Here is a 72,089-nt window from a genome sequence, read left to right as displayed (position 1 = left end):
TCCACACAGTACAGTATATCAATGTTGTAGGCTATGATATCCTTTAACGATGACATTAGTTATTACTACCTAAATGAATGTTACTAGACTGAATTAAGATTCTGCATTTTCCTACCTGCCACATTACTTATTTCTGAAGACATTCAGTTAACAAAGGCTTAAACTGTGCTAGCATGGATCTTGCGTTACACTGGTTTGAACACAAAGTATGTCATGATGGTTTGTATTCAATTTAATTATTGTCATGACAGTTGTAATAACATTCATTATCATGACAGTCTTTAACATTGGCTGATTTCTGATAATCACTTTCTAGTTAGCACTCCCTTCATGTATTGTAACTTACTGTTCTGCGTTGTCTTCTATGCATTTTACCGTGATTTCCCGACTACCGCGGTTTATACATCGATTTTGTAAAAAGTCTGCAGCCCTGCAGTTGATACTCATACTCTTAACAGGATCTCGCTCAGGTACGCAAGGGTCTTACCTCTTCTGCGGAGACATTACAAACTCTCCCCTCTCATATGCAGCAGCTCCTGTCCCCTCCAGTGTCTCCCAGCCCTCCGGTCGATCCGCTGCCTCCACCTCTTCCACGAGAACCTCATGCTGGAGAACCAGGTAGCCTACTTGTCGTTTCTTCTGTCACAATATATTTTTCATGGAGCTTCAAGAATCCCCACATTTTTGCTATGGATATACAGTGGCGTAACGTAGTAATGACGGGCCCAGGTGCAAGATATTATGACGGGCCCCCCTAATAAACCCTACATTTTTTTTTTAAAGATATTTGTTATCGATATAAATAGTGTTTAATTAATCAACCTTACATATTTCAGAAGCGATGGTTGTGTACACAATGAACTGAGTCTTGTTTGACTCTCAGCGGGAACATTTCCTACCGTAAAAATTGTTAGAAAGTAATAATAATACCGACCACTATTTACCCAACTTGTAGCATAGTAATCCTGCCCTACCATAATGTATGTAGGCTATAACTTGTCTTGAAATGTACATCTTTCACAATAGCCGTAGGTTACCTGTTGCATGGTTGCTGACACACCACTGAGGGCAGCGATGCTGATCCCAGCTGAACTGCTGCACTGCTGCTAGCAGCGGGGTTGTCCGTGGCGGACTCCGTGGGGTGGCGACTAGTTGACCAGTGGTGGAGGAAGTACTGAAGTTTAGTACTTAAGTAAAAGTACAAGTACCCAGGAAGATAAAAGTAAAAGTAAAAGTAAAAGTAAAAGTACTACATCAACAATCCTATATAAGTAAAAGTAAAAAGTATTTACTTTTAAATTTACTTTAAGTATTAAAAGTAAAAGTACTCACGCAATGGGTTGTCTCTCAATGTCTAGGCTGTGCCATTTTGATAAAGAAATAGCTACTGGTAATAAATGCCTCTACAGATGTCACTACTAGTAATAATTATAAGCAACAACATTTGTTAATTGGAAAGGTTGGTGTACTTATTGTGCCTACTGTGATATCTTGGTGGGTTTATATAAAGCACTCAGATGATGGTTTATATAACTGAACAGGTTTACTAAGACAGATAGAAATCACTAGCATACACACAAGTCTCCCGCTCCAGAACTAACTTATTAGCTTACTCGTTACACTAAGTCATGTGACTTCGAGAAACCAATCACATTACTGATAACTCTTAACCTGAGAAACCCAGTCTATTACATTCCTCCCCTTTACATTTAAGAACCGTCTAAACTAACAATCATTTACTTAAACTACTAGGTCTTCTTGACACCGTAACAGTCACCTTAACATTATTATTATTATTATTTTTAAACACCACTCATTTTAACTCATTACAAATCCAGCCTTTTTGGAGCACTTCTGAGTCTTCTGTGGGGCACCCCGGACGGTGCAGCAGGTGGGCTGACACTGCTGGGCGAAGGAGGAATAGCATTTCCTGGCACTGCAGGGCTCAGACGAATAGCCTTCTCTGAGGTGTCGGCATCAGGTGGTTTTTCTCCACTGGTTGAGGTGGAGTCAAGTGCTGGTGAAACAACTGGTGTTAAGTCCTGGTCCTCATGTGTGTACGGCTCGAGGTTCTTGAGTTCTCCTCTTCTCCCTAGCATGTGATCAACATGGACGGAACGTTGCCTGTGTCCTTCCCAGACCAGGTATGTCACAGGACCCAAGCGCTTTATGACAGTAGCGGCAGACCATTTCTCATCTCCTCCCCTGAAATTTTTAACTCGGACTTGGTCATTCTCCTGAAATTCTCTCAATTTCAGTCTCTCTTTATCATGATACAGTTTCTGTTTTGCCTGCTTGTGCTCTACAGTGTGGGACAGGTCTGGTCTCAACAGACTGAAGCGCGTGCGTATCTCTCTCTTTAAGAACAGCTCAGCTGGAGAGCGACCTGTGACTGTGTGAGGCGTAACCCTATACATGAGCAGAAAGTTTGACAGCCTGTGTTGCAGTGTGATGCTGGGCTGTCCACTTGCTTCTAGGACCTGCTTCACCAGAGCACGCTTCAGTATTTGGACAGACCTCTCTGCAGCTCCGTTCGAGGCTGGATGATACGGTGGGACCAGCGTTTGTTTTATTCCATTTTTGGCTAGAAACTGCTTGAACTCTGAGGAGGCGAACTGGGGTCCATTGTCCGACACAACCTCTTCCGGAAGACCATGTGCAGCAAAGAGGTTGCGCAACACCTCTATGGTTCGGCTTGATGTGGTGGAGGTCATGTGAAAAACCTCCAGCCATTTGGAATGACTATCCACTACCACTAAGAAGGATTGTCTGTCTTTCTCCGCAAAGTCTAGATGAATCCTCTGCCAGACTCTGACAGGCCACCGCCAGGGATGGAGCGGTGCCACAGCAGGTACCTTCTGCACAGCTTGACACACCGCACAGTTCTGAACCATGTTCTCAATCTCACCGTCCAAACCTGGCCACCATAAATAGCTGCAGGCTAAGGCCTTCATTTTCAGATGCCTGGGTGTTCATGGTGCAGGTCTTTAAGAATCTGCTGTCGGTGCATTTGAGGAACAATGACTCTGAGACCCCACAAAACACACCCCTGGTCTGCTGACAGCTCATGTCTCCTGACAAAGTATGGTTTCAGGCTTTCATCGTTCATGTAATTAGGCCATCCATTCATTGTATTGCTCCAAACTTTACTCAGCAATGGATCTCTGCTTGTGCCTACTTTGATGTCATGAGCTGATATTGGCAGATCTTCCACATGTGAAAAGTAGAAAATGTTGGATTCCTGTGCTGTCTTGTCGGACTCAGTCACAGGAAGTCTGGACATGGCATCAGCATTAAAGTGGTCTGCCGACTTCTTGTATTCTAGCTCATAACTGTAAGCCATCAGGATCAACGCCCAGCGCTGCATACGCAAGGCTGCCAATGTAGGCACAGCTGACTTTGGTCCCAGTATAGCCAGTAAGGGCTTGTGATCAGTGAAGAGAGTAAACTTGCGTCCATATAGATACTTGTGAAATTTTCTCACTCCATAGATGATTGCTAGTGCCTCTTTCTCTATTTGAGCATAATTCTTTTCTGCATCAGTCAGAGTGCGCGAGGCGAACGCAATTGGTCTCTCTTCACCATTCTCCATCACATGCGAAATGACTGCACCCACCCCATAGGGGGATGCGTCACATGCTAATCTCAACGGCTTCTCTGTGTCATAATGAACCAGGACCGTGCTGCTCAGTAACATCTCTTTTCCTTTCTTGAAAGCTTCCTCACATGCAGGTGTCCAGCTCCACTTTTCCTCCCTTTTCAGCAGAGCATGCAATGGCTGTAACACACTGGACAAGCTTTTCAGAAACCGGCCATAATAGTTCAACAGTCCCAAATACGACCGCAACTCAGAGACATTTGTGGGATTTGGGGCATTCACAATTGCCTCCACTTTTTGCTGCGTGGGGTGCAGGCTTTCATGGTCTATCTGATGCCCCAAGTACTCTACACTTGTCTGCAAAAATCTGCATTTGGCCAACTTTGCTCTCAAGCCATAACGCGCCAGGCAGCCTAACACTGCTTCCAGTCTTTTCAAGTGCAGGGCTTTTGTGTTGGCTGTGATTAGAATGTCATCCAAAAAACAAGTCACTCCTTCTTGTCCCTGTAGGATCTGATCCATTACTGATTGAAAAATTGATGGTGCGCTGGCCACCCCGTAGCTGAGGCGATGGTAGCGGTACAGTCCTCTGTGGGTATTAATGGTTAGATACTGTTCAGAGTCTTTGTCTAATCTCAATTGCTGGTAAGCATGAGAGAGATCTAACTTTGAAAACCATTTCCCCCCCGCTAGAGTCGCAAATAAATCCTCAGTGTTGGGCAGGGGGTAAGTCTCTACTTCCAGTTGGCTATTTATTGTGACCTTGTAATCCCCACAGATGCGGATGGATTTATCAGCCTTTGGTACCACCACGATCGGGGCCCCCCATTGACTTCGATCCACTTTGGAAACTATTCCCTCTTTTTCCATCCTATCCAGTTCTTTTTCCACAGCCTCTTTCAGTGAATATGGCACAGGGCGGGCTTTGCAAAAGACTGGCTGTGCCCCAGGTTGCATTCTTATGGTTGCTCTGAAATCCTCTATGGCACTGACCTCCTCAGAAAACACCTGTGAGTGGCGCTGAAGTACTGCTTGTAATTCTGGGTCGCCATGCTTGGTTTCTTTTCTTAGTGTGAAGATATTTTTCCAGTCCAGCTTCAGCTTCTCCAGCCAATTTCGGCCAAAGAGAGCAGGCCTATTGCCTTTCACTATGATGAGAGGCATCGTTGCTTTCTGGTCACCATACTGCACTGGTGCCTGAACATAGCCAAGCATGGGAATTGTTTCTCCCGAATACGCTTTTAATCTGATGTTGGACTTTTCAATGGGTAAATGTGGGAATTTCTTTTGGTGCAAAACTTCTGATGCGATGGACACTGCCGCACCTGTATCCAACTGCATGCTAATGTCCTCATCACCCACTTTCACATTAACTTTAATGCCTCCATCCCCACTGGATGCCATGTAGACTGTAAAGACCCCGAAAGGATCATCTTCACCATCTACACTCTGATCCTCAGTGTCCACATACTGGGCCCTGGCGGTCTGTCTTTTATTCCGACATACTCTGGAAATATGCCCCGTCTTGAAACACGAATGACATTTCTCATTTTTGAATCGGCACTCCTGGGGTGAGTGTCTCCCTCCCCCACAACGGTAGCATCTCTGCTCACTGTCCCGTGTCTGTTCAAATTTCTGGTTTGTACTCTCATTTCCACTTCTAAACTGCCATTTTCCTTTGCTTCCAAACTTTGATTTAGAAACTTCATTAACAGCTGCATTCTGCGATTTTGCTAAGATTTCAAGGGAATTCTTGGATGCCATTTCCATTGCCAATGCTATCTCACATGTTCGTGCAAATGTTAGCCCTTTCTCTGCTAGTAATTTTCTTTGAATTGACTCGGAGGCCAATCCACTCACAAGACGATCTCTTAAAGCTTCATCTAAGTGAGTTCCATACTCACAGTACTTCGACAATTTTCTTATTGCCACTAAGTAATCAGTCACTGATTCTCCATCCTTTTGATCACGTTTTTGAAAACGAAACCTCTCCGCAATGACCAACGGTTTTGGCTGATAATGTGATTTCAATGCGTCAGTCAACACTCTATACGTCAATCCTGAGGGCTGGTTTGGCATTACCAAGTTTTTCAGCAGTCCATAGGTTTCTGGCCCAATGCATGCTAAAAAGACACTGACCTTTTTTTCATCCTTAATTTCGTTTGCCAGAAGCCATATTTCAAATCTCTCCAGGTAGGATGCAAAGTCCTCCAGCGACTGCTTGAACTCATCCACTCGTCCGATTAGCGCCATCTCATCTGTCTTGCAGTTCGGGGAAAATCCGTGCTTTTTCTTCACAGTTTCTCGCGTCTAATCCTCTCACTGCAGACCGGTCATCCTCGTCGCCAATGTGATATCTTGGTGGGTTTATATTAAGCATTCAGACGATGGTTTATATAACTGAACAGGTTTACTAAGACAGATAGAAATCACTAGCATACACACAAGTCTCCCGCTCCAGAACTAACTTATTAGCTTACTCGTTACACTAAGTCATGTGACTTCGAGAAACCAATCACATTACTGATAACTCTTAACCTGAGAAACCCAGTCTATTACATCTACCATCTGTAATACTGTTCACACTATATCTTACAATTCTGCGGATAACAAGTTATCTACCAGGGATTATTTGCAAAGTTAATACCATTAAGCCAAACCAATAAAGACACCATGTGATATCTTTAAATCTTTTATTTAATTGTAAACGTGTAAAAAAGGGAAACATGGAACATGAAAAACAAATGTGATTGTAAAACTGGACAGAACAAGGCACGCTAGCTTGACATAGCTAACCTACCAGCTTTATCTTACCACTACGTTAAATATATAATGAAGGTCCAATCATGTTTTTTTGATGCTATTGCTGTATGTCAACATGCATTTCGCTAGATAACATTAAAATATCATGTCAGTAAACGAATGAAATACATATATCAATATTCAAAAGTCAGGGACATTAACTTTGCATAGCAATCACTCTGCTTACCTCGATATGCTACTTTAAATTTGAGGGCGAATTATTGAAGGCTAGCAACTCCTTTTTTTGAGGGAGACAGGAAACACATTGAAACCTCCAGGAGTCATTCTTGGGGCCTTTGAACTCGAACATATCTTTTAAATAGGGCCAAGGGTGGCTCATATCAGAGGGCTCAGTTCAGGCCGACTCTGGATCCATGTTGAATAGGCAGTAGTCAGGCTGAATGTTCAACTATAACAGGCAAAGCTACCGCTAGTGCTGCTGCCAAACGCGCACTCTGATATCATTGGAGTTGATAGAGCCACCTGATTGGTTTAAACCTCCAAAACAGCAACGCAATCCACAGTTTTGTGTAGGCAACATTTTGGCGAAACTATGTTCATAAAATGTAACGAGTAACAGCACATATTGTAGAAATGTAGCGGAGTAAAAGTATAGATAATAGCTAAAAAATGTAATGGAGTAAAAGTAAAAAGTATGCACTATTATTTTTACTTAAGTAAAGTACAGATACGTAAAAATTTACTTAAGTAAAGTAACGAAGTAAAAATACTTCGTTACATTCCACCACTGTAGTTGACGGGCTAGTTAAAAAGCCAAAATAATCTAATTTAGGCAGCTTTGCCACCTTCTCCTCCTGTTCTTTTTTCTCTTGCATTTTTCTACTTCCACTCTTATGCTTAAAAGGCATTGTTACGAGTAAAGGTGTGCTGTGCTCAATTAACTAGGTTGTCGTGACCTTCAAATTGGTTTAACTATAGCGTATTGTATTGTCACATGATCAAATAGAGACTTGACATTGGACAACAACATACATACTGTATTACCCAGCAATCATCATTGCTAATCACAAAAATACCAAAAGAAAATAAGAGCTTATTCATTTCATTGAATAGTTTTTTGATAGTTTCAGGTTTTCTAGTGTATGTAGGATAAGCATATGATTTTTTTATAACTTGCTACTTTTCCCCCAAAAATAATAAAAACCATGACGGAGATAAGTTTGCCTTTTCAAGTGTATATATATCATTAGACACTGCTATTAGGTTAAAAATAGCTCGTCTTTGAACACAAGCATATCTGAGAGGCGAAAATTGACGCAGTACTGGGGGGGACACCCCACGGGCCCAGGTGCACCTTTTATAGTTACGCCCCTGTATGGATAATTCTCATGTAGCTCTTGTTTTAGATCTCCATTGGCTTCGTTTACATAACCAACATGTTAACTGGGGAGATGGCACTATTCTTGCCTGGAGTTCTCGCCACCTGTTTGTCCTCAGGACCCTGTTCCAGATGAAGAGATGAATCTTTCCAATGTTCCCTCGGAGTATATGGATCTCCGCTAGGTATTTTTAATTATGTCACCGCCCCTCTCTCTGCACTCGCGTCTTCCAAGCATCCATTCCTATGGAACTGCGAGAGAGAGAGAATGCCTTTTTGGCGCTCAAGCACAGTTTCTCCACGGTTCCGGTTTTGGTTACTCCTGACTCATCAGCTCAGTTTGTGCTAGAGTTTGATGTTTCGGATACGGGGGTGAGAGCTGTCCTATCTCAGAGGTCGAGCCAGGATAACAGGATGCATCCCTGTGACCTCTCAGTGTTCATTCCCAGGTGTTGGAATGGGGACATAGTTCCGGAAGCCAGTTACTCCAAGCTTCTTGGTCCTACAAGTGGAAGACAGATCAACACCGTACTCCATTCACTGCTTATTGTCCAAGTTAGAGAGTTATGCTTTCAACAGCTAATCTTCCCCTCCAAGGGCTTTCTCGTAAGTGAGCCTTGTCTGTCTAATAAGAATTGGGGTTTTTGTCCCGTCTCTTCCTTGTACAACTTTTCTAGCCTTCCTAGGCCTTTTACCATTATCTTTGCTTAGGTCAGCCATATTGAATGGTGGCTTGCCTTTCTTGGCACGTTTTTTAGAAAAGCGGGCAGCCATTTTGTCCATTGTTGCTTTCGTTTCTTAGAATGTCCATGTTCCAGTGTCAGTAATTCAATAATACAGCGGTAATTAAAAATACAACAAGTTCAACCTGTTTATGGGTGTCTGCTTTTGGGTCTAGTCTGCACTTGTGGTCCGGATTATGACAGTTTACGTTACCACGGATGTGTGTGGGGCTGTGAGATTAGATGGTAGCCTTCTATGCAACAATGAGAAACCTGCCAAATACTACTACTGCTGTCAAAAGTTTCTGTGTGGAACAGTGCAAACTCTGCCAGGTGAAGTGTGAGCGGGTCTCTCTGCATTGAATTTTTCTAGACATTACCCTGAGGGGCTGTATGTGAGAACACAAGTGTAAGTGTCCAGAAAATATGTATACAGCAAGCTAGAGGGCGTGTTGCCTTGTTGAAACAAATGTTACATACATGCAGTCAAAGCTTTTTTTTGGCTTAAATGTACACACTCACTTAGCTACCTAGCATACATACATTGAAACAGCGTTATGTAACTAGGATACAAAAAAGGTAACTGTATTCCAGTACAGTTACAGAAAAAAAAGACATAATATTAGATACTTTTAGCTAAAATTGGTATTATTAACAGGATTACACAATAGATTTTTTTAAATAGATTTTAAAATGCAGAACATTATACCATCATCCACATGCGCACTTTACAACACGTCACGAGAAGACAACAGAGAAAACTACAAGTCCATATGATGACCTCGAGTTAAAAAAATGCATTCCCTGGTTGGAAATATCGACACTATTTTGTCCTCAAACCTGAAAGTGGGAAGAACATGGCAACAGGGCAATGCACATAATGCATCCCAGCGGTGATAGCATGTCGTTATCAAAGGACTCCTCATCAAATTCAATGAAGCATTTACAGGCAAGACCAACACTGCTAACATCTACACAGACATCCAGTTAGCTAAGGTTAAAGTTGGTTAGCTAACCTGTTAGTATTTGCCTACTAAGGTAATGAAAAGGGGGGACTGTGATAACTGGTATGATCGTGTGTGGATAAAACACAAGCCCCTGAACGAAATATGTTCGTGGCAGTTTAATTGAAGTTTCAGCGTGAAGTGTGAGTAACATCTGCTTGTTAACAAAGCAAGTTTGGCTAAATGTAAGTTAAATACGCACCGTTAGCGCGACCATCACTTAAACAACATTCAAACAACATATTTAAACTATACTACTCTGTACGTCCGCCCTATATTTTAATTTGGAACCTGTAGGACTACTTTATGTCAGTATTTACTTTAAGGTTTTCTTCTCTTTGACATGAACTGATAGTGGAGACTCTGTGTTGTAAACAAAACAAGAACATATTTTCTTTCTTGTAAAAGAAACTGATTTAATTTTGTATCAGCCTATGCTTTGTAAACTGTGGTGTTGTGCACTTTCATTGTAGGTCTATAGGCTGAATTTGCATAAAGACAAGCAGATTTTTCTTTAAAAAACAGGAGGGCAGGTTTAATTCTTAAAACTTGGTTTCCGCATTTTCTTTTCAAAGGTTACATTGTGCTGTTGACTTACAGAATAGGCTTAAAACCCTTAGAAGTCCACGCTTCCCTAACAACAACAACAACAACAACAACAAGGCTGACTGCAGTCAGTTTTTTTATTGCACGCACAACTCACAGCAACACACACGTGTTATATATGGAGGCGACCAGGACACACTACACACACACACACGCACACGCAGGCCTGAGGTCGCCGTGAATTTTTTCTCTGCCTTTAACCCGGATCCCGGATCGTCCCTCGTACTGGATCCTCCAGGAGCAGCGGGCAGCTTCTCAGCGCCCGGGGACCAAGTGAACCGTCCGTCTCGGTCAGGGACGGACAGGATTGTTCTGTTCTTTGTGGGGGATAATGTGTTTTTATGGGGAATTGCCTTTAAAACTCTGCCAGTTTTTGTTGTAGAGACATACAAATAACACCCCCAGAAACCTTGAACCCTCAGTTCGAAACTAAACTATAAATAAGCACTTTGTAAGGAGAATATAACTAACCACTTGCACAATTCAGTCTCTGACTGAGGTTTCAGCTCCTAACGACCCACTCATTAGCCAATGACAGCTATTCATATGATAAGGGCATGGTAATTCAGTGATCGCTATTGGGTCACGATGTGGCAAGAAAGGTGTGGGGTAGAGGGCCACAAAGACATTCCAGGGCCATTACGTAATGGCCATTGTCCTTGACCGAGGTGTCCCAGGTGTGTTTACACCTAACTCATCAATATGCATTTTGTAGGGACACTAGTTTTGGAGAGGGACAGGTCACTCTGAAATTATAAATATGTAGTAGTGTGACGGTCGGTGGAATGACTAGAGTGGTGGAGCAGTTGCATAATGACCATCCCTACCTCATGCCCATTCACTGCAGTGCACACCGATTGGCACCTGAGATGCATATGTGACCAATGTCAATTACATCTACACATACCACCTCAATTTCATCATCCACTCGCATGGATTATAAGAGCTGTGAAACCAAATGGATGAACAGGACCTACTAAGCTTGAAATAACCATCAACAACATGGAGTTATGACGAGGAGCAGTGAGAGACCACTGGCAAAGGGTACCAGAAACCACCAGACATATACCTTCCCTGTTTCTTGTCAATTAATGCAATAACTTTTCCAAGAGTAATGTTTTGCTGTAACGCAAAAACTGAGTAGGATTATAGAACGTGCAACATTTTACAAACAGCACCCCACATACAAAGAGTCTTTCTATTACAGCCCATGGCAGAATGTCTGTGGACATTAAGACTCTCGTGGAAATAGCACTCGTCATACCAGTGTCCATTGTGGTAGCAACACATGGATTCAGTCTGCGGGAGTAAAGTTAGGCGTAGGCCACATCACAGTTCTTACAACTATCTCTTAAACACCTTGTTTGAGATCCAATCATTCCTCCTGTTTCTCAAAAAAAAAAAAAGTCACAGTTTAGCTGACCACTATGGTGAATGGGAACAGGATTAGGCCCCTAACGGAATAGTTGACCGATTTTGTCATTTTGTTACAGGTTTTCCTGTGAAGTATAAAAGCTTGTTGGACAGCAGTCAGTGTAGCTGTTTTTCTGTGAAAATGAATGGCGCCATTTTGCTGGAGAAGTCCTTTTATGCAGCAAGCAAACATTATTTTGGGGTTTGACAGTATAATGGTTAGAAACCATGCTACTGTCATTTTTGCGCTAACTAAATACACAGCCATTATCAAAGCATGATACTGACATGATTACATACGGCAAGATCTCAGACCTTTGCTGCATAGTAGTTTGTATTCTACTGTAAGCCTAGTCTCAAGTTGTGCTGTGTTCTTTTTTATTGTTTTAATTTTTGTCCTCCTTGAGCCTAGCCACCATGTGCCTTCAGCTGAACAAACACTTTTGAATATCGGCTTAAGATTGTGACAGGTAGCCTGATGATGGCCAGTTACAAAGAAGGTTTTTAAAGAAAACCTGATTATTCAGACTGATGGCCTGTGCTCCCGTAATTCTTTGAATGGCGCTCCATTTGGTTAATGTGCCACAGGTATGTTTATCTTCTTCTGGCCTGGCCTGACACAGTGTGCCCTCTACCTGGAGGCTTTTGGAGGGGCGCCTACTCATAAATCATTATGTAGTCATCGAAAAGGAGAGTTTCTCAGCTGGTGGTTCCAACTAAACAACCAAATTCCAGGACCCCAGCTCTGTTTGGCTGGACCAGAATGGGAGCCTGCCAGCCATATTTTACGCTCTTTCTTTAAAGGTGCCTCCTGAATTGTTTCCAAGCCCCACTTTTTCTCTTTCTAATTTTCAGCGTCTGTGACGTTGATTATGTGTTTATTTTTACCCATTCCCTCACATTTTTGCCATAGCTGTGGTGTCTGAGACCCAAATCCAGGACAGTGATATTGTGAAATTCTTGTCCTCAGCTCTGTCGAGACGGTGATTCATAGCAATGTCATCATGCTGTAGCCTGAGTCTGTTATATGAGCTGTGTATTGCTGATATGATGAAACAGAGAAATTAACATTTAGCGAATAGGATTACATCATAAGGGCTTTCACAGCATAGAATTGACATATATTAGGTGTAATGCATATTTAATTTAGTCAAACTGATACTATATGCTAATTAAAAAAGCATTTATTTTAAGTTTTTGGGTTTGAGTTGGGATTGTGTTGTTTAAGCATTTGATAATAATGCATATTTTTGGATTGAGTAACATTTAATGTTCCTTGTTTTAATTTCCTGACTGTCCTTTTCCTGTTTGAGTGGTGTTTCCCCATACTGCTCAATGTTCAATGCTGTTGCTTTTTGCAGCTGTTGTTTTATTTTTGAGCTACACTGTTGCTTTTATGTTTTTGTAACTATGAGTAAACATGGCATGATATGAAGGCATACACGAGGATAAACAGGGAGGTTTGACAACTTTGTTTATTTGATTTCCTCCCTTTTCATTTCATGTCCTTCTTTTCCACTATTTGATGTTAATGAGATATTGACTATTGTTTAAAATTGGACATTCCATAGAGCCTCAGTCTAAATTCACCACACAACAATTCCATCAGACACAACAGTGGAGATTCAGTAGGCGTATTTATTGGGCTTTCTTCCTTGTTTCTTCCCATAAATAAGCTTCAGGTTCAGACACTAAATGTGTGACATGTCAGAAATCCTGATATTTGGCTTTAAAGGCAACTATAGGATAGGATGACAATTTTACCTTTTTTATTGTGATAAAATGACATCTGATTTTTTATCTTTGTTATCATCTTTTTTCATAGTCTCAGGTGGCAAAACAACAGCATAGTCCATGCCACAAAGTTTGCTAGCCACTTCTCTTGCACATATCACCTTGTTGAGGAGATGGTAAGATGTTTGGTCATTGAAATAACTGACATTGAAAAACATCACTCAGAGTAGCATTGTAAAGCATTGTAACTGCAGGTAGTTTTCATAAAAGCATCGTCACCGGGTCATGCATACATGTATCATTTCACTAAGAACTCTGACTCAACACTGCAATTGGAGTGGAGCCAGGCTTGAAAATGCTGGCACAACTTTTGTACAAAGGCAATAGAACATGTATGCTTGTCTGCAATCACAAACTAAATCATAGTATTCATGATCCATTCATTGTTGATCTATTCAACAATCCTGTACCCAGCTGTGCTTTCTTCTGCGGTTGAAAATGGCCTGTAGATCATTACATACTGGCATATGTTATAATCTTAATATAGATTATAATATTTAAGGGATATTCAAAGAGAGCTCTTTATTTTAGTAACCAGACAGAGATATACAATTTCACACTGTGCAAATTTTCTCCACTTCGCTGCAATATGTAATACATTTTGATACGCAGTGCGTCTAGAAAGAGAAGCTTAGTTTGGCATTTAAGTGCCCAACTTTACGCAGGAGTCTTCTCGAAAACTAATAATTACATGCAGAAAATCACAGACTTCGGTTTTCCAAGGAGATGTATGAGAGAAAAGAATGCAGCAGTTTAAAATAATTTCTCGTCATATTTTTCCATTACTTCGAGTACAAACGTAACCAAGAGCTCAGTGAAACTGCAGTACATGTTCCCTCTTAAGGCATGAAGAAAGGCAGAAGCTGACTTTAGATCTAAGGTTGACTATGATGTTATTGCACAAGAACCACAGTTCTCCAGTGATGTAAAGTCCGGGTCAGGCTACTGTTTATAATGTGGTATGTGAGTGTCTCAGGATGAGGAGATTCTGACTTTTTGACATACTGTTTCTATCAGAGAAGTGCAATTTCTTTGGTGCTGGTTTTATTTATGGTTATGTCTTTTCAGTGTTTGGTGTGGTAGCTTTTGTCATCATTTGTTCAGATCTCCGTTGGGTGTCAGGAGTGTTGTGCAGTTGTGTGTCTGCGTGTTCGTGTGTTTGTGGAGTTAACTGCAGCATTAACTGTGTGCCATACTCACCCTGTGGTGTGTGGTTTCATTTTCCACATTATTCTATCTCACTGTGTTGCTACTGGCTCTTCGAGGCTGCACGGTTGCCTGCCAGATATCTGGAAAAGTAAGAATGACTCACTCCGCAGACTAGACCATTTCTTGCTTTTTATATATTTATACTCCTCAACCATTTTTCACATTATAATGAGGTTTTGACTGATAGCAGCCCTCAAACAATTTAGTTGTTCACTAAGCGGAGAGTGACCACATTAAATGTGCACATGAACTAACTAGAGAGGCTAGTTAAATGCCCAGGCAAACAATCTGAGTCAATCAAAATTGTTAATGACCTCTTCCTTGCTTGGGGTTTATGGCTCCTCTGACATTTCAGCACATGGCCAAATCCAATGTGTGGGCCTCCACATCGGAGCCAGTCACTGTGGATGTAACTGCTGTATTACACTTGGTACAGTGTGTTCAGTATGTTCAATTAAAGTTTAGGGGCCAGTGAATAAATTGCATGGTTTCAATCGAATAGGAATAAGAAATGGTAAGCAAAGCTGCAGATCTTTTTCCATGGGGGCAAATTACTTTGAGAAGGTTTATCAGTTTGTGATGGACATTTAAAACAGTTTATCTAGTGTAGGAGCAGGGTGGTGTAAGGCCATGTGTTCATGGGAGTCATGGTAGCTTGTAATGGTAATGACAAGGAAAGGATGCATCATGGTGTTCACTGTTCATTTTTTGCTTCTTGAGTAGAAAAGTGATTGTCATATTACCGTAACACAGAGAATGTAAAATTCCATGTAGAATCCACTCACCCATAAACACAGGTACTTCTCAGTGGTATTGTTTAGTTTTTAAACCTCTTTAGTATTTCTTGATTTAGTCATGTTTAGCTATGGTACAAAATACTTTGTTCATTTCTGAGGCCTAATAAACAAGAAATGTGAAAATAAACACAATCTTTACAGTGCCCTGAAGTTACTGCTAAAATATATGAAGTATATAATGAAATGCTTGTGCCTTCTTTCCACTGGAAAATGGCTGTCATCCAACTGCTTGTTTCACTCAGGAAAGAAGACCACAAAAAAGCTATGCATTCTTGATGTCATCGTTCGACAAACATCAGTTGACAGCATCCAGAACCAACCGTCAGAGATTGGTCAGGCTGGTTTGGTTTGAGTAAAGGCAAAGCTCTCATCTCCCCTCTGTGGATCTTCTGAGGTGTCCTGAGAACAACCTCAGACTCCCGGCTAGCTAGCGACTAAAGGCTACTCCGTCAGCCGTAAGAGGTAGGACGTGTGTCAACCCCATCCTGCCATAACAGCCCTGTGGATTTGCGTATAGCGTGGCTGAGTGTAAGGAAGAGTCTGTGCTGCAGAGCCCGAGTGATTGCGAAAACGTCGGCTACAACCCCAAACCACTGCATTCTTTCAACCCAGAATTTTGTCAGTCATACAGTATATTCATTTTTTCCGGCCCAGCTTTCTGCATGCAGCTTATTTATGTGATTTCACCCAAGCAAGCAGTCACTCCCCTCTAATTCCTAAAGAATGATTTAATCTTATCCAGCCGATCACATGATACATTTGTTCATGAATAACTAGAGTTTGTTCATGTATTTTTAAATGACATACCAGTATTTCCTGTGCAGAATGCCTTTCACAGGGATGTTCAATGCTTTGCTTTGAATCAGTTAAGGCGCTCTCTGGTCTGTCTGTTGGTCTTCTCATCTTCACCTTCAACAAGTTTGATGTACTGAGCCTCCTCAGGGAACCATGGGAAATCTTCTCGACCAGACCTAAGGGGTCACTGTAGTATAGAGGAGCGGATGTTTGTTTTGAATGCGAACTGCATTATTAGGAGGGGATCAAACTGTGACTGTGATTAACTTGCTTTATTGTTAGCCAGAAAATACATGTTTGATTCCAGTCCACTGTGGTGAACTAGTCTTTCTGTGTACTTAAAACATCCCAGGAGAAGAACATTCTTTTATAACATGTTGTTTCAGAATTTTTTTTAATAAAATATTCCCTTTGCATTTCTTATGGGACGTCTACCCTAATGGACTCTTTCAAAGCAGCTTCCCTTTTTGTTCACTCTTTGTCGTGAGATCGTTGTGTTCATGTTTCATTTGTGTGGGCTGAGGGTTATAGTTTTTCCATGAAGTTCACCTCTGTTGGTGGTGAGCATGAATAGAAAGGTCGCTTGATGCAAAAGCTCTATAACATAACCAACATGAACAGTAAATCTAAAAATTGCTATTTTTCGAATGGATACTTACTTGGATACTACTTTGAATCACATTTTTCAAACATCAGCAAAACTAAGATAAAATGTATTAATTCAGTAAGACCCCTGGATGACAGAATTTATATTTCACTACATAAATCTTCGGCTGTGCATTCTCCCTTGGTCTTGCTTGGCAGTTGTGCATGGAAACAACTTGGCTCTGAAATTTCTTAGTTACTGTAAAGATGTCTTTCAAGAAGGAGTTTCATATTACACTCGTGTACAGCCAACAAATACCATTTTCGGAGGGAACTTACCAATTTGAAAAAGTTGCTACCGAGAAATGTTGGCATACATGGGCCTAAATGAAGTTGGCCCTGGACGCACACTTGTCTGTGTGGTGTTTGATCAGCCCTCATTTCACTGATGGTTTCCATGGCCTCTACCACAGACAGCCTGAAGGGAAAGCTGTTGCTTACAACACTCTGCCCGTCCCTTGCCAAGAATTTGAGTTTATGATGCTCTCTAGTCGGGAAGAGGTCTGTCTGCCGCACTGGCAGGGGCCAAACATCTTGGAGGGATGGAGAGCTGGGGGAAGTGACTGTGTCATTGGGTCATCAGGCTTCCACCAAGCGTGACACCAGCTGTTTAACTAGTTTAGGTTGATTCTGACTGAACGATTACTGAACACTAACTCTCAAAGAGAGGTTCCTAGAGCAACATCTCACATGGGGATACTTGGACATACAGTCGCACAGACCTTTGAGTCCTTAAGCACGCTCAGGGTCTCTCCTTGGGAATCATTTCGCAAAATCAGAATTTTGGAAGCAAACTGTAGGGCTCTCTAAGGGACCAAAGCGATGGTGATGGAAGATAAACACATTTTCGACCTACCATGCATGCTTGGTGTGAACTCTGAATGCAGGTCATCCTCTTTGTTACTTTAGTCTACACTCTGAAGACTTGACCTGCTGGTAGCCAGCGCTTCTGTCTGTCTTGAAATAGAGCAGTGTGCGTCACACAGGAGGCCGTCCTGAGGTGACTGAGATAATTACTTGCAGTCGCTGAGTGGTGTCAGGGGCCCCTGCGGTTGTGAGGTAAGCGCTGCTTCTGTGCGGACGACAAGTATTGATTTCAGGCTACACCTCACAGTGGGTACTCTGTACCTCCACAGTCTATGGAGAGAAGGGAGTCAGATTTCCATAAAGCTAACTTCTTTCTCCTGGGAGACTCCAACCCCCCCCCCCCCCCCCCCCCGCTTTCTCCTTCCTGCAATGTTCAGTGCGTTAAATATCCGCACGGTAATTTTGGTCAGCAAGAACATCACGGAGGGGAGCAGTCTCCCAGCCTGGAAACACTGACTGAGGCAACCCAACTCCTGTGCTGCCTTGGCCCCCTGCCTTCCTTCCTCAGGAAAAAAAAAGACCCCTAATTTTAATTGTAGGTTCCTCTCAGATTTATCATTTGTCTCTCAGTGCTGCCGTCTCTCAAGCCGACAGCGGGGAGATTCTTAAGCCATGAGCTGAGACCCCACAATACTGGTAAAAGCGTTTTCATGCTCTTTTGTGACAGTTACCAAACCAAACCGCCCCCCCCCCCCCCCCCTTCCCTTCCGTTTCAAAGCAGTATCTGATCCTTTTGTTCCAACGAGCTCATGAGAGGAGACATCCTGCTTTTATTATCCCTTTCTTCAATGTAGCATAGTTTGTTTTCTATGAAGGGAAGGCACATCTTGGAAGGCACTCGTGTCTGAATAGCTGAGGTAGTTCAGTGTCATCTTGAGAGATTCATTAAGTTAGCCATACGAAGAGGCAGAATTTACTGTGAAATGACGTATTGCAATCGAGTGTTGAAAAGCTCAGGTAGGGAATTATAGTGGATCAAATAAATATAATTCACATTTTTTGCAGATCTATATATTTCCGTAAATGACTCCAAGTCTGTCTGGATCTATAAAAACAAATAGGTTTAAAGACTCCGTCTATGTTTTTACTTTCTGTTCTAATTCATTGCACAGGGTGGGAATATCCCCACAGCTACTGTATATCCTCCTTAGAGCACACTGGGGTCTGTTATATTGCTCAATTTTCTCTCTCTGTACCCATGATCGGCTGAGTCTTCACGATAGGATAGGTGTGTGTGGACTTCTCATGCTGCACTCTGAGCTGGGAATTATCCGTGCCACCCCTGTAGAGAGGACCCCTCTCAGGATGGGAAACAGAGAGAGAGAGAGAGAGAGAGAGAGAGAGGGACATGGGGAAAGCTGGCAGAGTGAAAACTGCTGGCAGCAGAAGGACCTTGATGAGAGACCCGAGAAGATTACTTTTTAAATATCAGTTCAGACCCGGAAGCAGACCATGTGGCAAGCGCTGCCAGCTTTGTTGCACAGCCTGTGTATATTTTATGTGGTTAATAGAGGAGCTAACAGACTGATCAAAGGTGGTGGTGATGATTTATCGGTGGAAGCCATCTGAAACAAAGCGAAGCTATGTAAAGTCAAGCAACACTCAGAACATGAGACCAAGAGAAACTTTTTCACTTGACGCTGATTGGTTTTGCAGACGTTTTAGAGCATACTGGTATTGACGTGTACCCATGGGTTGCTTGTGCGTCCTTCATGAAGCTCTGATGAAATGTGTTCAAGTCATTCGTTATATAGACTGCAGTATCTTATGCCGTGTCATTCATACAGATTATGGTAATGTATGACATGGTATTTGCTACCACAGAAAAGTTAAGAGAGTGTTCTAATGGTAATAACTATCTTAGTCCCATAACACCTAATTACATGACATGTAATTGTGGTCACGCTGATGGTTACTTTTGGCAGATTAAGAGAAAACATGTTATCCCTTAGATTAGAGAAGTCCTCATCATAGTATGAAGTATTTAAGAAATATTAGATTATAAACCTTAAACTTTAATCCTGCAGGCTGTGAGAGGGAGTGAGAGGACACTAGACTGCAGGCTGAGTGAGGGAGTGAGAGGACACTAGACTGCAGGCTGAGTGAGGGAGTGAGAGGAGACTAGACTGCAGGCTGAGTGAGGGAGTGAGAAGAGACTAGACTGCAGGCTGAGGGTGCACCTCCTTTTGGTTTAGCCACAGTCCCCTCCTACTTTCCCCTGATATATGTGTGTTTGGAGCGGCAGTGGAGTCAATAAGAGTGGACTCTTTAGAGCAGGCACTGCAGGGTCTCTCCTCCTCAGCCCTCACACTCACACACACTGACACATGGAGTACTACCGCACTCTGCTGCTCTGGACCTGCAGCCTGCTGCCAGGTGAGTAGGTGTGTGTGTGTGTGTGTGTGTGTTTGTGTGAGTGAGTGAGTGAGAAGGAGAGAGACAGAGAGTGGAGTGAGTGCATGTCTGTGTTTGTGTATGTGGCCAGTTCCGGTTGTGTATTTTTACTGCTCCGAGCTGCTCTTTCCGGAAGGTCACTGGAAAGACAGCTGGCATGAAACAAGAGAGAGAAAAGTCATATTTCAGGGAGGGAAATAGAAATTCAAGGAGTGTTTAGAACTCTCAAGTACAGCATTTAACAATGTTCTGACTGAGATTTTCTGCCTCAGTTTTTGCCTGAGGTAAAGGATGTTGATTTGATCTGAGGTGCTTGTTCATCCTCACCTTCTCCTCCAGTCTGGATGCTGAGCCAGATTTTGGGTGGACCTGCCTTACTCTTACACTCTGTCTTCCATCTACAGTGCATGTGTTGTAAAACCCATGATGATTATCTACTTCGTGTCAAGCACTCAGAATTTCCAGCGTCTGGAGGACTGTTGGTGTGCAGCCAGAATACTGGGTCAATTATGAGTGAAATTTCAATTGAGGGAGAACTCTGGCAGTTTCAGATTGTCCTGAGGCAAAGCAAAAGAAAAGGTTGTTTCAATTAACCTGCTATCATGTGGAGAGTATCCTGCTGTCGACGATAAAGATAAATACTGGTGATGTGAGAGCCAAGCGTAAAAGTTAACCACAGTTTAGGCGATGAGGGCAGGTGTTTTGAATGTCTTTAAAGTCACACCAGAGACACTGATTTAAATGTAACCACATGCATTTAGTGTTCTCTCATCAAGCTCCGACTCCTCCCCTTCATCACTGGAAACACATGGGCTGTTGTTAAGCAGTGTCACGCACTGTCTTTCATTGTGAGCTATCCTCACATAGCTGAGAGAAAGGACTGTGGGCTAAAGAGAGCATTTATACATTCACTTCTTACATTTGCCTCATGCTCCTGCCAGGTTGTTGTTGCGGTCTTTGACTACAGTGGCTACATTTAGAGCTTAACCCACTTTCAGTGTATGTGTTTTGACTGGGTTTTGTTAGATAGCAGATGATTTAAGTGTGGAGGTACAAATATTGGATGTCCAAATATTTGCTTTGTTCTTTTTTTCTGCTTTCTTTTTGGCCAAGTTTTTCAGGCCTCTCTCTCTCTCGATGGAGAGGGGAGACTGACCTTGTGCATATAAACCAATCCTCCAGTGAGGGAGAAGCTGGCTGACGGATAGAGAGCTGTTGTGTGGATAAAGCCTGATGTGCTGTGCAGAGGAGGATCTATAGTTCACAGGCCATGGGAGCCTGTGGTTAGCATCAATGGGTGAATTCTAGTTAGCAGCCTAGCTGTTCAAGCGCATGGGGAGCTGTCTGAACCACACTGTGTGCAAGCTTCTCATAGTGACCCAAGATGAGCGGCTCATGGTGAGCGTCACTCACTCACTTTCTTTTGCCATATTGAAACAGGATGGCTGCCAATCAGTTTTCTTTTCCCTCTGAATTAAGCTCTTTGTTGAGAGACCACATTTCAATATGATATAGTTGAGAGTTGACCCGTTCTTCCCATTTCACATTCAAGGGGAGTTGTCAGTGCTAAAGGAAGCCACACAGAGCATGCCGTACTGGAATATTATACTTATCTGAAAAGAAGTTCTGCATCACATCACAGTGTGACCTTAACTCCAAAGACCTCTGAGAGCATGTGGGAATGCATTCAGAGAACCAGACTGAACCGTCAAAACAAGCTTTCACTGACTCCTCCAGTCAGCAGTAAAAAGTAATAAATGAAGGCGTTATACAACAAACTATTCCTCTCACAAAGTATTTACACTATGTGCTCTGATCAAGAATGTGATACATGACAGACGTGTCTGATTTCTGACCCTGACTGTGCTGCAATTCTCTGTGCCTCCTCAGTGCACTGTGACTGGATGAGAACTGTCCAGATTTTCCAGACGTCTCATTCAGTCTCAGTCTCAGCTGTACCAATGGTCTTTTCTCTTCTGACGCAAGCGAAATTTCCTATGCCATCCACCCAAGATTTCCTGAAATCCTGGGTTAGCATAATTTGAAATGGCCAGTGGTTCACATCTGGCTGCAGACGCCACCATGCACCATGTGATTCACAGCTCATTTCTCATTTCGGTCACAGTCTCAGTTTCACGCCACCTCCACTATCCACTACCAAGTGTTTTTCGCTGGCGTTCTTGTGATAGCATTTCCAGACAAAGGCACTGTGGGGCACCGTATGGGGAAAACTGATGGCAATCAGTGGAAGAACACCACGTTACAGGACGCCCATGCTCCGCTTCAAGTCCAAACAGCTGTCAGCCTGCTGCTTGTACAGTAGGGTTTACATGTGAGGCAGGGCTCCAGTAGTCATTTGTGAGCAGTGACTGACAGATGCATTTCCGGCATGTGGAGTTTATTAAAACTCAATCTGCTGGCCCATAAGCCTCGCCCATGGGCATCAGCGCTGCTCATTAGCATGGGTGCCCCGCGGGCACAGAAAAGCTGGTGAGGACCGTGGTGCGCTGACGTCCACATATGCTAGGTGCCCGCCCAGTTGGACACCCCGGCATGGGCCCTGGGCACTGCCTGGCTGGGCCCATAGGTGGCTCAGAGTCAGGGATTACTGTGGTGGAGCCCCTGCAGCTTGGTGACAGGCCAAGAGTAGCGCAGGACCGGCCCGGACACCCTGCGCAGGCAACCGCTGGCTGGGCTGAGGTTTATTTATCTGGGCAGAAGAATCCGTACACAGGAAACCCGGCATGACTCAGTCCGGCTTTAGGAGCTGCTGATATTACTGGGAATATTAAATCGCTCTGCCACGTTAGGGTTTTAAATGGAAACTGGACCCATTCCATGCTTTTTTCTTTTTTTTTGTCTGCCTCGGTCTGAAATAAAGCAAATGTGTTCTGTGATGGTATCTGGAGCTGTTTGCTTTCTAAAACAAGCTCAAAGTCTTCAAAGTGCTAGTGTGTCCTTTGTGTTTATATGTCCTTAAGATGCTGAAAACACATGTGGGAAAGATTTTAGAAATCACAGGAATAAAATGAAAACTATTTACCCTACCCAATCCCCCCTAGTTCATTATCACGTCAGTTTTCACTGCTTAATTGTGGATTTCAAATGTGTGAACAATCAACTATTTTGGATATTCCGTTTATGATTCTACATAAACATCCCTGTGGTGATTATTTACAAAGAAACATCAAAGGAGCTATAGAAATGTGCACCATTCATGCCACAGGAAATGAACAAAGTGCAGAGTGTGTCAATATTTAGATGAATAGCTGCACATAGCTGCAGGCTTAAATCAATGTGGCTGGGTTAAGAATAATGAATCAAGAAAGAGTCATCGGCCATGCCAATATATCCTGCAGTCCACCATCTGAAGTTGCTAATCATAGAATCACGTGTTGTACAGTTCAGAATTATGAGGGTTATTCATAAGGAGGAGTCACTTCAATTGTTCTTTTATTGATGACAGAACATATCAACAGTACCCTGGGGCCACTGAGTAATAACACAACAGCTTGGGGCAATTAATTTACAGTTTTATTCAATCCATGACTCCAACATTAAGCATGCTTATACAAAGTTCAAACATCTATAGTTAAAACCTGAAGTCAATAGGCAAACCCTGTGTGTGTGTGTGTGTGTGTGTGTGTGTGTGTGTGTGTGTGTGTGTGTGCCTGCTGTCCACATGGCTGCTCTGTAACTAGACAATGATTAGTTTCTCCACATGGAAATCCTGTCTTGACCTTATCTGTCACACACGCTCCCCACCTCCTGTGAGCCTCCCACCTCAGTCACTTGCCAGCGCTGACATGCTCTTCATAGAAATAGTCATAGTGCATCAGGGCTAAGAAAAAGAGATCAGACCATCTTCCACGGGGGATTAACTGTTCTCTTTTCATAAGTAATGGCGCTGGAGTGCCATGGTGATATAGTATAGCCCTCCCTGAGCACACAGCAGCAATAAAATGAAGCAGACAAGAGACCTTGCTGGTCAAGCCATAGCGACTCCTATGCCGTCTTAAAACTTCATCATGGGCTTAGAGTGAAGCTTGACGCTGTGTGCATGAGGTTCTGAGAGAAATAAGCCCAGCTCTGTAGGCCTGGCGGGGGAGGGGCAATAATTAGGTGCTTGGTGAAGCCCCTCATACCAGCTCGTATGACAGCCTCTGAGGGTGATATGATGGTATCGCCTCTGGAAAATAACATTCCACCTCAGGCAAGCCAGGGAGTTCTGCATCTGATTAAGGTTGATTGCTTTTAAGCCTGTCGCTCAGCCTCTTTCATTACACAGTGTCATTACATTGCCCACGGTGTTAAACCAGGGGCTGAGGCTAATTCAGGGGGAAAAAGAAACAGTTGGTCCTCATCCATTTCTGTGGTGTGTTGTAATAGCAACCGTTTTGCTGTTTCCCAGATTAATATGTGTGTAAGCCGTAGTGTCAACCCTCGTCCCACAGTAGCTGGACATCAGTCATCTGCTAAACCTGAGCCAAAAGGCTGAGGAGCCCATCGGACATGCTGTAGACTGTGGGGAAGACGATAAAGGAGCAGAGATGGATTGAAAGAAGCCAGTAGTTTGACAGGGTTTAACTTTTCCTCCCATCTTTGCCTGCCAAAAGGAAGATGTATTTGTGCTTATCCGTCTCTTTTCTGCACACACTTTCTATGCTGGAAATAATTTTTAAATCCCACATGATGTCATCATTATTATCACCATCACCATCAATAACGAAAACACTGGTTAATGTGGTGACAAGGCATTTAAAAAAAGATTATTTTCTTCCATTGGTCTGGCCATTTGTTTTTTTTTTTTTTTTTTTTTGTATGATATGCATTTTAATCAAAACCAGAGGAAGCGGCCTTCCCCATATGTTTCTCTCTGAGGGTCCAGAAGTTAAAAGTGAGGCACTGAGAATCAAACAACTTCTGAAATCTAGCCTTTCATCAATTCCCTCTTTTAGGTCTCCACTTCCCTTCTCTTTTATTCTTCCTCTTCTTAATTTACCGAAATTTTGTTTGCCTGTGGGTGACGTGTGTCCTGCATTATGGTTAACACATGCTTTAATCAGGAGCTTACCACAGTGATTAACAACATTTTGGACCAGTTCTACCAGATATAAACAGCTGTGGCTGCGTACGGGTCATGATTATTGATGTATCTCATTTCAGCACCTGTAGTAGATTTGTACTGGAAAGCCCACTCTTGGCATATTGCTGTCATATCAAAATGATAGCCCTGTCTGTCTGAGGAGAAGTTCAAGACTGTCACGCTCCTCCCAGGCAACAGTTCAAGTCTGAGAAGAGGTAGTGTTCTTTTCTCTCAAGGACGTGGCTTGACTCATGTGCGCTGAGACCTCTGCACACTTGTATCATAAAGCGAGTTTATGTCTTCATCGGCACACGCACTCGCAGGGACATTTAAAGTCTGACATGGGCATTGCAAGCCACATGCGGCAACAAGTGAGTTGTAGTAGCGCATATAATGTGATTGTTGTTCTGACCTTCCTACTCAACTTAGCAGACAGCGTCAGTCAGGCTTCTTGACAGACATCATGTTTGGACATGGCCCTCCTGGACCTCATTCTATCATGGCCTCAGGATTAGGACCTGTTTAGAGAGTGGAGGAAGGTCAGGAAGTACCAGACGGGACCAGATAGGGGGAAATGGGGACGATAATCACTCAGGCGATTTGTCGAAAGACCTCCGTGGAAGTGTTTGTTTCTCTGCGAGAGGATCAGGGCCAGGTGGTGATTTTCTATGGTCCTGCCGTCCAGTTGTGTTCAGTGTGTGATGGGGCAGTGGTTCTGTCCTAAAATAAACACCTCCTCACGCAGATTCCTTACCATATGCTCATTTACAGCACTGTGTGAAGATGGCAACCACCCATTTAATCCCATACCAGTTTCAGTCGCTCATCAAACGGAGGTTATCCTCGTCAGTAGCGGCCATTGTTGTCTCTTACTAAACCCCCTAGCTCTGCCTTCAGACAGCCTGCGTAAAACTTTCCAGTTTAACCACCATGAAATCTTTCCACTTTGCTCCGGGTCATCAATGAAGTGCTGGTTTTTGGAGGCAGTCGTCATAGCCAGTAAATATATCTCGCTGTCCAAACATGCTGCTGACGGTCTGTGTTTGACTCTGTGTCTTATTCCAGGGCTCCTCGACTGCTTCAACATCGACACCAAGAACCACAAGATCATTAAGGGCTCCAAGCAGGCTCAGTTTGGGTACACTGTGCAGCAACATGTTGCAGGAGGACAAAAATGGTAAGCAGTTCCTCTACTTTCACTTACGCAATTGAGACTCTCAACTATCTCTCAAGTCTTTGCTAACTTATTAACAAAGTCGTTCTGTCTTGAACACGGTCATCCCATTCAGACATGACAAGGTGACAGAGACTTTTCCACAGACTCTTATTTGCGTAAGTGCGTCTTAGTGGTCTGTTGCTAATAACCAGTTTCTTGTGGTCAGTCTGTGGTTCCACAAGCCCGTTTCCTATTTACATAGACATACCAGTGTTCATGGATGACACAAACTGTGAGATGTGGTGTCCTGATATCATGTTGAGGATATCTGGGTCTCCTGTGCAGTGGGAAGCTGCTTATGATGCACTTAAATCAGTTCTGAGAGGCTGGAAAGCCCTGGACATTTGTCATCTGTCATATTACCTCATAGAGCTCCTCACTTGCTGCTGCTGGCATGGTGACGATAGGGATTTGTCGCTGGCAACTTCAATGCTTCTGCTGGCCAGGGTACTCTGGAGCTCTGCCCAACTCTAGGTCTGTTCCTGCAGCTGTGTGTGTGTGTGTGTGTGTGTGTGTGTGTGTGTGTGTGTGTGTGTGTGTGTGTGTGTGTGTGTGTGTGTGTGTGTGTGAGAGAGAGATAGAGAGAGATCAGACATCCCCCCAGACGTGTCCCCATCATACGCATGCGCACATGTACACACAGTCACCAACCATTTCATTGCATGTACAACTCAATCATTCACTCACTTCTCACTCCAAGCCATATTCTTTGATTCTTTCAATCCACTGCTGACTGAGCTGCTTACAGTAGCATCATGGTCAAGCAAAAAGAGTAACTATCTTGAAGTTATAGCAGGGCCCCAGAGAGTTGTGCAAACTTTCTTTCTAAACCAAAATTCACCCCTTACCTGGAATATATGTATGTATTTAAACATGCTGACATAAGTCCTTATAAGATCCTTAATGATTATATTGTTAGTTTTAATGATAGTGAAATGTGTATTTTAATAATGCTGTTTATTAAACATGGCTTATGTATGTATGTTGGCATAATAGATTTTAAGTTTTATTATTTTGAAAAAGGCAGTCAAAACTTTTTTGTTTAGTTTTTGTTTCAGTTTGGCTTTACCCATGTTCAGAGATATTAATAAACATTTTCTCAGCGCGATGCCTGCCAAACAGCCCCCCTCTATGTCCTTCTGTATTCCAGGAACATCTGGAAGTAATCTGTCAGCCAGAGGACATTTTTCAAGTGTGTGTGTGTGTGAGAGAGTGTGTGTTACTCTTTGCCTCAGTCCTCACCGAATATCCGATAAACATCAGCTTTATTTGTGTCTCCCTCTATGAAAACTGTCCTGGATGCTTCGCAGATTTTCACCACAGGACACACACAAAGAGTCTGTGACAGTCTGGCCAACAGAGTCCCTGTTCATCAGTCACATGTCCAACCCAGACAGAGTAACACAGGCCCAAGCTGAGTGGTCTGCAGCCATAGTCCCCTACTCCTTTCCTGCTCATTTCAATGCACTGATGTTGAGGGAGTGAAAGGGTAGATGTGTGTTGGAGGTAGTGTGTGGGAAGCTCCAGCCCCATGGTGGGAGAAGAAAATGTATTTCTGCTCATGGCAACACACTCAGCTCAGTATGTGGATAGGTGTGTGTGTGTTGCTTTTCAGTGTGTATAGCTCTGTGTGTTGTTATGTGTGTACTACTTGCCAACGTCAATATGACTACACCTCTATATCTTTCGGTGTGTGTGTGTTTGTGTTCACATATTTCATAATTGTGCCCATGAATGAACTGTATGCTGGTTTTGGTTAGACCATTATATTGCACTTGGCTGAGAATGGTGGTTCAGGGAGTCACTTTAAGTCATTTGTCTGTGTTTTCACTGTCTTTTTAATGTGGGAAGTGTCTTTGGATGACACAGAGAGAGTTCAGACTCACTCTCAGACGTGTGTCAAGTTTTGTATCCATCATAGCCAAGGTCTACAGTCTACAGGACAGTCCAGAGGACTGTGTTTTCACAATCTTTTGCCGGGTACATTTGATATATTTGTTCTGACCATTGAGGAATACCACTCTGGCCATTTAGACTGTTTTGTCTCATTTAAAAGTATTGAAAGCTCTGCCAGGGCATTGGGGTCACCAGGTTCCATAGAGAGGAAAAAAGCAGTAATGATTTCGAGACGTGCACGACGCTGCATCTGCGGTCTCCGTTTCAAACGGCGATTGCCAAATGAGGATGGAGATCGAAATGTGCAAGAGGTTTATTTGAGTTGTGGCGTAGGTAAAAGTCAATATTGACCCACTTACCCGGTGCAGCTTCACTCTTTCTGGACCCCCACAGGAGACCCTTCAGGCCTGCCTGCCGTGCGAACGGGCCGGGGCGATGAGTACATTTCAGAGGCGCTGCCTGAGAGGATTTAATGGTGGCAGAGTGAGGAAGGGTGGGGGTTGGCAACAAGAGTCATCTGTGGGTTTGTGAGGCCAAGGAGCCCCTGGACCTGAAGGGAGTTTGCCGGCGCTCTCTCTCTCTGTCTCTTTTTGTTTCTGGCTGTCGGGATGTGGAAATGCAACATGGTCTATTTCAGGTCCAGCGTGACGGGCCAGCACGATGAGCTCACTCCAGTAACATTCCAAATTTAGCCATGCTCAATGTGTTTAAACTACATCAGCAGATTTCTTGTAGCGCCTGCCTCTGTGTTAATATTCTGAAACCTTCGTGTTCAAATTATTCAATATTAATATTAAATATTATATTAAATATTAAAATAGCATACTATGATATGGCTCAGACTGTAAATGACTGAAAAAAGCTTGTAAAATTGTAGCTGTAATATCTTCCCATTAAAAATGATGCTGCCAGAATGTCCCACTTGTGCTAGTTCCCCTCATCCGCTCATGTTTTCACTTTTGCTGGCCTTGCTGTTCATCCATCTGAGCTCACTAAGGTCCCCCACATATCAGACACTGAAACCTGAACGGTGGCCTCACCCCTGTGATGTTGAAAGCAGGCCCCTGTTAACACAGCCACCATTGTGTAATAGTCTGGCTCATTTTTGGCTGTTTTTCAGAATGAGAGTTTTTTATTTTTCTTGAGTGATGAATGTGTTGGTTATCCCAGGAATCTAGTGGTCTGATGGTGGGCAACAGGGTTTGGTCTCCACTCAACCCTTTGAAGTGGGGAATTGCTCTCCTGTGGCTAGCAGTATGTCCACTGGTGCCCTGTCACCTTTGGCCTGGGAATAAAAGATGTGGTGCATCTGTTTTCAAACTCAGAAAAAAAGCTTTCTCTTTTGTGCTGCATTTCTAATGTCACACTCACATGCGATTCTTTTTGAGCTGTTTGTTTTTATGCGAGATGGGACTTTTGATCTCGCCAAGAACTACGACTTTGAGTTTGTAGGTAGGGTTAAGAACTTTAATCAGAGTGATTACTGCCACATCCCACTGGAATTTATGCCTGAGCAGTCATCTCATGGAATCTCACAAAGAGTCTGCTTTAGTGTTGCCCCAGCATGGTATTTGGATAGGAATTGGATCTTGGTTCATAGCAGCTTGAAAAAGACTCTATAAACGGGTCTTTTATGACTGCAGTTTCTATACAGGAATGGAGCCACAGCTGAGTTTGGTTAGGTCTTTCTGGAGTAACATTACAAAATGTATTTGTGATAGGATTTTTTTCTCTGTACATTGTCTCAGGCAGTATATCAACTCAGTTGATGATGCTCTTTTGACTTCAGTGGGACAATGGTGTATCGTATGTGGGCAGAGGTCAGGTCACAGACGGTATTCTTCACAGGGCTTGTGGTTAGTGCGACGCTCTAATTTAGCACTATACTGGCAGGAGAGAAAACGTTGATGTAACTATTCTGAGAATGTGTGCAATTGTGCAGAGTATTGTGCAGAACTGGCAGGGCACTCTAGCCGTCACACGTAAAAGAGACGCCAAAATATTTTTCTTGGGTGGCCACATAATACAGCACAATACACGGTGCGAGCCAAACTGAGATGGTGGTCCTTCAGGGACCCTTTGGTCCACATCTCTAACTCTAACACTACATCATGTTTGTTTTCATAAGGTGGCACTGTGCCTCTCCAACTGAGACCTGACCTCTGCTTGGTCATGAGTCCCTGAATGCCTGGAACCATAGGGTGCCTCTGAATTGCTCCATCAGGGTCCTAAAATACTGCTGTATGTCAAGTTGCAACCGGGTGTAATTAAATGTACCATTGCAATGAGAGGGTATATACACATGCAGTAAAAACAAAAGGAACGAGATTACCAGGGAATATTGAGTCGAGTAAAACAATCAAGTCAGTTTCTCTCTTTTGGTGATCATACAGTTTTTCAGGATGTTATATACCCTAAGGGCCTAACTCTTTCCAATGTGTGGTCTGGAATGTGGTCAAAGTTCTATTTGTACCTGGAATGAGATGAAATACTTCCATTAAATCCCTGCACGTTAAATGCTTAGCTGGTGCTTTGTGTAGTAGCTGAAGCCTCTTTTCATCCAAATGCGAAAAACATAAGCACATTAATGGCTACAGCTTTTGGAAGACTTTTCCTCAAACCCAGGGCTAGAATACCAAAGTGCAACGGGAGAACTGGTTAGTGCCTTGTATAAGTAAGGGTATTTAATTCAGTGCTGTCCGCAATTATTCTAATACTTGACCGTAATGAGTCTGACGTTGATTGTTTTAGCAGCTCCTCATGCAGCCGCTTTGGAATATCCTGTGGATGTCCCAGGCAAAGCAACAATAGTCCCTTTTTCTCTCAGGTAACAGTGTCCTTAGTTGAACTTCCCTTCCCAGAGTGCCAGACACCTCAATAACCGCGGTAATGATCACAATATTAATGGCAATACAAATATTGGCACTGTAAGAGCTGCAGCAAGTGAAAATGATTTCAAGAAACACTTTCAGTGTCTTGGCCTGGCAAGTGTAGGATGAACCAACGCCATCCATGTCTATACATTGGCTTCACAAGTACACTGGCAATTATATAGTGTACTAACTTGGAAATGTATGGCATGTTGCTACATTGGAGGAGTAATACGTGGTGTCCTGCATCTGAAATATAGGCTATATGGATATACATCTGACTTATATACACTTGATGCTGTTATGAACATTTCTGAGACTTGATAGAAACCCAGATTTGACTGTATTGCTGTTAGTGCATTAAAATAGACATGATTTGTGTGTCAGAACTGGGTGAAGAGATTCAGTGGTCTGTTGGTGGAAGTCTGTTTCTGCTATTAAAGGGTGTCAAGTATCACTCCTCCGTGCCTCACCATTCCCAGTGAATGAATTGTTCCTGTGTAGTCCATTAACCTCTGACATCTGGCATAGGCAGTGCGTTTACTTGTTGGCTTGTGTGAGCAGCACGCAATTGCAATTTTAGCCCTTATTTGGCTATTCTGTTTAGCTGATGCTTGGTTTAAGTGTCCCACAGCGCATGCGTAAAAGCTGAATCATCATGTTATTTGTATGCTGATTAAATGGACAGTGGTCGGCCTGATACTTTGTGGCAGTGTGTGGTCTCTACTCCAGTCATTTATACAATGTCTGTTACAGAGGCAGCATGAGGTAAAGTTTGTTATAGATTTATAAGACTATATATATTTGAAGACTGTAACCGGGAGCTGACCATACACATACTTCATATAGCCTAATACAATGCATGGACATTTGGTTATGTGAGTAGATAGACTTATTCCTAGACAAGATATTTTCTCTGTTAATTAAAATAACTAAACAATTACTACTTCAGTACTGTTGATTTATGTTTAATACCTCACAGCAGAGATAACAAAGTGATGACAAAATGGTGGTATTTGCAGTCTGCATGCATGGTATTAGGCAACCCACTAATATTTATGAGAGTATTCTGACCCGGCGTGATGACTAAACCTGATGTGAGGATTTTTTTTTTTAGCTTTCCCCAGTTGTCTTGTCATTGCGAAAGAATTCCCTGATGCCTAATGCACCACATAAGTGTCAAGAATCCTTTTTCGTTGAGCTTCTATGACTGGTGAAACTTCTCCTCTTTGGGCATTTAAATGTGTGGGTCGAATGCACCTTACTATTTGGCCCATGTGGACTGCAGCTTCAACCCTCGTGGCCTCATGTCCAATCAGGAGCCTCTGTCCCTCTCTGTTCACCACAGCTGGCCATGGGGTATTGTGTGTTTATGTGCACACCAGTCTGGGTCAATGGCGATACTAAACAGCCTCAGCCATGGCCCTGTAGGTCGCAGACATGCTCCATTAAGAACTTGCTAACTCTTCAAATGCCTACAGAGCTCCCTACTGTTACCTGCTCTGTTTCTGTGCCACTGTCTGTTGATACATCCCTCTAATAAGCATCCATCAGGGCTTGACCTTCCCTCTAATTTCTGGTTATTTCGTTGTTATGTGCATACTTCCTGTCTCGATCTGTCACTAGGTTTCTGTCTGTTTATTGAGTTCTCCAATGTTGTTTTCTTTCTAGGTTATTAGTTGGTGCTCCATTAGACCATAATGGTCCTCACCAGACAGGAGATGTTTACAAGTGTCCATTGAGCAAAAGATCCAATGGCAGCTGTACCAAGCTCAACCTAGGTATTGTATCTTATAGGCATTTCATTTCCATACCATTACTAATAAGTGAGTTTGAAACTTTAAAATGTTTATTTATAATTTAGTAAAAATAGAGGGAATAAACCAATTGTAAGATAAATTGTTTACAAAAAATTGGCAACAACACATGAGCTTCATTGCTTTTGTTATACTTGTAATCGAACATCAAAGATTCCACCTGTTCACAGTTTACAGTCCAATATCCGCACTGTGCCAGGTGTCACACGTGTAGAACATATGCACTGTATGCAGAGACAGGAATGCATTTGTTTGAGACATTAATCAAGTGCATGAAGCCTAAACAGTCTGGTTTGGCATGAAAGACCTATCCAGCCCATCTCTGTCAGAATGTGACAGGGCATGAGAGGGGGGCTGGTTTTAAGTGCTCAGAATTTTTGTTTGCTTCTCACAGTGTCTCAGCTGTGCTCGTACATTGAAGGAATGTATTGTTGTGTATTTTACTGTCCCTTGCTGTTTAAGGAAGGATATCTTTGACTAATGTGTCTGAACGGAAAGACAAGATGAGGCTGGGAATGACACTTGCTTCCAATCCTAAAGACAACAGTTTTGTGGTGAGTACAGCGTTTTCCTACATCTCTACAACCCTATCAGCTTACTGACATAGCATCATGGCATGAAACGAGTAGTACACTGGAAGGTGAAAACAAGCAGAATGAAGAAAACTACTTATGTAAATCTCAGTGTGCTGCTGTTTTGTTAACTGGGTTAATAATCTAAAACAATGTTACCATTGGAGGTTTTGGCCATGCCATCAATTTAAAAATCTTGAGTCACTGCAGCTGTTTACGACAAATTTTCTGGTCAGATTAAGATCAATTCTTCCTTGGAAGACTGTACAGTAAGTTCCTGGTAGTTAGAATGACTAACTGGGAATACAGTCAGAACATAAGAAGAAGAACGAACCAGGGGGTTGTAGCTCAAACTGGTCATTCTTGAGGCAGTGTGCTAATACTGGCTAGTGCCACTGGGGTGAACTCCAGAGTCTGTTCCGTGATCGTTCAATGCCTCCGGCATGGCCTCCGTGACCAGTCATTGCTAGAGTGCCACTAGGAGGCGCTCCAAAGTCTGGCGCTCCATTATCAGGATGCAATATTATTTTTAATAATCAAAGAAAATCGCTGCAATATTTAACTTCCACATTTCCCCCACTTTTTAACAGTGCAATGTATGTAGTATCTGTGCTTTTAAATATCTGTTGCATTGTTGTCTTTTCACAGCATTTATTATTCTCTAGAGGGGTCTTAGTCAAGGCAAAAAGACCCATGTATATCTTCATTTAAGCATTTGGGCAAGCTGACAGGCTCAACTACACTTGCCAGTAACTACAGGATAGCCAAACATGCTGCAATGGAAGCCTAAGTATATTATGTGGTATGGTAGGCTAGCTCATTTAGACTAGCCTACTACATCAAGGTAACAAATATAATAGACCTTTACCAACAATTACATTTAAAGGTTGGTTAACTTTCTGGAATGAAGTAGGGTCAATATTTTTTTCCACATTTTTTTCCTTTTTCAACATTGCAATGTAGTCTATCTATGTTATTAATTATATGTTGCATTGACATTATATTGGCTTTCTAAAGCAGGGGTTTTCAACCAGGGGTCCGGACGGCATTGCAGGGGGTCCGCGACATAAGCCTATGTTGATCAGTTCACAATTGAATTTTTTGATATTTCAACACATTTCCAGATTACTCTTGAATATCGTGAAAAATATCTAAAATAACAAAAATATGTCAATCTAAATAGTCTGAATAGCCAAGTCGCATTGCCTGAAATATATCGATTTGAACCCATATTCAGCGAAGAAATTACACTAAAAAGTGCTACAGGCGGAATATGTGTGGGGGGGAGGGGGCGTGGTGGCGGCGGTTAGTGATCTACCCTGATCATTTCACATACTTAAGTGTTATAGGCAGAATATCTGTGCATGGCGTGGCGGCGGCGGTTACAAACACGCTCGCGCAGGCACATCAGTGGGCCGCGAATTACTTTCTAGTCAGAATGGTGGTCCCTGGGACAAAACCAGTTGAAAACCCCTGTTCTACAGTATTGTCACATAATGTATTGCTCTGAACAAAACTTAGTTGTTATGTGTGCCAGGGCCCCCAGCAGTTAGTGCAAGGAGCCAGAGGCATTGATGCGTCACCGAACAGTTTCTAGAGCTCCCGTTAGTGGTACTTGCGAGTATTGGCACATGGCCTCAAGACTGTCCAGTTTGAGCTTCAACTGCTTCTGAAATATTATCAATACATCTTAGGGGGCTGTTCTGGGGACATCATAGATCTTTAAAGTTGTTGCCAATCAGACGATAACTACATTTGTAGCATGAACACAAATGAAACATTTGATAGTGACTGACCCTGTGAACTCTGCATCTGAGCCTACTGTACAATATCTAATGGCCATTACTATGAGATGACATTGTTTCATCTCCTTGTTGAGAGCTTTAGAGCACTGCATACACCTTTTCCTTGCAGAAAATATTATCCATCTGCCACCACATACTTTTTACATCATGGTCAATACGACAATTCAACATGACGTCACAACAACAAATAACTTACTTCCGGGTGGCTAACGTCGCCCCTGCCCATAGTAAACCTTAGCAAACCAACAGGATTTTCCATGTAATTTAACCAAGCTATTAACACGTTTAATCATAATTGTGAATATGATAACAACACGTTTTATGAGTATGATCTTGTGAACTGAAAAAAGAGATGTTTCCGATGTCGTTGCTGTTGATATTTGTTAGCGAGTAACGGTCATATTGTAACGGTTTATTGTATCAAACTCGTAGTGACTGAGATCGCTACAATATCCAACTTAACGATGAACAATTTTCAGGACTGTTTGTAGCTTTCCAGCTATCTGTCTGGACACAAGAATGTTTCCATACAGATATTAATAAAGTACCTATCTATCTATCTTATTGACAGTGTTGAAAACTTTGTCATTGTATTGTAGATGAGCAGTTTTGAGGGTTTGTGCTCTCTTAACAGATGTGGTTGGACTGGAGTTAGCTAACTCAGGTCCCTGGTGTTGTGATTGGGCAAAATCAGTGTGGTCAGCATCAGGGTTTGACCGACCTGCATTATAAAAAAAGATTAAGTAACCGTATCATAGCCAAGCCAGATCACGCCACTGTGTGTGGTTTGTTTATTTACAACAACGGGACTAGCATTCTCACGCTAGCAAGCTTGCACGATATGCTACCCAACGTTATGCTACCGTTATGCTACCCAACAGCAACCCAACAAAAACGTTTTATAAATGACCTGTGAGAAAATGTCTTCCGCAAATCCGGTCATGAGTGGTTGGTTGCCAGCCTGTCCACAATTTGGTACCGTTAGATGCAACGAGACCGCCCGGTAAACGTACTAAGGCTGGATCTGTGCTAGCGTTATCCACCCGTCTTAGTCTCTGTATCCAGATGTTCTGTTGGGTCGATTTAGATTTTACCGTGGGAAAACGGAAAAAGCCTAAACCTAATCCTTTACATTCCTTGGTACATCTGGTATTACTGTAAGTAGACGAAGGGTTGACTCAAAAACGATCCGCATACGGATGTAATTCTAGAATGTTGATTGGTTAAGATTAGTTACCAGGCAGGAACGGAAAACACCATTTATTTGATTGGCTAATACCAGGACCTCTACTTTTCCCTCTAAACTGCAACGTCGTTTGCCTGACATTTAATGTGGTGTCACGTTTAACGTTGCTGTTCAACATTAATAGCAACTGAATTACACGTGTGTTATCGGCAAACGTTCACGTTGTCATGTTAATCCATTAGTAAACTGAGCATATCGATTGTTAATTCATTATTTAATTCATCATTTTTATTGTTTAACTGAATGGCCGATGTTTGACACGGTCTGATAACTGACATGGCTACGCTAGCTAACTAGCTACTGTACTGTGTTTGGTTAGCTCAAGCTAGCACTCTTACAAACACACATACATACACAACCGATAGGTTTTTGTAAAAAAAATAGTTCATTGGTTAGCTTAAATGACAGTAATTTATGCAAGCTGACTAAGTTTGGAAGACTTGAAAACTTCAAGACCTGAAGACAAAAGCCTCTGTTGAAGTTACCTAAATTTCATCAGCAGATTACACATCCCCCATCCAGCTAAGGTAAGTTGATTTACTTGCATTACAAATAACCTCAGGTAATGTTACAAGTCGCCAACAGCGGGCCTTCCCTTTAGTTGTGCTATATGCTTAGTTACCATGCTATGAAATAGAGGACATTCACTTTTAATTTCGTGACATTTTTCTTACAAGTAACGTTAGCCCACAGTAGCATAGCCTGCTGTCAAACACTTCTGGTCAGTGCGCATGGATGACATTTGGCACGAATCAGTCACGTTAAATGTAGCGATCAGGGATTTAAATCTCCCGGTGCTATTGCAATAGTTTCGATGTTTTTGCTCTTTTTTCACGATGTGTTAATGACATTGTACATTGTAGCATAGCCTGCTGTGGGCAGTGGCAGTGCCTTACCTTACCTGAGGGAAAATAAAGCGCTAGGTTGCGCTGCGCGTGAAAACTTTATGGATGACATTTAGCACGTTAAATGCAGCGATCAGGGATTTAAATCTCATGTTTTTATATACATGTACATTTACAGACATATACATGAACTTTTACAGACTTTCTATGTGTTCACAAAACTAATGCTGTCATGTTCTCTCTCCCTCTTCTCGTTTGTGACAGTGTGCTACGTTGTGTTTTGTGTGTTTGTGAAGTGTAAGTGACATATTGTGTTTATATTTAGACATACTTGAGAGATGGAGAGTTTTGCACGTCTGGACGCTATATTTTATTACCTTGCAAATGGTTCCCACCAACTAGGGAGTAGTAGGATACAGATGTCTTCTGTCGGTAGAGCAGCAAAGCAGTATGTGTTAGATATGGGTAAGTTGTTAATTCAGGTAAGAGACGTCTGGTTGTACGTACCCCTGAGGAGAGGGACAGGGTACTGTATGAGTGCCATGACAGTGCAGCCACTGGAGAGCACCCTGGTGTACAGAAGACTGCACAGAAGGCAGTGCAGAATTTTTATTGGCTGACTTTGAAAAAGGATGTAGAGGATTTGGTTGGTTCCTGTGAGCCATGTCAGAGGCATGACAGAATTAAGACTGTAGCACCTACGCTACACCCTATTAAGGTCCAGGGTCCCTGGCAGGTCATGGGAGCTGATTTAATTGGGCCGCTCAAAACGACATCCAAGGGTTACACCCATATCATAAGTTTTACTGATTTGTTCTCCAAGTGGGTCATGGCTAGGCCTCTGAGAGGCAAGAACGGTCCAAGGGTAGAACTAATGGTGACACAAAGTGTTTTGGCACAGGGTGGTGTCAAAAAGATTATCACTGATATGGGAAGAGAGTTTGTTAATGACTGTAACAAAGCTCTTTTTGAAACCTTTGGGATAGAGCATGCTGTAACTTCAGCCTACCACCCGCAGAGCAATGGGCAAGATGAGCGCTCAAACCAGAACATTAAGCGCCATCTTGCAAAGTACGGTAATGAGGAGCAGAATGACTGGGACGTCTATCTGCAACACGCTGTTTATTCGATAAACACCTCGAAGCAGCGTTCCACAAAGGTGAGCCCAATGAAGAGACGCTGCAGAGGAGGGCAGACTCACTTGCCAAAGTTCATGCCAAGGTTCAGGAGAACATTGCAATTGCCCAGGGTAGACAGAAATTGCAGTTTGAAACCCAGCAGAGGCGTAATGTTAAATGCTTTGATGTCAAGGAGGGCGATGAGGTCCTCTTGGCAGAACAAGAAAGCGGTGAAGTTAGGAAATGCGATGAATGAACGTTGGGCTGGACCGTTTAAGGTGGAGTCCATGACAGCCAAAGGAGTGTCCAGATTGGAACGGATGGTGAATGTCCTTTACGGTTCCCAAGTGCGGCGTGCAATCTGTCAGCGCACACCTGGGGTTGCAGGTTGTTTTTACTGTTTTTTGTAAGGGGACAGGTAAGTTTGGTTCTCTCTCCATTTTCCACTTTAAATGTATGTTATATGTATACCATGTTCTATGTATGTCCCTGTGAAGTTTGTATGTCTGTCACATATGTCTGTTATACACATTTGTTATTTAAAAGTATCTAAGCATCCTTTTCTTTTTCATTAACCTTGTCTTGTCTTGTCCTGTCTCACTAACCCTAACCCATAACCTGTACCTCGACGTGGTGAGTGGGCTTTCAACTAAACTGATCTTGCTTTGAATGGTGTTAGTAATTATGTTTTTAAAACAAGTATATGCTTTGCAGTATATTTCCACAGGTCTACTGAATGGAACACATCAAGACTCAATTAATTTAGACTGACCACAGCATACAAGACACTGCACCTATCTCCCTGCAATCACTTGACACTGAATGTCTTGCATCAAAAAAAAAAAAACATACACTGTCATAGTTTTTTCAATGTTTGCTATTGAATTGTATTTAAATTCGTTCAGATGTTGTTTATCATGTGTGTGCATATACATCTGCACCCTAGTGTAATTACAGCACTTGGTTTGGAAAATGTATTTATTGCTAGCTCTACTGATGGCTGTAATGTGTAAGTACTCAGCTGTCAGTCAAAGTTCAGAGCAGTTATGTGTCACTGTCAAGATTATGTCACTAAATAAATAGATTGGTTTCAAAGACGTTAGAACCTAGTTTCTATCACCAAGGTTTTCTATACCTCTGTAAAACTGTTGACTGGTTGTAACTAACATTACAAACACATTGCAAGGAAGGTTGCTCTTTTCTTCGCAAACATATTTTTTGTTTGCCAATCTCGGAAACTGATTTCAATAACCTGTAGTATGCATAGGAGTTCAGGGGGCTTAGCATTTCTAGGTTGCTGCATTGATGTGCTATATTGTTTTGGATATATTTTGCATTTGCGCATAGTGTTACAGACAGTTAGTGTAGCAACTTCGTGACATGAGGAGTAGACGTTCAAGGTAAGAGACGTGTTTATTAATTAAACCCGATGCGACCAAGATACGATGTCAACAGGTTGACTACCAGGCTAAGCTAACGCATCGTTTAGCTACGTTAGCTTGCTGCTATGTATTTTCCACGGTGGAAAAGTTCGGTGAACAAGTCGGTTGTGTGTTTAGCCGTATGACTTCGTAAAAATTCGGCTAACAAAACAGTTGAGTATTAAAACGTATAACTTCACAGAATTAAAATAAACAAAATAAAACGATCGTTTAAAAGTCAGGCAAACGACGTTGCAGCTCAGCGAAAAAAATAGAGGTCCTGCTATTAGCCAGTTCCTGCCTGGTAACTAATCCTAACCAATCAACATTCTAGAATTACATCCGTATGCGGATCGTTTTTGAGTCAACCCATCGTCTACTTACAATTACAACCCCAAACACAACACGTTTTCGGGATGATGTTAATCGATTCGTAAATGAACTACTATTGTACTGTCCTCGTTGAGGTGTGATAACTTCAACTAGACAGCGAGCTAAACTCTCTTATATTCATAAAGATGAAGAATGTCTTGTATTCTTGTTTGCAGATTTATTTTTCAAATTGTGCTGAATCCACAACAATAAATTCAAGTGATCAAAGGGTGAAAGAGTAAACTAGAACACAAAAAGCTAAATGTTGCAATTAGCCAAGTCACCTAGTTCCATGAAGTAAAGAAAGCACATGTTAAGCTAACTGTTAACATTTCCTAATAGCATCCACGTTTTAACATTGCCTTTTTTAGCATTATAACTACGTTTTTAAACAATGAAATGAACTTAGTTATAACAAGATACAGCGATGCCTCTGCTGGGGAATCAACCTGTAAGAAGGAATCTCTACTGTGTAATGACTGTCAGCCTGCCGTTTCTACATTATTCTGAACAATTTTACCTGCCTACTTCCTGCACGGCTCAAAATTACAACGTCAAAATCAAAGTCTGGATGAAACTGAAATTTTTACAAATTCGACAATTCAAATTAAATGCCTGGAGGCAGAACAACTATAAACTACCATGCTATGCTACCAACTGTTGACAGGATGACAGTTAGCCACCCGGAAGTACCTTGGCAACCTTTGTTTACAAACATTCTGATTAGGTCTATAGATTAACAGCAACTCTGAACAGTGTAAATTGTCATTATTTACTTATTTTGTGTAATGTTTTTAATGGTACAGTACAGTACAGTTGCTTCCTGTTTTATCCTAAATCTCTATCAGTTTGTTGGTATATAGTATGCTATTAGTAACTGAATCTACACTGACTGATGTAGCTGGTGTACACAAAAGCGTGTCAGTGTGCAAAAGTACCATGCCATTATGCAGAGGTTTGACCTTGTTGACCTCTGTGTGTCAGGCCTGCGGTCCTCTGTGGGCCCATGAGTGCGGCAGCTCCTACTACAGCACTGGAATCTGCTCAAGAGTGAACGCCAGCTTTAAGTTCTCTCGGGCTGTTGCCCCTGCCTTCCAAAGTAAGACCAAGACAAAATTGTTCTTTGACTATGAGGATCCAAATGATGTGCTGCATTGTATTAACTGACTGTTAATTGTAGTTATGAACTACTACAATTACATACTTCATATAGCCTATATGAAGGCTATATTAATTGTAGTTTTGAACTTCTTAATGTGCGAATGGCAAGGCTATTTGACTCAAAAAGACACTTGTCTCTCAAAGGGTGTGAAACTTACATGGACATTGTGATTGTTCTGGATGGGTCCAATTCCATCTACCCGTGGTATGAGGTTCAGGATTTCCTCATAAATATTCTGCAAAAATTCTACATTGGACCAGGACAGATTCAGGTAGGCCATAGTTCATGAAACACACAGAAACCGCTGTGGAGTATAACCTCTTTCCCCAGTTCTCTAAATCATGCAGCCTTTAAAAAAATGACTTGTGACTGTTTCACTAAACTGATGGAACCCTGTCCAGGTTGGTGTGGTGCAGTATGGTGAGAAAGTTGTCCACGAGTTCAGCTTGAGTGACTTCCGCTCGGTGGAGGATGTGGTGAGGGCAGCCCGAAAGATCGAGCAGCGTGGTGGTGAGGAGACAAACACTGCCCTGGGCATCAACGAAGCACGGTACGACCAATCCTCTTCAGTCCCTTTCCAGTGCACCTGCAGCTCAGATAATGCCAGATTACAGCTCAGAGTCTCGCGTTAGAAAAACTGAGAGTGTATCTCCAAGGGAGCATATCTGCTAAATGTTTATGTTCACGTTAATTTTAGTTGATGGTTGTAGTTGTTGGATGAATGAAACTGCTCACTTAAGAGTGAGATTCATGTGGCCCTTCGGCTTTTCTGGGGCTCTCATGCATTCCACTGCATGTTTTCCACTCCCGCAGAACACAAGCATTCAAGAAGGGCGGGCGACGCGGCGCAAAGAAGGTGATGATTGTGATCACAGATGGAGAGTCTCATGACAGCCCAGACTTGAAGCAGGTTATTGAGGACAGCGAGAAGGATGGCATAACCCGCTACGCTATTGCTGTGAGTCGCTTTGCCTTTTCCCCCCCTTGTGAACGACGCTTCATGCCAGTGGTCAAATAAGGTTTGCCAAAAAAGGGAAAAAGACATTTAAAAAAAATGTGAGTTGGAAACTTAATGGACGAGTGGCACATTTTTCACGCAGCCAAAGCTCTCACTGTGCTTTCATTTCCTCCTCTATTCATGTGGTCCAAAGTGTGAATGACCTCTACGGGACCAAATCGTTTTGGAGCGCTGTTTGGCTGTACTGTGCTCCCTGAGATTAAGGTGATGAGGTGGCCCATTTGGAACTGACCATGGCTACATGGGCAGGGAGGCTTTGAGGTCACAGTGCTGCTGACTTCATTGGAAATTTCTCATAGTCATGACAAGTGCCTGATCCACGTCTAACATTTAGCCGTCCTAAAGAGTTCCAATTTAAAACTGTTGGTTAGTGTGGGCTGCAGAAGAAGGGTGCCGTACAAATGAGTCACTGTTACCAAAGGGCGCTATGCTAGCAGGGTAGCAGGCATGGGACACCAACTGATAACTAGCCGCTGTGTCTATCCAGGTCCTTGGTTACTACAATCGTCGTGGAATCAATCCCGAGGCCTTCCTAAGCGAGATTAAATACATTGCGAGTGACCCAGATGATGGGCACTTCTTCAATGTGACGGATGAAGCAGCCCTGAAGGATATTGTGGATGCCCTGGGAGACCGGATCTTCAGCTTGGAAGGTGCAGGATTGAAACTACAAAGGCCTGCTGCAGCACATGTTCTACACTGTAAAACCGCAAACTATGAACTTTTTATATTGTGCAATGCTGTAAATCTCACTGAAGCCAATCTTTTGTGCTTTCACAGTTCTTTTGAACAAGCTGATAATCCTGTGCTATAATTCACTGTTCTCCATCACTGTACTGAATTAAACTGCAGCCCTGCGAAAATGCTTTCAAGAATGCCTTTGCCCTCCACCCTATCTGCAGGAACTAGTGAGAATGGGACAACATTTGCCCTCCAGATGTCCCAGGCAGGCTTTTCGGCGCACATTGTCGAGGTGAGTGTCATTTAGCTTGACTTCTTTTGTTCTCTGTGCATTGCGAATGCTTTTCGTCTCTTCTGGCCCTCCCATGTGGCTCCAGGCATTCGGGTCATCATGGTTTAAGGCTCCATCTGCAGCGTCTCCCCCAAAACGTGAACGAGACACTCTTTACCTCCTGGGACGAATATTGTGAGGAGTCTTTTAGGAGATGTGGAAAGATGATTCCCCCCCCCCCCCCCGCCTCTCTTGGAGTTTTGTTTGCTGTGCAGTGATATCATGGGGAATGTTGGCTTTGGGTTTGACACAGCTGGATAGTCGTCCGTGGCAGTCTAGCCAAATCTCGTTTCCAACTGTACCTGTAGATCTCACAGACTGCCTCTCAGATCCAGTTGCGCTGATGTAATGCCTTTGATTTCCCTGCCCAGTTTCACTATCTAAGTACAACCTGTTCGGAATATCACATATTACGGTTTCTTCTAAAAAAAGAGGGGGAAAATTGTAGATGGTCGGGTTGATGACTGGAAATTTCATCCTGGAATACTGCATGCCTGGGATAGCACTTAATCAACAAAGCCAACCTGAGTGTTGAAAGCAGGATAACTTTTTGGAAAGTATTTGAGAGCTTTAAGGGAAAACCATCCCAGAAGCACAGATGGTTTAGCTGGAGGCAGCCTTTGCCAATTTGAAATACTGCTAGTGTCACACAAATTCAGATGTTCCAATTCCCTCAGAAGTTTTATATTTTATTTGCTGTCTTCATGCTTAGTTGGTCCCGTTCATTCACTTTAATGACAAGGGAATGTATTCTGTTCAGGATTTATGTCCATGAGGTGTTTAAGCACTGCCACATTGGTATACGTCTCTAGGTTTAGCTATATACAGTAAGTCTAACTGGTCAAAAGCAGCCGAGATCTCATTTCTAGTGACATTCATTTGAAACATTTACTGAAAAACTGTGTTTGTCCAGGCTTATGTACCAAGCCCTAGAAACAGCAACACTTCACTTAAACCCTGTATTCAGAAAGCATTATAAACACATTCATAAAGGGTTATGAAGTATTCATAATGCCTCATAATAATTGACATAAGTCTACATCACTATTTATACATAGTAATGACTGCACTCATGAAGTGTTATGATGTTATAGTATATGCCCTTACAGCTTGAAGTATCAGAATGGGTAATAAAGCTTCTTTTCCCTCTTGATAATGACACCTTTGCCTTATGTCAAATGATGTTTATTCACCAAATGTTTTTATGAAGCCCCATACATGCATTTTATGTGACCCCAAACAAGCTTTCATGATAATAGTTGTGTAGGGCTGGTACTACAGCATAATAATACTTTAATGAGCGAAGTCGCATCGATTTATAAATAGTTATATACACTTACGTCAGTCACTATGATGCATTATGAATACTTTTTAAATGTTTATGGTTTATAATTCTTTATGGATACTGGGTTGAAGTAAATTGTTACCCTAGAAACATTGCTATAGTGTTGTTCTGAAGATATCTTTTAACTGGCCATGCTCATCTGAAAGGGGAGAGTTGATATATGTGTATGACCCAGTAAAGGATAGAGTACAGGCATAATTCTGTCAGTAGACAAACTGAAGTATTTAGGTCGCTAGTACTGTGCTGCTTGAGGTCAGTTACCATAGAAACCATGCACAACCAAACAAATACACATTTCCCTTGAAGGGAAGTTCATTTTTACAGTATTTTCCTAAGCTGTAGTGGATCAGTCATTCTTGTATTGTTGTGTAGCCATTTCCAAGGGATTCAAAGGCTGTTTGGCAAATTTCTATTTGTAGCGGCCACTGGAAAATGTGCTGCTGTCTGAAGTTAACATGTTTCTGACAGACCCACTGACATTGGGTCTGCTTCATAGTACATCAGGCAGAAATATTATCCTCAGCATCTGTGTAAATTATTGGATAATCAGGTGCTAAATAAGAGTACTTTACTAAGGAAAGAGCTGTCAAGATGCTTAATAAATCTTTATGATCTTTTAGTTCTCTTTGTGAAACATATAAACCGTCAAAGCCAAATTCAATAATGCAATAAGTTATAGTTAACAGTTATAATTAAGGTATTTTGCAGACCGAAAGCTGTCCTGCTACACAGTGCACTGCACACATAGTAAATAGTCCAATTAATTAATTAACTTCATTTTGGGGCCACTTCAGTCTCACTGATTAGTGAGGAAATGAGCCCCTGCTCTGGTCTTGGTTGTAACAGGTGGTTCATGTCCAGGCCTGGGTGAGTAGTTCGAGAGAGTCCTTGAGGCAGCCCACTTCAGACAAAGCACTGGAAATTTCTCAAGTCTCATGTTTGGAAAGTTTCTCCAGATTAATTTCCGGAGAAGAAATGACAAAAGACAAATAAAGTTTCGACTTTGGATATTTGCAGTTTTTCTATCCGTTCTACATCTCACCTCATTTCGTGGCAGGATGGAATATTGGTTGGTGCGCCGGGTGCCTATGACTGGAATGGGGCAGTATTGAAGGAAACCCGCCATGGAAAAGTGATCCCCCCAAAGTCTTCATACTCCAAAGAGTTTCCAGAGGAACTGAAAAATCACGGTGCATACCTAGGTAAGAAACTGTCTGCCTGTCCTCTGCCGTGTAATATCAGGGTGTGAGCAGTGAAACCAATGGAAGGGAAGCAGAGGGTCCTGAATAGGAAGTTAGGTTCAAAGGACCGCCAGACCTCATTACCAACTGCTTATCAAGCAACACTCTATTATTCTCCTTCTCTCTGTTCTCTCCTTCTCTCTCCTTCTTTCTCCAACTGGAGGACCATGTGGCAAGCGCATTGAAGCCTTGTGGTTTAACGCCACCACTACTGCGGCCCTGTCCATAAACCGCTCTACTGGTTTTCCTCACATCCCGCTCCGGTTTTCTGGTTTTCCCATTTCCCATCAGGCCCTGATTATGGAAGCCATTCCAGACTCATTATGGAACAGGGCAAAGGCATGAATCTGGTTGTGCTCACTAAAGAGTGCAGGGACTATGCCAACCTGAGACTGACTGATTATAGCCCAGCAATCACAGATGTGCTCCAGCTTTTTTTGTCATTTAGGGCTGTGGGTGCTGAATTTTGCTACAGACAGCTACTATTTCCTCACCCTATATGAGTAACTGATTGCTTTCCTGACGTCATTTTTAACTGTGTAGACACAAATCCTTTGCATGCATCAGCCTGAAGATCTGTGCCCTCAGCAGAAAGTTTACTGGTGTTTATTGGTGTGGCAGGTGTCAGTTGTACAGTAACCAAAAATGTAATCTGCAAATCCAAATCCCTTATGAAGGATATGGTTACAAATGATATGGTCATAAAGTAATTACTATCTGCTCTTGGCAATATGAACTGTGAGTAATGCTTTTAACCATGCCGACAGGTTACACGGTGACCTCAGTGGTGTCTGCCAGAAATGGACAGCTGTATGTGGCCGGAGCTCCGCGGTTCAACCACACTGGCAAGGTCATCGTGTTCACGCTGAGAAATGACGGCAACCTCACTATCTTACACTCACTTAAGGGACAACAGGTAGAGAATGTCCTTCCCTTTCACACACACACACACACACACACACACACACACACACACACACACACACACACACACAAAAACCACAGGATTTGTTTTTACTGAATTCCCAGTTCACCTTCATCATCATAAGCATACAGGTGAAATAGAAAGTACTAATGGCAGTTAAAAGAGCTTTGAAAAGAAGTATCTTTGAGTCCCAAAAGCAGCCTGACTATGAGAAAACTGTGATGAAAGTTTGAAAATCAGTGACCTTCTTGCAGACTTTTCAGTGAGGTGCAGTGAGGTTACCTCTGGCAGATTTTTCCCCCTCTTATCCAAACAGCAAGTGGAACACCATGACAGTTTAGACAGCACACCTACAGAAAATGGCTGACATCGCCAGGACAACTCATGTGCTTGCCATCTTAGTCACTAATTCAAAACAGAGTGTTTAAATTGCCCTGTGCCCTACTCCCTCGATGAGGAGAAAAAAAGAAAAAAGAATCAAACTATTATTTCACACCACAGACAACAACAACAACAGCTGGAGGACAGACTTTGCATTCTTTAGAGGAATGATCACTGTGTTATGCTTTACAGTTGTTTAACCGAGCCAAAATGGCAGAGGAGGGGGGATATGGGAAGTGCACCTGGCCAGTGATGACAGGGAGGTTATACTGCCTCCACAACACAAATGACTGGATCTATGCTGCCTTGTCTCTTTGTGCAGGTGGGAGGATGTGATGTTTCTGCCGTTGATTTGTTTTACAGATAGGTTCCTACTACGGCAGTGAGATAGCCGCCGTGGACATTGATGGAGATGGTGTCACAGACAACCTCCTGGTGGCAGCTCCCATGTTCTTCAGCGGAGGCTGGGAGAGGGGCAAAGTGTACATCTACCGGGTGACAGAGCAGGTCAGTAGATGTAGTGTTGCGTGACCGTTGCTGTGTGGTGGAGCTCTAACACTGGGGACCACCCTCGGCTCAACACCTCATCACCAACAACTCATCTAAAACCCCATTCTGTTCCACACCCCCTCACTGTCATTATCTCTGTCAACGTTTTTATGTAGTCTCAATCCCATTTCCTGTGGTCACATTCCATCTTAATTAAACTCTATCTGTCTCTCTCTCTCTCTCTCTCTCTCTCTCTCTCTCTCTCTGTCTCTCTCTCTCTCTCTCTTTCTCTCTCTCTCTCTCTCTCTCTCTGAATGTTTGTCTACATCCATTTGTCTGTCCATTGTCTCTCCCCTTTCTGCCTCTACTTTGTCTGAGAAGGTCTCACTGTATTCATACATTATACAGGCAAATTAACCAGATGAAAAAAAGTTTGAACAATTTCCTTTACCCGTTGCTTTAAAACTGTCTGTAACTGAACTGAACACACTGATTAATCCAACCTGTTCCAAGTGTGAGACATGGGGCACCTGCCGTCACACAAATGAGAATACGGCCGGCCTTCATTAATGGCAAGTGCACGGTGAACCCAGCAGGAAAACATTTACCCCTTCAAACATAATTACCTGCTGCTTGTGGATGAAAGCTCCTAATAGGTGGAAATTGCTGGAGAGAAAATTCTAAAAAGTTCTGGTCATTAGGAGACAGTGCAGGCAGCCAGGCCTCTCTCCAGCAGGTTTTATAAAGCATTTCCCCAACAGCCTCCCAGTTAACTTCGAAGCCCCATGGAAATAGAGAGATCAATCAGGTATTCCATTTAAAGCTAAACTCAATCTCCCCTCTGCCCAGACTTTACACCTTGTGAATAAGAAGGGCTGTGTGGGACTGCCAGTTGGCTGTAATGGGTCAGTCTATGAATGGCCATCCGCAAGGCTCAGCAGTACCCCATGTGTTTTAAATAAACCTCTGAGACTGCACGGGTCCTCCCTGTGCTTGTTATCTAGTAGGCCCCAGGCTCTGCATCTGTGTGAAGTGTGGTGGAATACAATAACCCTCCCTTTCACTCATTTAGTCCTTGAGGAACGACTGAAAAAACAAGTGATCTTATTTTGTTTTGCCTGTCCACCACAGTATATGAAAAACCAAGATCAAGACTGAAATGACTGGAGATGATGTGTATGGCTAACTCAAAGTTCTTCATACTTGGCTGATGCACTGAAAGCTTGAGAAATTGCACCTTTTCCTAAAACACTCTAGGAATTGAGGTTAATTATCTTTCAAGTCACGAATGCTTTCCATCTTGCTTCACGTTATTGTTGGTTATCTGATCACACAATCTCTGAGGGGGCATTCAGAAGCCGTAACTATTTCTTTGACCATAAGTACTTGTGAGGCCTCATGTTGGCTATTTTCTTGGCAGATGTCTTCAGGGCATACGTTTGCCTTACAAAAACAATGGAATTTGAGAATGAGGTTTTGGCTGATTGAGAATTTAAGTTAATGCTGTGGGTTTTGCCTTTCATTTTGTATTTGTCCTTGTTGGTTCTGTGTTTATCTTTCTGAAAGAATTTCATGTAATTGAAACAACAAACAAAGCCACCCGAGAAAGAGCGAAATAGAGAGAGAGAGCGAGAGAGAGAGAGAGAGAGAGAGAGACGAGTTAAGTAAGCAACAATTGATGTTCCCACATGTCTAACATAAATAGAGGTCCATTCCTCACAGAGTAGGATATTGGATTTTGGAGATTTGTCATGGGTTACTCAAGAGATGTTCTCAGCAAACTCTCTGGCAATCTATGTGTTCTTGTGTACATACGTGGCATTATTGTTCATTTGGCACACTGAGATCCTGTGTATCTCCCAATCAACCCTGGGCGTATCCTCTCACCCTACCAGAACCGTTTTGTACTGGAGGGCGCTCTGGAGGTCCAGGACCAGGGACAGAATGCTCGCTTTGGTTCAGCTCTGGCCCCCGTACCAGACCTCAATGGTGACACCTACAACGATGTGGTGATTGGAGCACCACTTGAGGACAACCACCGTGGTGCCATTTACATCTTTTACAGTCAACGCAACAGGATACTTCGCAAATATAAACAGGTAAAGCCTGTTTTAGAGCTATGACCGTAGCACATACTTGTGTTTACGTATTTAGCCTTTTATCCAAAGTGACTTACAGAAACATATTTTAAAAACTTTAACAATAATAAAATGAATGCATAATATGCTCTTCTTACTTCAAAGCTTATGATACAACACTACTATTTGAATTTACTTCCAATGACTGCCTCCTGGGTTTGTTTAATTACTTACTTTTAACTTAATTCCCTTACTCTCAGAGAATTGGTGCAGCACAACTAGCTAACGGCCTTCAGTACTTTGGACTTAACATCCATGGAAAGATGGACATTAATGGAGATGGGCTTGTGGATTTATCAGTTGGCTCTCTTGGTGCAGCAGTGCTTCTGTGGTAAGAGGAGAACTGAACATTTTACCACATTTCCCGAAATATTCAGTTTCACAAAATCAGTTAGTTAGTCATTGGCAAATGAGGTAGTCAGACAGCTCTGTAATCACCCAGTAACTGACATCTAAAAAGCCTTTACCCAAGTCTCTCTCTCTCTCTGTTGTTGCATGAACTAACAATTTACATTAGAATGATACCTGCACTTGTGTTTTACCTTTCAGTGTGAAAATGACATTTGAAACAATATTATAATTCAAATCTAATTTATGAGAGAGAAATGGTCATGTTATACTACAGCGTATGAATCTTACACCTATATACATGTGGGGTGCAGGTCCCGCAGTGTGGTCCGTATCCATACTATGGTGAGATTTGAACCCAGCAAAGTAAACATCTTCAACAAGGACTGTCGAAGGGGTGGCAAGGACGTGACCTGTATGTCAGCTATCGTATGTCTAAACGTCACGGCTCGCACCTCCATACGACCAACACAGGAAGTCGGTGAGTCTTGAGTGGTTTAGCCCTGCATTACCCTACAGACCTGTTTTGGACAGTAAGGGGGCTGCTAGAGAAATGCAAGACACACAGAACTCTGGAGTGACTACAGTGTTGTTGAAAGGGTCAGTGAAGCATTCAAAGTTCTGTCTAAGTCTCAGGGGAATTTCTTTTTATAGCAATTCCTTTCTTCTGTGAAAACCATTCCAATACAAATACCTTATAACCTCCAAAGAAAATGTCTTTCATTCTAGAATTTGATACAAATAATTTCAGTTATTTGAATTAATATTATCCAGTGACATTCATAATTTTGTAGTCTGAACATGCAGCAATGGTGCTTCAAGTGTGTACTTGACCTGATGTGCTGCAACGAAAGGAACCTCTTCAAATTTTGTCAATGTAGAAGCCATTAATTCCTACCTGGACCAACAGAAGCACACTTGGAATTGCTTCATGATGCAAGTTGAATCACTTAACCAGACACTTAAAGAATATGAATAATGTTGGTCACGCAATATACTTGCTTGTATGCTAGACTACAACACCATTGCTACATCAGGGGCCTGCTGGATGTCAGCCTTTGGTAAACTATCAAAGCTAGGAGCGAGTTATCCACACCACCTCCGCCAGCCACTGGTCCCCAAGGACAGGTCTGGTTTCCAGCCTGTTGAGAGCAGCAGGGGCAGCCCACCCGCAAGCAGACGCTAGGCCTCTGATCGCACAATTTATTTTCAAAGATTGTCCTTAGGCACAGGGGGGGGGGGGGGGGGGGGGGGTTAAATCCTCATGACCTGCCAAATATTCATCTGAGTCCACATGTTTCATACATGCAGGGCAGTTGAAGAGTCACTGAGAGACATCTTGTCTTGGTTTGACAGGAGCGCCCCATGGGGAGGCTGGAGAAACTGGGGATTGAGACACTGGGCCAGCAAACAATAGAGTATTTCTGTTTGTTCACCATTTTCACCCTCAGTTGTCTACCCCTAATCCCAGTCAGATGTGCTGGGGTTGCAGTTGATACAAGCTCAGCACTTTTAAAATGGAAACTTTTTTTTCATCAAACCTACCCAGCCTTAAGATCTGTGGCACTCTTTGTAGTGTGTCGTTCGCTGGGCTAAATCATTAGGTTTTACTTGGCCTTGATGGAGAGCCTTGTCTTCTATCAGTGCCTCACGCAGTAGTCTGCTTCCTATTAAGCCAAAGCAGAGACATGTCATCACTGGCACTGCTTTGTAGCATTAGTCAGGATTGTCTTCAGTGACTGACCTTTGGAAGAGTTTTAAAGCCTTTCCTCCCCGTGAGTTGAGATAGGAGCCAAAATAACAGCTCCCTTAAAAATAAGGCTAGACCTAAAGGTGAATGAACCTTTTAAGGATCATATGTCTTCGATGTGACCCCACAGCTATGAACAAAGGTAAACGCCACTTCTCATGCACTAAATATATCAATTAGTTAAAAGAAATAAGTCAGCTTTTGTGCTGAATATTTTCTTTGTACATTATTTACCACTAGTAGTCCTCAGGGGACATGGTGAGAGGGATGCTGGGATCAGATATCCATTACACCAGGACATCCATAAATTCAAAGTCTAGGTCATCATCCTCCTATGGAAAACTAAGCGTATGTTTAACAGCTCTAAGGGCACATTTACACATTCTTCTTATTCATAAGTCACCATCCTTTTTGGACCCCTCTGCTGCATGTGTCATTACCTATAAATGATGAATGGCAAAATGTCATCCCTATTTAATTCAAACTTCCTATTTAATCATTGGTCCATCTTACCGTACTCTAGTCAAAGAAAGATTTTGTCTAGTTGTTATATACAGGAGTGTCTCCAATAGTATTCTAGTCTCATGAAGGACTGTCCCTCTCCGCTTAGCTCTGCAGTACAACGTGTCCATCGAGGAGAAGCGGTTTGCTCCCCGTGCCATGCTTGATGAGACCGACAGGCAACAGCCACGTAACATCACACTCTTGCCTGGAGAGGAGACCTGTGAGCATGTCTACTTCCACGTCATGGTGAGAGCACATCCACATGAATAATGGATGAATGGGACACAGACAGTGTGTCGCGATTATGGCAGGTGCAAAGGTTTTACAATAACATTTTATACTCATCCATAAGAGTTGCGGTATGGAGGAATGTTATTCTTAAACACAGTTGGTGGCCACTGTTTAGTGAGCATAATACTGAATGGCCAGGAGGTAACTGTATGATGTGAGGTCTGAGCTCATCCATTATTCTCTTCCTCAGGAGACAACCGATTATGCCCGACCAATTGTCTTCAGTGTGGTGGTGGCTGCCATGGATCCACATCAGGGCCCAGCAATGGATGATGGCTGGCCAACCACAGTTAAAGTTGAGGTAAGGCCTGGTTTCCCACTGCAAAAGTCTTGGTCAGTCAAACTCTTAGTACCTTCATGAGTAATGTATGAGAATATTAAAAACAGTAAAGTTAAAGCCATTACGCAGTGCCAGTCAGTTCTTGAGCCTGAAGGTTCAAAACTAAAAAGTGAGGTTAGTGAGTCCTTATAGTTCGACTGGGACAAAGGGTGGCTTTCCACCTTCCTCTCAGTATTCAAGTGTCTTCGAGAGCCAATGGGTTGCTCAGATACAAATTTAGTTTCGGTCAAAGTTAAACAAACAGTTTACAACCATCGCGGTCAGTACACTTGCAAGAATGTAAACACTCAACCCCGACTCAATTTCAATGTAGTAGCGCAAATAATGTTCATGTCAATGTTTCAAAGACTCAGAGACCGCTCAGAGGTCAGTGCAACATATTGGTCTGAGAAAAGTTGTACTGTTGTAACTGCAAGATTTCACAATAGTTGACTTGGCTGCATGTTACTTTGCAGCTGCCTTTCTGGAATGGCTGTGATGAGGATGACCGCTGTGTTCCTAACCTGGTATTGCAGAGCCACTCTGATCTAATTACTCGGAGGTAGGTCACTTGGAAACAAATGTAGTCATCATACTCCACATTGTATTGATACGAATACGATGATGCCTTATTCACATACTATGCACAAACAGAATCGGCATGTTCCCCTGATTTCTTTTTTCAGGCAGTTCTGTGGGCAGGTGGTGCATACACGGGGCACAGTCTGCTTAAGTCAGGACGATGTCCTGCCATCGGAGAGGATAATCGAGGCCTCTCGCAGAAGGTTGGTGGTGGACACCCGTCTGGAGAACCGTGGGGAGAACGCCTATGGAGCTCGTCTCAACATCTCTTTCTCCCCCAATCTACGCTTCTCCAGTCTCGTAGCCAAGGTACTCACTCATTTCTTGAGTTGTCCATCCTTCTTTATGATCTTAGAGGTTGCACATAGTATCAAATTCATTACATGACTTGTGCCAAGCCATGCCATGGCCAAACCATCAAATGTATTATACATCATTTAATGTAAGTGTTATTTTTTGTTATTAATATGTCACAATCCATATTGTACTTTATGGCAACTTCCAAGATTTCCTACTACAGGCATGTAGGTACATACATTTTCTCTGCCATTACAGGACAATTCAGACATCAAGATAGAGTGCCGCAATGTGGAGAAGAAAAAACATGAGAAATCCTGCAATGTCAGCTCACCTTTCATGAGAGCCAAGACTCAAGTGAGTGCCCTACATATCTTTCTAAGGAGTCGATGTATTATCGTAACAGTAGGTGATCCCAAAATAAATGGGGAGCACCTATACTGCCCTTTTATGAGCAACTACTGTGCAGCCCTACACGATGAAGCTAAGATGAACTGGTTAACTTCAGATGGCTATGAAGAACAAGATGATCTAGGGGTGATCTAGGAATGTATCGTTCTGTTTGTAGCAGTTGGCATGAAATTCATTAGTTGGAAATTTGATTCTCCAACTTCCTTAGGACCCTCTTTCTGTGAACCACTAATGGCCCATTCAGCCCTCCTCAGCCCATAAATATAGACCTTTAAAGTCCAGAACATGACCTCAGTAGAGAGGACTCGTTGTTGTGTAACAGTGTTGTGTGGAGTTCAGTCTGTTAGTGACCTAGAGACATACAGACAGTGGGAGGACAGTGTGTAGGACAGTGTAGCTTAATGTAACGAAGACACGAATATTGTGTAGTATGACATTATGCAGTGGATAACATTGCCACTTTATTGCATTGTTTAACCAAGTCATTGGGTCATAATGTGTTTCATTGGGCCTGGAATGTCAGACAATGCCAAGGACCTTTAAGGCATTGATTGATTCATTTGAGTAAGTCAGTTGTCTTGACTCTGGCCCAAACCACCATGCCTCGATGGGGACATTTTAGTGAGCCCGACGTTAGGACTCAATGTGCATCTTCATCACTGCCAAACAATTACAAAGTCCCTACAGAATACATGGAATGAGCTGTCAGGAAGCCACAAACACAGAATAACAAAAACAGCTTCAAACACCGAACCACTCAAATCTGTCTCCCTATTCAGATGAGGAAATGTGTAACCTGCTTCTCTCCCTGTTTGCCAAACGATAGTTCAGGTACTTGAACATGGTGATAACTGGACTGATCTCACTCTTGAAAGTTTTACACAGATGAGGTCCCCCCCTTCATGAATGAAATGTGTGGCTGTTTCCTTTGAGGGGCACATAAACATTTCAGAGGCAGCCCTCGGCCCAGAGAAGTGCATGATTTTCCATGCTTGCCTTTGCCAGCATTCGAAACCAATGGAGCCATTAGCCGCATGGCCCGGCAGTCTTTTCCAAGCCCCATTTCAGAGAGAAGGGACAGGGTTATTATGGAGCCCCCCCTCACCCCCTCAAAGGACCTCATATAAACTCACCCAGCAGCTCTGTAATGCACATCATTTTGGTTGGGCATACCAAGCAAACAAGCATTCCTTTGACATATCTAATTCATGCCGCATTCAGGAGGGGGAGAAGCAGCATGCTGGAGCCTGTTCCCTTTTGACGTCTGTGTTCTGTCAGTAATGTGCAACCTCCTGTGCGTATAAAGTAAATACCTGATTAGGCATTTTGTGTGGGGCCAGCAGGCATCCATCAGGGCTAATCCCAAGAACAAGACAGATAGCTCATTACAGCCTTCCTCTCCCCCAAGCTGGAAAGACTTTACAGTTTTTTTTTTCTGTACTGAGAAATATCAGGCCAAAAGGTATTCTCTGGTAGCACAGGATTCAACTTGACAGAAGAAGACACTGCACAACTGTTTGTTGTGTAAATGTGTCAAAACCTGCTTTGCTAAAACCGTGGCTGTATTGCTACACTGACACACGTGGACTTCCACAGTGCATGCATGTGTGCAATGGTTTTGGTCAAAAGGGAGAGGAACAGGCTGTTTCCTAAGAACCCACTGTACCAACAGTGCTGTGAGCAGGTCAGGGTGGAAGCCATGGATTTATCGCAGGTTATTGAGGCTTTTCTCTGCAAGCCTTTAGGTACTTTAGCTGCATGTTGTTGTTGGAGTTCTAAACATATAGCACTGAGACTATTGTGTATAACGTCTTCTCTCAGTCTTAATGTGTCACATAAACAGTGGTATGCAACAGTATGCTGTTTCCCTCCTTTAGAGATGAAGTACTAAAAGTCACCCTGTCCCTCTTCTTGAAGGTATCTTTCCGTCTGGAATTTGAGTTTAACCGTTCTATGGTCTTGGACTATGTGCGGATAATCCTACATGCTAACAGGTGATAACTGTGACACACAGCACTCCAATACAATGAGCCACATCTCCAAATGACAGTTAATGGTAACCATTAGTTTCAAGAATTGACATGTCTGAAATGCCTGTCTCTTCTGTCGCAGTGATGGACAGGAAGTATCCCTCCATGACAATGTAATTGACCTTTTTTACCAGCTGAAATATGAGGCTGACCTTCTTTTTACAAGGTGAGAGCTCAGTTTTACTATGTTTTACTTCTATGACATAATTGAACCTCCTTTCCATAGCAAAGAAGAAAAAAAAACATCAAAAGGCTTAAAGTGGTAGATTAAAGGGTGCATGATGATCACCTCATACTACTTTTTTTATGTCCTGATGTTGTCCAAATTACATATCCAACTGCACAGCAATAGAATTACTTCCCTCTTTCTTTACAGAGACTCAGATCCTTCCCGTTATGAAATTGAAGCTGACCTGTCCTTGGAAAAGCCTGGAAGCGTAGGGCCTCCTTTTAACTTCACCTTTCAAGTGAGTCATCAGGCCCAAATGTCCATCAGGAAGTCTCTCACTATGTAGAGATATTAGTCAGAAATAATACATTACTTATGAGTTTCACTTATAGTTCACTGTGAGTTCAGTTGCAACAAGAATCACTATGCTACCATCTCACTTTATCCATTTTCTCTGCAGATTCAAAATTTAGGCTACTTTCCAGTGCGGGACTTGCAGCTGAATATTGAAATCCCTGAGGTGACAAAGAATGGAAACCAGCTTTTGCAGATAACCAACTTTCAGATAGATCAGGTAAGAGGAATTTACATGGCACATATGGAGAGTATTTGCTAAAAGCTGCAATAAAGCTCTGTCTCAATTCTTATCTGACCAGAATTGCTACGTGCCACCACTCCTTATTTTCCAGCTAACTTGATCTCTTCACTCTCAGTGGAATATGTCCACACGAGGATAGAGAAAGAACAATGAGACAATGTGACCTAAATTTACGTCTCTTGATGTTGAACTTTTTATATAAAAGTGTCAAATGACAAATTTTAACCATTACACCAGAGGCCCCATTTTAATTGTGATTCTTATTCAAAATGAACCAAACTCTTCAAATCCTCCTACACCTTAGATGGATGGCACCCACTGCATTCCACCACAACATGTGGCACACAGTCGGGCATCTCCTGAGGATCTGTCTCGAGTATCACGTCTGGTAATCTGTCTTTGGTTGTCTACACAGATATTATCCTTTATTTGTGCATCCATACCGATGTAGCTACAAGAACACTGTGTAAAACCTTGCCTATCTCCGCAGAATTATACAAACATGTTAACAGTACCAGTCCAGTGCAGCGTCAATCTGCCGCCCCACAGAGATGTTGGTGTCCGTATTAGAGGGATCCTTCGTATTGATTCTTTACATGCTGTAAGTACTATTCAAGATCATCATAACCTGTACTCTCAACACTGAAATAGGAGTCATTCAAGTTAGACATTCCAATAGAACTCTGGCAGTTCATTCAGATAGTATATATTATGTCACTGTATTGCTGTATGCCCCTTCTAAAAAGAATTGTACAGGCAATGACTGAAAACACTGTCTTAATGTCCAGCTGAACTTCAAAACGTTGGAGTTGGTGACAACAGCCTCCATACAGCTTAGCTCCTCCAGCCCGATGTTTTTGTTTGAAGAACGGCCTCTGAGACATGTGAGTTTATTTATGAGTACTTGTTTGTGACATTCTAAACAAGCTGCACCACTCATATACACAGGATTGCATGCTGCTTGCGGATCTGCATGCTAACATTTCACGCAGGCCGAATCAACAATACTGTGTGCCTAGAGCCAGGGGTTCAGACCACTGCCCTGTCTCCTGTCCCTGTTTGCTTTGAGAGTGCTTCCTTTCTCCAGCATGTTCAAGCTCAGTGGAGCCAAAGGACCGAAAGGACCATGAGAGAAATTCAGCTTTTCCCTTATATACTGAGTTGTGCTGCCATCTATGGATGCCCTATGAGTATACATCTGCAGTAACACAAAGCATGTCATGCAGGGACCTTCTTTCTGCAAGCAAACGTATTTTACACTTTTTTATGGTTTTTTTATGTCAGTGTGTTATTAAGATGTGTACAGTCAGAGCTGTGTATACAATCTGTGCATTAACATTTTGTCATAGAAAAAAGGTGTCAGAGAGAGCCATTCTGCTGTCCATAACTGTCTACTACAAATGTCATATGCCACTGTATTTTCCTAGATAATTCTGGAAATAAGAAAAGAAGAGGATTATCGAATCTCTATCTGGATTATTATAGGGAGTACTCTTGGGGGGCTATTACTGCTGGCCCTGCTCAGCCTGGCTCTGTGGAAGGTATATTTCTACTTCTATCAGACATCTACATGCACATATACATATACATGTCTATAAAGAGTACGAGTCATAAACTGAGAGAAAGAGAGAGAAAAAACTTTGACATTCAATCATCTAACATGAAGGAGTGTGACAGGTAACATTCATGAAGCATGATCTACAGTACATCTAAATGTTTCATGTTGTTGCCGCTGTGATGTAGCCATTTTAAGTGAGGAATTAGATTAGGCCTAATTGACCAAAAAAAAGAAAATGTAAGCATTTAAATTTGCCCATGTTCATTGTGTTGATATATTAGGTATTACTAAAATATCAAACATATTAAATATATGAAATAACATACAATGTGCATTTTGTGTAAAGCATAACCAGAGGGACAGATGGCACAGCCATAACTTCACAGTTGACACGCATTGACATTCTTACTTGCAATCTGTCAACAGTGTATCTGTCTTACATTTAGACCAACAGATCAATTACTTTTGTGTGTGAACTAAATTAACTATTTCTTAGGTTTTAGTGTAGATTTAGTGTCTTCCTTAGATATCCTTTCCTCTCCAGTGTGACTATGTTGCGTATTCATTCCATCCCTCCCTCTCTCAGCTGGGCTTTTTCCAGAGGCAGAAGCGGCGAGATCATCCTGAGCAGGAGGCCAATGGGAAGGTGGCTGAGGAGCGGTAACACAGGCTGCAGCCGGGCACCAGCACACCCATCACTCAGGGACCGTCCCAGACAGACCGTTACCGAAGTCTCCGCAGACAGCAAGGGGAAAGAGCAGCACTCTGAGCACTGGATGACCTGTCCCTCAACCACTGAACCACTGCACAGATCCCAACACCGTCCTGCACTGCCGACTGAATACTGCACACACGGGGACCTCGGCTATTCACGTCACTTGTCCCAGTTTGAGGTGTTGCAGCATCAGTCTTTTTTTTATCAAAGAAGGACCTGAATTTTTGTTGGGCAGCAGTACCATTCCTGGTCTCTGGTTTCTTCATTCATGACCTGAATGTCAAAGGAGCCTCAAAGGAGTGGGCTTTCATATCCAATTTGATCGTTTTTTTTATTTTTTTATCTGGTGCTTTCTCAGAGTTCACGAAGCTCTGGAACAACAGGAGTTGGACACACACACACACACACACACACTCTCTTTTGATGTGAGGTGACATCAGGCACTGGAGTGAACAGCTCTGATCCACAGCGGACAGCATAACAATGAACCAGTCACAAGGACCCGTGTGACTCCCCTGACATGTCATCCATGCACTGGTTTCTAATCACCCTACAGGCCCTCTGCAGCAGGGTAATTCTTCCTTAGACTGCCCCCTATGGATAGCTCTTAATTTTTAAAGATGGAAGATCCTCAATGCGCATTCCTGACTTCAATGCACTTTTTTATATTAGAAATGTAAACTTGAATTTTGTAAATAGGCAATTGTACCTTTTATGCCATAAACAAGTTGAATGGTTTGTTTTTGTAGTACTCAAGCAAGGATTGTGGCATTACCTTGTAACGATAGGAACTTTGGCAAGCTTTGATGACTGATGTCTGAAATCCTCTCACATGCTTTGCACCTCAACAAATAACCTTTGTGAAAGGGTATGCATATTGTACAGTAGTAGTTCTGTATATGCTGTCAAGATTAACAATGATTTGCCATGAGACCATGAAGACATGATAATAAGGTTTACTGATGGTGGGGTTTGGATGTGCTAATATATGTAAAGGGGACTAAAGTATTAAGTATTGCTGCCAGGGAATCACAATATTAAAATTATTTAATTTCAATTATTCCATTGTGTTCCAATGTCCATAAAGAGCTGAAGTTTTTAAGACAGTTAATGTGTTTTTGAAAACCATATGTATTAATAGTCAAAATGTAGATTTTGACTAATCTTGTTCCAGATGTGTACCCTATAGGATATAAAACACAAAATGAAAATGAATCTGCCAAAACAACTACCGGTAAATACATGTACATGACATGTCAAAGATGATTTCATACATGCATCTTGTGTAAATACTGTCTGAGTATTTTTTTTATTGTGAGATTTTGATGACCAGTGGCTATTAAACGTAAAGTTTATTGACAAACCCAGTGTGATTGACATTAACATTTCATGGTTTCACCAGTTAGTTTACAGACACAGACCCCCTACACAGACCCACACTGATGGACCATATAGCCATGGTAGATTACACTCCCTGGGTCACTGATACAGTCCCCTGCCAAGGCCAAATGTACCATTTCAAACATCTGGGAAAAACTCTGCCCTCATGTAAGAGTTGGACATGTTAAAACCTGAAGAGAGTAGCCTCTGCGTCTGTCCACCTGCAGCATGGAAATTGCCACCAGGATTAGATGGTGTACCTTTCCTATTGCCTTACACCTGTTGAAGATGGCTAGGTAACCTCATTCATTAAGGACTTGTTGGCTAGTCATCTTTGGTAGTAGCCTATAATTCTCACAAAAGAAGTCACAAAATATTTCCTCACATTAATAACAACAAGACTTTGGTAAAACACAATGTCATTTTACAAACTTTCACACAGCCTAGCGTCGTTTTACATGTATGAATTTGTGCAAGGTGCAAGTGACCCTTGCTTTGAAATAGTTAGTATCCTGAGGGTATAAGCCGATGCACTGGGGTGAGGTTTGGGGTCTGGCGTCAGTTTAAAGTAAGAATTTCACTTAGGGCGACAGTGACATATCACAATCAACTGCCACATTTGATCATTTCTATTCTGTCAAACTGAGTTATCTAAACTATGAAGAGTGAATGTTGAATGTTGATGTAGATTCACATGCAACCACCCAGATAGCAAGCGTATATCAGTCCACTGGGGGATTTTGGTCTGCTCCCCACTGGTGGTGTGCCACTTCTGCTCTGCTCTCAGACCTCCATCACCTTTAGTTATTAAGATATTAAGAAAACAACATGAAATATTACCAATTCCTAGAATTTCTGAATCAAGGGTTGGTGAAAAATGAAGAAGTGTAAATGAATAAAGACCAGTGGACCGCACAAAAACCGATTAGCAAAATGGCAGCGGACCGCCAGCTCTGCGCCCACTGGGCCGTCAGTGGTCCACTGTCATTTTGCTATCTGGGCAGTCAACTTATTCAAATTCTACCAGTTACTGCTGGCCTCATCAACCTGAATCGAGAGAAATTAGCATGCATTTGAAAAGTTCCTTGGAGCTCATAATGATTATGCTGATGTATGGATGGATAGGGAGGAGGTGTGGTTGCAGTGCCAATCACCGCAAGAGAAAAGAGGGGAGTGTACACGCTACCAATGACCCACCCATAACTCAATAACCCCAATGTAGTTAGCCCGGTAGCCACACTGGGTGTTGACAGTAGGGAGAAGCCAGGGAAGTGTTGGACATTACTGCGGCCGAGTTGAGTAATCCCAAAGCAATAGCCCAAGCATTAGAGAGGCAATTTGGGAGTTCTGCACCAGCAGTCATTATGTGAGGTTCATTGAGAGAGTCCACGCTTCAGGAGAAAAGATTTGTGTTTTTGCTGCAGAACGATGTTATCTTGCCTCTAAGGGCTTTCCAGACTTTAATGAGGCTACCAGAATGGGCCTTGCTAAAGAGGACTTCATTGGCGGGTTGTTACCAGCACCGATGTGCCAACAGGTGCGACTGATGAACCCGAAAATCTTGGAGGAGGCCCTAGAGCGCTCAAATTTGAAGGAGGTGCTTAGCAGTATTAGGGAGACAGACTTAAAGCTGCACCCTGACAAAATTCTTCTAAAGAGAGATATCCTTTCACAAGGTCAACCAAGCTGGGATAACGACAGAGACTGGCCAGGACTGTAAGAGACTGGCCACAAGTTGCGTGCTTTCCTAGCCTCCTATTACCGTGGCTTCGTCCTATTCGTCCTCCTTGTCTTCTAATTACTGGGCTTCGCTACCACTGCGAGCCGCCTGCATAGCTTGCAGACAGATTGCAGAAGTTTGAGTTGGGTCCAGAGCAAGAGGCTGCCTGGAACACCCTCAAGTAAGCACACTGTGAGGCCTCTGTCCTATTTGCCCCAAATCCAAAGAACCTGTTCAATTCAATTCAGTTCAATTCATTTCAATTTATTCATATGATGCCAAAACAATAGAATTGTCTCTAGGCGCATTACAGAACCCAGGGCCTTCATCCTTGCAACGGATGCCAGTGAAGAGGGTCTGGGAGCAGTGCTGTATGTAGCTGAACCTTCAAAAGGCCAAGGAGAAACTATTATGTACTGTAACTTGCAGGGAACTCCTTGCAGTAGTGGATGCAACAAATAACATTTCAAGCATAACCTCTGTGTGTTGCCAATTAACATCCACACTGACTATGCCGCCATGCGTGGGCTTCTGTCAAAGTACCAGAGGGCCAAGTGGCAGAGTGATCGAACAGCTTCAAGCATTCCAGGCCTGTGTGGCAATGATTTATTTAAAAAAAACTAATATATAATAACTACTTAGGCTGTAACGTATTGACCGAGCTTCTGAATTTCCTTTGGCTTTTTTTTTTTTTTTTTTTTCTTGATGTCTATCAATCGCTAATTTTTAAGATGACAACAGAGGAGGGCAATAATAATACGTATCAGACCGGCAGACCAGTGTGGAGGTCAATACGCGGCTGGCATGACTACCCATTAGCCAATCAGAATTCTCGTACTGTCGTTGCCATATAATAAAGGCTACATATTATATATCCTATTTGTATATTAACCAAATTATTATTTGGCCCTCTGAATATTACCATCATTATTTTTTAATTCTACACACAATTATTATTTCAGTGTATTCACTTTTTTTGATGAGTTAACCTACTTTGTGTTCGTAGGCCTATGTAATTTTGACCTGTACATTTAAACCATAACACCAAGTAATAAGTAATTTAGCTAAACTAATTAAGGAACAGGTGAGCTTCGACAGCTAGCTTGTTGTATGAAACTTTTTCTTCCAGTTTCATGCATGTGGTGGTACTCATCACTATTTTTTGGTTGGCAAAGTAGTATTGGCTGCAGCTAAACAGCTAAATCAATTAGCTTTCACTGACCATATTTCTTTTATGTAGTTATGAGTGGCATCTAGTGGTGAGGTTGCTGCATTGCAACCATCTGAATACTCTTCTCTTTTCAAGTGTGTTAGTGTGTGTTAGTCTGTTCTGGGCTACTGTTGCGATGCACCATGGCGATGCAACATGGCGGACTCCTTGAAAGAAGACCCGCTCCCTGTGTAGATACAAAGGGCTTCTAAGCTAATGAAAACCATAGTTACTGATAATTATACTAATGAATATATAATTCTGAATTCTGAATTCTGAATTCTGATTCTGAATACTTTATTCCATTTCTACTAATAAATGCCACTCAAAACTACACACTTGTGCCTTTAAAAAGGCAGTGCTTGACAGCTAATCAAATTACACCCATCCTATCTGTGCTCCTGAAGCACTGCCCATGTCTATTAACACACTTTATGAAGTACACTGCAATACAGTGCGTAGTGCACACTAAGCACTTACATCTGTAGTGCGTTCTGTCGCTGATTAGTGTTGTCTCAAATGGAACATTGAGGGACGCAAATGTGCAAGCCTTTTACCCATAAATCTGTGCGCCAGCTTCCTCCGGCCAACTGGAAATTTTGGCGTTTTCTCTGGCGTATGGCTTTCTTTGGCGTATGGCTTTAGAATCATAGAATGCAACTTTGATTTTCCCAGAAAACATTGAGGTTCTTAATTACACCATGTATGATTGCATTAAAATCATACACGTAACAAATGCCGACTATGGAGGATTATCGGTGCCATAACTAAATAAATAAATAAATACATAAATAAATAAACGAATGGTTAAATACTTGGATAAATACATAATTAGATAACAAAATGAATAAAATGAGACACTAAATATATAAATGTTACATACTCGTGTATATATATATATATATATATATTTACGTTTTCATGTGTTCACATTTATTTATTTATACTTACATTTATTTATTTATACTTACATTTATCCACGGTGTAACTTGCTGCAGCAAAATAAATCTGTCGTCCCCCGTCACCAAGTCAGGGGGCGGGTTAAACCCTCTGATTGGTGAATGAACAGTATTACACACCAGGCAGGCTCAACCAGTCGATCAAGCTCTCTTCGATCCAGAGAGGGATACTGAATTTTGGCGGGTATAGATGCCAAGCGCCAGATTTAATTTAGAAAAATCAAGATACCAGAATGTCCAAGAATACATACCCCCAGCTTCTGCGTGAGGCTGCATCATTAATTGAACATGCCCTCAACTCGTCTACTACTAGTAGGCCTACTAGTAGTAATAGCAGTGGCGTATAAAGTACCCAAAAGCCATACTTGAGTAAAAGTACCTTACTGGAAAATGACTCAAGTAAAAGTAACCTTTTAGAATACTACTTGAGTTAAAGTCTTAAAGTATCTGATCTTTACTGTACTTAAGTATCAAAAGTAATTTTCTGATATTAAATGTACTTAAGTATTGAAAGTAAAAGTACAAGTAAATGCTGGTAATAAAAAAACAGAGACAGAATTTTGAGAATTATGAAGTTTATTCTGTGTAGAATGTATACACAATAGGCAATACTAAAGCAGGACATTGTAACATTTAGTGAATGGGCAACCTAGTCCTGAGTATCCCAAGGTATGCATAAGGCACCACCTGAGAGCAATAACCTGGCGATCTGATACAAAGCCATAGCAGGATCATCAGTTTTACAAGCAAGTTATCAGTACAGTGACTGTGAAATACTTTCAGCAACATGCACACACATCCCTTGAACAATAACGTTACTAGAAGCTATCTTGCTCCACACTGCTATATACGTTACTGTACTGTACTTTAGATTGTCACCATCCTAGCTAGCTAGCTAGATACCTCGCCAGAGATGGAATAAAGATTAATAATAATCTTTGTAGGTAGCTAGCTTGAAATCCCCTTCGTTGTTGATTTTAATGTTTTGGATATATCCTTCCACTGCATATTGCAGTCCATTTTGCCTTGTTCTGGAGGATATCGCGGAGATATTACTCCAAAAAGAATCACTGACACTGACAGACAGTGTTGTGCATGAGCGAGTTCAAAAGACGTAGCAACAGTAACTAAGAGGACGGGGCGCATTAACGTGCGCTAGGACCACTGATTCGCCAAACCTGCTTGCAGTCTGTGTTCCACCACAGTCCCCGTCGTTGGTCTCATATCACTCTCATGATTAATTTTTTTTCTAAAGATGATTTGAATTTGTAACGAGTAACGAAGGTTTCAGGGGAAATGTATCTGAGGATCGTGAACACATTTTCGTCTGTGTCCGATATCGTTGACATAATTTCAGCGAAGCCCTCAATGTGATTAAAAAAATTATTTGAATTGACAGTTGCCTCAATCTCCTCAGCTACAGCTAACATTTCGCCTACTGTAGCATGCAATATTTCATTTATTGAATCTGCACCGGGTGCTGCCATCTTGAATTAGTCAAAAGCAGTCAATTCAAGTTGAACCACCAATCAGAGGGTTTAACCCGCCCCCTGACTTGGTGACGGGGGACGACAGATTTATTTTGCTGCAGCAAGTTACACCGTGGATAAATATAAGTATAAATAAATAAATGTAAGCATAAATAAATAAATGTGAACACATGAAAACGTAAATATATATATATATATATACACACGAGTACATGTAACATTTATATATTTAGTGTCTCATTTTATTCATTTTGTTATCTAATTATGTATTTATCCAAGTATTTAACCATTCATTTATTTATTTATGTATTTATTTATTTATTTAGTTAGTTATGGCCCCGATAATCCTCCATACCACCTTGGCCAAAGGCTCAGGAGAGATTGAGGGAGTATTAGTTTCAGTCTCAGCCAAGTCAAAGATGAGCTCAGATGAAGAGCTTTCATTTAATTTGTCCCAGATCGTCATAAATAACATTATCATTCTAAACACCCCTCGAGTTGTAGTTGGTTACAACTCTAAAACCATACTTAAATTAAAACGACAATTTCTAAAAGTATGTGCACAAGTACATTTGATACCGTCCCTATTGTTATATTTCAAATTGGCCAGCAGAGGGCGGCAGAGCCTAACAGACTGACGCGGTGCACTGCACTATTAGTACTGTATGTATTTCTACTTAAGTTCCCATATTCCTCCTATTATTATTACAGTATTGAAGTCAAATTGCTGCTGTGAAATTCTGAGAAAACTCTAAGCTATTTATGTTCTTTTTTGGTCTTTTCTGGTTTTGCTCATAGAGTAATTTGTGTTATAATATTCCCATTGTCTGTCATCTGTTGAATTTCTTGTCTAGAAATGGGCGCAACTCATAGGATATGCAAATGTGTAACACTGAATTCTATATGAGGCTCATAGTATTGCCAAGACACAGGGTTCAAGCAGCAATGCATCTCTCTGTGTCAGATACAGTATGTTATGGTTCATGCGCTTTTCTATGAATTAATTTGTATGGCTAGAATACATTCTTTGAAAAAGAGTGCCACACTAAAGAGGGAAGTTCCAATACCCTTTCACAACAAGGCAAATAAATGTTCATAGTTCAAAGGGGATGCAAAAACAAGGTTGTTATTGATAGATTTTCCCCACAAGAGGGGGCATGGTCTGATGTGTTCCTGTTGCTAAATGGAGGAACTAACAAACTTTATTTTAGATTTCATGCGGATTCAGTCTTAATCTTGTGTCTGAAAATGGTGATCATCCTCAGTATTGATGGCCACTGAGCAGATAAAATGGTCACGTCCACACTGCTGAAGTATTTACATAATATTACTGTTTTGTCATCCAGTGTTATAAAAAGCATTTGCATTCTCTTTGCAAACAGGGTTGTATTACATTTTACATAGTGAAGAAACTATGGACTACTGAGCAGTGGATTATTATCCCCTGTTTATTTAAAAAAAAAAAAATGTTTTCCCTCATTTCTGATGTTCCTTCCTGATATTTTAGAGTTGTTGTTGATCCCAAAGTTAAATGATTACTTCATACCTTATTATGTTTCTTAACCTCTTAATCCATTTATACTGATACTGAGTTGTCTTCTATTAGCTTCAGTTAGTATTTTTTTTAAAGTACAGTTACTATATTGTATGTCTCTGAGCCTGAGTTTTGGGGGAAATTTAGAGGAGAATTTAAGATTTTATTGCTATAATTCCTATTCAGCTCACTGCAATTGAAACTTACAGAGTTGGAAAAAAGGCATGCTATACATGCTCTTATGAAGACCATGCTCTGAGATTAAACCAACCGATGTGATAGAATAACAAATAAAAAAAAGATCTGAAACCATAAGGTGTCCAAAGGCTGTTTTTACAGGTTTTACAGTTCCTCTCTTTAATTTCTGTGTTAGTTCCTCTAAGTTTGATCATCTCATGATGTCCTCAAGAAAGTGAACGCAGCACTGTTTGAATATCTAAATGTACTACGTATAACTTCATTGAATTATATATTTTCTCAAGAAATATTATGACTGGCACTTTTTCAGGAATGTTTTTGACACCAAATGCTTGGGAGTCATAGAAGTGAGACCATTTTCTCACTGGAAAGAAACAAGATTTCAAAGACAACTCTAAAGACAGTGGATCAAAGTATTTGAAGGCATTCCTGTTTTGTTTTGTTTTGCATCTAGACTTCCTTTATTTTTAACCATGTCCAATACAAAAATGTTTCTGCTGTTTCACAGCTACTACATCCTTCCTTAGTACTTGCTAGGCTACTTAATATATTGTAGTGGCACGTTTAAAACCAAGTTTACTTTACCTGTGTGGTGTGACATACATCCCACATCTAATGCAAATAGCCAGTTCTACATTCAGTTCTGAAACGGTATAGTATGAACTGATTGGTTCACTTGCATGAGTCAACCACACAGACTGATGTATCAACATTTTAGACTCATACCCAATTAGTCTGTCAACAGCTGCTGCAACTAGATACAAGATTTTTCAAGCTTGCATGTACATCCTCTCTAGTATGGCCAGTCAAGAGCTCTATTACAAAACAGGAGCCGTGGGAGTTTCCAGATAGACAGTCAAGAGGTAGATAACATGTTTTACCTCAGATCTCCCTTCCTGTAACTTAAAAACAATAAATCTGGTACTTTAAACACTTGCCATCACATAACGTTGGGGTGCACTACCACACAAATATAGACATATGGATAAAGTGAGTGTGTGTGTGTGTATACCAGAAGCATTTGTTCATTATCGCAGTTCACTTCGATATAACAGTATGGTACATGACACTAGTCATGTGCCTAAATCGAAGCATTTATCCATTCACGCCTGAAAGGCCGGGAGATCTGTCTGCGCTCACTCCTGAGCCCGCCCCCTCAGGAGTCTATATCTTGAATCGCGCAGCACAGATCACCCTCTTTGAAAAACTTTGCAAGACGAAGTGCCAGCTCCGAGTATATCCTCTACGCTACCAAGTCAAAGAGTTTTGTGTGCTGTTGCTCTCTACGGGTTGGTGAGTTGTTCGGGTTCTTTAACCCTCACTAGCTCAGGGCGCTGCAAAATTCGTTGACTCAACTTAATTTTGGAAGTAGTAGCCGCTATCCTAGCTGCCTAGCTGGCTAAGTTTCTGACTAGCCTGCTAGCTTGCTAACAACGTGTTCGTTGCTAATAGTGTGCTTGTATATTAATACTTTCTTCTACTTTCAGATTGAAAATGTCCAGACACTACCCCGACTGCGGACACACCCGTGTCAAGGGTGACCGCCACCATCGGTGCGTGACCTTCCTCGGCAGGACCCACGCAGAGGTCGCGCTCTCAGGCGCTGACCCTGTCTGTGGCATTTGTGCTAGCTTGACGCTAGCCAAGGCTACCAGGCGCCTTGCGCTATGGGAGCGCAAGGACGCCGAGGGGGCTGCACCGGTTCCATCCGGGGCTAACGCCCCTGTAGGACAGAGTGCGCCTCCAGCCGTGGGCACTGTGAGTGTGAGCAGCCGCTTTGCAGCCGCAGCTTCACCCTTTAGCCTCTCCCCGTCGCCGCCACCTGCTAGCCCTAGGGCTGCGGGCTGCGAGGCGGTGGAGCTACCTCTGACTGTAGACCTGCCCGAACTGGAACTGGATCTCGGTCATGATGATGATAGCCTGCTGGACTACTCCGACGAGCACAGCTCAGTCGCGGAGGACATGCAGACTAGCCAAGACGTTAAGCCGCTGGTGGAGACACCCCCGACTACGTCACGGATTCTGGGCCAGCAACTCCACGAGGTTGCGCTGAGAGCAGCCAGCTGCCTCGGGCTCCCTCTCCCTCCCCCTCCCAGTGTGCGGTCCTCGCTGCTGGACAGGGAGTTTTACGCTGGCCCCGCCGCACCAGTTCCTAGTTCCATCCCCTTCTTCGAGGAGGTGCACGAGGAACTGCAGGCGACATGGGCGACCCCTTACTTGGGCCGTGCCCCGGTGCCGGGGTTCGCGCCATACATGCAACTCCACAGGGCTAGTGAGAGCGGCTACCTCTCCTTCCCTAAGGTGGAGGATGCAGTAGCGGGCTACCTCTCGCCCGCCTCCCCCACAATGCGCCTCGGCCAGAAGCCTCTCCTGCCCACGCGGGTGGCCAGGCACCAGGCTCAGCTGGCGGAAAAGGCCTACTTGGCTGCAGGGCAGGCTGCCTGCACGACCCACACGGCGGCGCTGCTACAGCGCTACCAGGCGAAGCTCCTGACTGAGCTAGCCTTGTCGTTGGGGGAGGATCACCCGTCGGTTGCGGAGCTCCGTCGGGCGACGGATCTCTCGCTCCGACTGACCCGGTGCACCTCACAGGCACTGGGGAGGGTGATGGGTACCGCGGTGGCTACCTGTGGTCTCTGTGGCTGTCACTGGCTAAACTCTCAGACAGAGAGAAAGCACCGCTCCTCGACGCCCCGGTCTCTGTCCAGGGCAGTGGACACGATGGCTGCCAGGTATGAGGAGCAGCAGAAAAGCAAGGAGGTGTTCCAGCACTGGATGCCTCGCTCCTGCGGCCCGGGCGAGACGTCCTCCTCGGGACACACCACGCCCACACAGGGCCAAAAGCGAAGCGGGTTCCGTTCGCCAGCTCCTCCAGCAAAGGTGCCCACCAGGCGAGGCTGGCAGAGACACCCCTTCCGCCCTCCAGCTCAGCCTGCAGCCCAGCAGCAGCCAGCTGCGCGCCCTGCCCAGGGCGCAGCCCACACCACGCGGCAGCACGCTGCTCGCTGCGGGCGGGGCAGAGGTAAGCCTCAGGCTTCCTGATGGTGACAGTCACCCAGTGGCCACACAGGGGGGAGCAGTGGAGACCACACCGCCTCCACAGAAATCAGCCCGTCGCTCACATGTGAAAATCATGTCCAGCACGGTAAGCAGGTTCTCACAAGCACCACACTCATACGTCCTAACACCTGTCCCAGTGCCCAGACATGCTTGAGCGACTCCAGATCTCGTCCCCCTCCCTAGGCGGAGTGGGTGCAGGTCTAGGTTTAGACTCATTGACCATGAGCGGGTTAGTTCCCGACCAATTCAACTCAAAGCACAACCTGGCTGGTTGTGCGGCGAGTTGGCGCGCATGCGCAGTCTCACCATGGGTGCTGAGAACAATCACAAAGGGGTACGTGCTGCAATTCGCCCGTCCCCCTCCGCCATTCAGCGGAGTGATCCAATCCGTGGTGCAGCAGGGTCAGTCTCACTTCCTACGGGAAGAGATAGTCTCCCTGCTCAGAAAAGAAGCGATAAGCATAGTTCCTCCCGAGGAGGAAGCTTCAGGCTTCTACAGCCGTTACTTCCTGGTCCCCAAAAAGGACGGGAATTATCGGCCAATATTAGATCTACGTGTGTTAAACAAAGCACTCATGCCGCTACGGTTCAGAATGCTGACCCAACAATTGGTTTATCACGATAGACTTAAAAGACGCACTTAGAATACGCATCGGAGATATCTGAGGTTTGCATTCGGAGGAATAGCGTACCAATTCAACGCACTCCCATTCGGCTTAGCTCTGGCGCCGAGGGTATTCACAAAGTGCGTAGAAGCAGCCATCGTCCATTACGTCTACACGGTTTACGCGTATACAATTATTTGGACGATTGGTTAATAGCTGCTCATTCAGAAGCCGCAGCGGTGCAGGATGGCCATCTAGTGGTGGCGCAACTGTATCGACTGGGCTTTGTGATAAACAGGGAAAAAAGCGTTCTGTGCCCAAAGCGAATTACGCATTGCCTAGGCATGGTTCTAGACTCCACCTCCATGGAGGTCAGGCTGTCTCGAGAACGAATAAATGCC

The 72,089-nt window shown here is 42.7% G+C and overlaps 1 protein-coding gene across 1 annotated transcript; it reads left to right on the top strand.

Moving 5' to 3' along the window:
• Positions 1-19,857: 19,857 nt before the first annotated feature.
• itga11a (integrin, alpha 11a) lies at positions 19,858-60,895 on the top strand. Its single transcript, XM_031569358.1, has 30 exons — positions 19,858-19,967; positions 26,137-26,248; positions 32,725-32,834; positions 33,333-33,424; positions 41,234-41,348; positions 41,555-41,682; positions 41,813-41,961; positions 42,225-42,369; positions 42,917-43,082; positions 43,332-43,402; positions 45,844-45,988; positions 46,795-46,943; positions 47,697-47,840; positions 49,718-49,921; positions 50,161-50,291; positions 50,623-50,789; positions 52,669-52,808; positions 53,044-53,154; positions 53,649-53,734; positions 53,859-54,063; positions 54,310-54,408; positions 56,380-56,456; positions 56,575-56,658; positions 56,869-56,959; positions 57,122-57,235; positions 57,564-57,647; positions 57,750-57,860; positions 58,048-58,143; positions 58,687-58,800; positions 59,404-60,895. Exons 1-30 carry the CDS (start codon positions 19,919-19,921, stop codon positions 59,479-59,481), a joined length of 3,567 nt encoding a protein of 1,188 aa, XP_031425218.1. The 5' UTR covers positions 19,858-19,918; the 3' UTR covers positions 59,482-60,895.
• Positions 60,896-72,089: the final 11,194 nt, after the last annotated feature.

Source organism: Clupea harengus, chromosome 6 (assembly GCF_900700415.2).
Source record: "Clupea harengus chromosome 6, Ch_v2.0.2, whole genome shotgun sequence".
Taxonomy (NCBI): Eukaryota; Metazoa; Chordata; class Actinopteri; order Clupeiformes; family Clupeidae; genus Clupea; species Clupea harengus.
Note: the sequence above shows the minus strand (reverse complement) of the source record. Positions and strands in the feature narration are given on the sequence as shown.

Coding starts and splice junctions, on each gene's coding strand:
- itga11a (XM_031569358.1), top strand. CDS start 19,919: ATGGAGTACTACCGCACTCTGCTGCTCTGGACCTGCAGCCTGCTGCCA. Junction 41,962..42,224: donor CTGGGCATCAACGAAGCACG/GTACGACCAATC, acceptor CCACTCCCGCAG/AACACAAGCATTCAAGAAGG. Junction 56,659..56,868: donor GCTGACCTTCTTTTTACAAG/GTGAGAGCTCAG, acceptor CTTTCTTTACAG/AGACTCAGATCCTTCCCGTT.